Below are 72,089 nucleotides of genomic sequence, written 5' to 3'. Positions count from 1 at the left end.
CCTCAAAATTTGGCTAAAAAAAAACATGTTCCTCACATTTCAGTGGCAGAAAGTTCTGGAATCTGAGAGGAGCCACAAATTTCCTTCCACCCAGCGTTCCCCCACGTCTCCCGATAAAAATGATACCTCACTTGTGTGGGTAGGCCTAGCGCCCGCGACAGGAAACGCCCCAAAGCGCAACGTGGACATAGCAAAATGTTTGAAGGAAAACAGGTGTTTTTTGCAAAGTGCCTACCTGTAGATTTTGGCCTGTAGCTCAGCCGCCACCTAGGGAAACCTACCAAACTTGTGCATTTCTGAAAACTAGAGACCTAGGGGAATCCAAGATGGGGTGACTTGTGTGGCTCGGACCAGGTTCTGTTACCCAGAATCCTTTGCAAACCTCAAAATTTGGCTAAAAAAACACATGTTCCTCACATTTCTGTGGCAGAAAGTTCTGGTATCTGAGAGGAGCCACAAATTTCCTTACACCCAGCGTTCCCCCACGTCTCCCGATAAAAATGTTACCTCACTTATGTGTGGGTAGGCCTAGCGCCCGCGACAGGAAACGCCCCAAAGCGCAACGTGGACACAGCCACATTTTTGAAGGAAAACAGAGTTGTTTTTTGCAAAGTGCCTACCTGTAGATTTTGGCCTGTAGCTCAGCCGCCACCTAGGGAAACATGCCAAACCTGTGCATTTCTGAAAACTAGAGACTTAGGGGAATCCAAGATGGGGTGACTTGTGTGGCTCGGACCAGGTTCTGTTTCCTAGAATCCTTTGCAAACCTCAAAATTTGACTAAAAAAACACATGTTCCTCACATTTCTGTGGCAGAAAGTTCTGGAATCTGAGAGGAGCCACAAATTTCCTTTCACCCAGCGTTCCCCCACGTCTCCCAATAAAAATGATACCTCACTTGTGTGGGTAGGCCTAGCGCCCGCGACAGGAAACGCCCCAAAGCGCAACGTGGACACAGCCAAATTTTTGAAGGAAAACAGAGGTGTTTTTTGCAAAGTGCCTACCTGTAGATTTTGGCCTGTAGCTCAGCCGCCACCTAGGCAAACCTACCAAACCTGTGCATTTCTGAAAACTAGAGACCTTGGGGAATCCAAGATGGGGTGACTTGTGTGGCTCGGACCAGGTTCTGTTACCCAGAATCCTTTGCAAACCTCAAAATTTGGCTAAAAAAAAACATGTTCCTCACATTTCAGTGGCAGAAAGTTCTGGAATCTGAGAGGAGCCACAAATTTCCTTCCACCCAGCGTTCCCCCACGTCTCCCGATAAAAATGATACCTCACTTGTGTGGGTAGGCCTAGCGCCCGCGACAGGAAACGCCCCAAAGCGCAACGTGGACATAGCAAAATGTTTGAAGGAAAACAGGTGTTTTTTGCAAAGTGCCTACCTGTAGATTTTGGCCTGTAGCTCAGCCGCCACCTAGGGAAACCTACCAAACTTGTGCATTTCTGAAAACTAGAGACCTAGGGGAATCCAGGATGGGGTGACTTGTGTGGCTCGGACCAGGTTCTGTTACCCAGAATCCTTTGCAAACCTCAAAATTTGGCTAAAAAAACACATGTTCCTCACATTTCTGTGGCAGAAAGTTCTGGTATCTGAGAGGAGCCACAAATTTCCTTACACCCAGCGTTCCCCCACGTCTCCCGATAAAAATGTTACCTCACTTATGTGTGGGTAGGCCTAGCGCCCGCGACAGGAAACGCCCCAAAGCGCAACGTGGACACAGCCACATTTTTGAAGGAAAACAGAGTTGTTTTTTGCAAAGTGCCTACCTGTAGATTTTGGCCTGTAGCTCAGCCGCCACCTAGGGAAACATGCCAAACCTGTGCATTTCTGAAAACTAGAGACTTAGGGGAATCCAAGATGGGGTGACTTGTGTGGCTCGGACCAGGTTCTGTTTCCTAGAATCCTTTGCAAACCTCAAAATTTGACTAAAAAAACACATGTTCCTCACATTTCTGTGGCAGAAAGTTCTGGAATCTGAGAGGAGCCACAAATTTCCTTTCACCCAGCGTTCCCCCACGTCTCCCAATAAAAATGATACCTCACTTGTGTGGGTAGGCCTAGCGCCCGCGACAGGAAACGCCCCAAAGCGCAACGTGGACACAGCCAAATTTTTGAAGGAAAACAGAGGTGTTTTTTGCAAAGTGCCTACCTGTAGATTTTGGCCTGTAGCTCAGCCGCCACCTAGGCAAACCTACCAAACCTGTGCATTTCTGAAAACTAGAGACCTTGGGGAATCCAAGATGGGGTGACTTGTGTGGCTCGGACCAGGTTCTGTTACCCAGAATCCTTTGCAAACCTCAAAATTTGGCTAAAAAAAAACATGTTCCTCACATTTCAGTGGCAGAAAGTTCTGGAATCTGAGAGGAGCCACAAATTTCCTTCCACCCAGCGTTCCCCCACGTCTCCCGATAAAAATGATACCTCACTTGTGTGGGTAGGCCTAGCGCCCGCGACAGGAAACGCCCCAAAGCGCAACGTGGACATAGCAAAATGTTTGAAGGAAAACAGGTGTTTTTTGCAAAGTGCCTACCTGTAGATTTTGGCCTGTAGCTCAGCCGCCACCTAGGGAAACCTACCAAACTTGTGCATTTCTGAAAACTAGAGACCTAGGGGAATCCAGGATGGGGTGACTTGTGTGGCTCGGACCAGGTTCTGTTACCCAGAATCCTTTGCAAACCTCAAAATTTGGCTAAAAAAACACATGTTCCTCACATTTCAGTGGCAGAAAGTTCTGGAATCTGAGAGGAGCCACAAATTTCCTTCCACCCAGCGTTCCCCCATGTCTCCGGATAAAAATGATACATCACTTGTGTGGGTAGGCCTAGCGCCCGCGACAGGAAACGCCCCAAAGCGCAACGTGGACACAGCCAAATTTTTGAAGGAAAACAGAGGTGTTTTTTGCAAAGTGCCTACCTGTAGATTTTGGCCTGTAGCTCAGCCGCCACCTAGGGAAACCTACCAAATCTGTGCATTTCTGAAAACTAAAGACCTAGCGGAATCCAAGCTGAGGTGACTTGTGTGGCTCGGACTAGGTTCTGTTACCCAGAATCCTTTGCAAACCTCAAAATTTGGCTAAAAAAACACATGTTCCTCACATTTCTGTGGCAGAAAGTTCTGGAATCTGAGAGGAGCCACAAATTTACTTCCACCCAGCGTTTCCCCACGTCTCCCGATAAAAATGATACCTCACTTGTGTGGGTAGGCCTAGCGCCCGCGACAGGAAACGCCCCAAAGCGCAACGTGGACACATTAAAATTTTTGAAGGAAAACAGAGGTGTTTTTTGCAAAGTGCCTACCTGTAGATTTTGGCCTGTAGCTCAGCCGCCACCTAGGGAAACCTACCAAACCTGTGCATTTCTGAAAACTAGAGACCTAGGGGAATCCAAGATGGGGTGACTTGTGTGGCTCGGACCAGGTTCTGTTTCCCAGAATCCTTTGCAAACCTCAAAATTTGGCTAAAAAAACACATGTTCCTCACATTTCAGTGGCAGAAAGTTCTGGAATCTGAGAGGAGCCACAAATTTCCTTCCACCCAGCGTTCCCCCATGTCTCCCGATAAAAATGATACATCACTTGTGTGGATAGGCCTAGCGCCCGCGACAGGAAACGCCCCAAAGCGCAACGTGGACACAGCCAAATTTTTGAAGGAAAACAGAGGTGTTTTTTCGCAAAGTGCCTACCTGTAGATTTTGGCCTGTAGCTCAGCCGCCACCTAGGGAAACCTACCAAACCTGTGCATTTCTGAAAACTAGAGACCTAGGGGAATCCAAGATGGGGTGACTTGTGTGGCTCGGACCAGGTTCTGTTTCCCAGAATCCTTTGCAAACCTCAAAATTTGGCTAAAAAAACACATGTTCCTCACATTTCAGTGGCAGAAAGTTCTGGAATCTGAGAGGAGCCACAAATTTCCTTCCACCCAGCGTTCCCCCATGTCTCCCGATAAAAATGATACATCACTTGTGTGGGTAGGCCTAGCGCCCGTGACAGGAAACGCCCCAAAGCGCAACGTGGACACAGCCAAATTTTTGAAGGAAAACAGAGGTGTTTTTTCGCAAAGTGCCTACCTGTAGATTTTGGCCTGTAGCTCAGCCGCCACCTAGGGAAACATGCCAAACCTGTGCATTTCTGAAAACTAGAGACCTAGGGGAATCCAAGATGGGGTGACTTGTGTGGCTCGGACCAGGTTCTGTTTCCCAGAATCCTTTGCAAACCTCAAAATTTGACTAAAAAAACACATGTTCCTCACATTTCAGTGGCAGAAAGTTCTGGAATCTGAGAGGAGCCACAAATTTCCTTCCACCCAGCGTTCCCCCACGTCTCCCGATAAAAATGATACCTCACTTGTGTGGGTAGGCCTAGCGCCCGCGACAGGAAACGCCCCAAAGTGCAACTTGGACACAGCCAAATTTTTGAAGGAAAACAGAGGTGTTTTTTGCAAAGTGCCTACCTGTAGATTTTGGCCTGTAGCTCAGCCATCACCTAGGGAAACATACCAAACCTTTGCATTTCTGAAAACTAGAGACCTAGGGGAATCCAAGATGGGGTGACTTGTGTGGCTCGGACCAGGTTCTGTTACCCAGAATCCTTTGCAAACCTCAAAATTTGGATAAAAAAACACATGTTCCTCACATTTCTGTTTTCAGAAAGTTCTGGAATCTGAGAGGAGCCACAAATTTCCTTCCACCCAGCGTTCCCCCATGTCTCCCGATAAAAATGATACATCACTTGTGTGGGTAGGCCTAGCGCCCGCGACAGGAAACGCCCCAAAGCGCAACGTGGACACAGCCAAATTTTTGAAGGAAAACAGAGGTGTTTTTTGCAAAGTGCCTACCTGTAGATTTTGGCCTGTAGCTCAGCCGCCACCTAGGGAAACCTACCAAACCTGTGCATTTCTGAAAACTAAAGACCTAGGGGAATCCAAGCTGAGGTGACTTGTGTGGCTCGGACCAGGTTCTGTTACCCAGAATCCTTTGCAAACCTCAACATTTGGCTAAAAAAACACATGTTCCTCACAGTTCTGGAATCTGAGAGGAGCCACAAATTTCCTTCCACCCAGCGTTTCCCCACGTCTCCCAATAAAAATGCTACCTCACTTGTGTGGGTAGGCCTAGCGCCCGCGACAGGAAACGCCCCAAAGCGCAACGTAGACACAGCAAAATTTTTGAAGGAAAACAGAGGTGTTTTTTGCAAAGTGCCTACCTGTAGATTTTGGCCTGTAGCTCAGCCGCCACCTAGGGAAACCTACCAAACTTGTGCATTTCTGAAAACTAGAGACCTAGGGGAATCCAGGATGGGGTGACTTGTGTGGCTCGGACCAGGTTCTGTTACCCAGAATCCTTTGCAAACCTCAAAATTTGGCTAAAAAAACACATGTTCCTCAAATTTCTGTGGCAGAAAGTTCTGGAATCTGAGAGGGTCACAAATTTCCTTTCACCCAGCGTTCCCCCCACGTCTCCCAATAAAAATGGTACCTCACTTGTGTGGGTAGGCCTAGCGCCCGCGACAGGAAACACCCCAAAGCGCAACGTGGACACAGCCACATTTTTGAAGGAAAACAGAGGTGTTTTTTGCAAAGTGCCTACCTGTAGATTTTGGCCTGTAGCTCAGCCGCCAGCTAGGCAAACCTACCAAACCTGTGCATTTCTGAAAACTAGAGACCTAGGGGAATCCAAGATGGGGTGACTTGTGTGGCTCGGACCAGGTTCTGTTACCTAGAATCCTTTGCAAACCTCAAAATTTGGCTAAAAAAAAACATGTTCCTCACATTTCTGTGGCAGAAAGTTCTGGAATCTGAGAGGAGCCACAAATTTCCTTCCACCCAGCGTTCCCCCACGTCTCCCGATACAAATGATACCTCACTTGTGTGGGTAGGCCTAGCGCCCGCGACAGGAAACGCCCCAAATCGCAACGTGGACACAGCCAAATTTTTGAAGGAAAACAGAGGTGTTTTTTGCAAAGTGCCTACCTGTAGATTTTGGCCTGTAGCTCAGCCGCCACCTAGGGAAACCTACCAAATCTGTGCATTTCTGAAAACTAAAGACCTAGCGGAATCCAAGCTGAGGTGACTTGTGTGGCTCGGACTAGGTTCTGTTACCCAGAATCCTTTGCAAACCTCAAAATTTGGCTAAAAAAACACATGTTCCTCACATTTCTGTGGCAGAAAGTTCTGGAATCTAAGAGGAGCCACAAATTTACTTCCACCCAGCGTTTCCCCACGTCTCCCGATAAAAATGATACCTCACTTGTGTGGGTAGGCCTAGCGCCCGCGACAGGAGACGCCCCAAAGCGCAACGTGGACACAGCCACATTTTTGAAGGAAAACAGAGGTGTTTTTTGCAAAGTGCCTACCTGTAGATTTTGGCCTGTAGCTCAGCCGTCACCTAGGGAAACATACCAAACCTCTGCATTTCTGAAAACTAGAGACCTAGGGGAATCCAAGATGGGGTGACTTGTGTGGCTCGGACCAGGTTCTGTTACCCAGAATCCTTTGCAAACCTCAAAATTTGGCTAAAAAAACACATGTTCCTCACATTTCTGTGGCAGAAAGTTCTGGTATCTGAGAGGAGCCACAAATTTCCTTACACCCAGCGTTCCCCCACGTCTCCCGATAAAAATGTTACCTCACTTATGTGTGGGTAGGCCTAGCGCCCGCGACAGGAAACGCCCCAAAGCGCAACGTGGACACAGCCACATTTTTGAAGGAAAACAGAGTTGTTTTTTGCAAAGTGCCTACCTGTAGATTTTGGCCTGTAGCTCAGCCGCCACCTAGGGAAACATGCCAAACCTGTGCATTTCTGAAAACTAGAGACTTAGGGGAATCCAAGATGGGGTGACTTGTGTGGCTCGGACCAGGTTCTGTTTCCTAGAATCCTTTGCAAACCTCAAAATTTGACTAAAAAAACACATGTTCCTCACATTTCTGTGGCAGAAAGTTCTGGAATCTGAGAGGAGCCACAAATTTCCTTTCACCCAGCGTTCCCCCACGTCTCCCAATAAAAATGATACCTCACTTGTGTGGGTAGGCCTAGCGCCCGCGACAGGAAACGCCCCAAAGCGCAACGTGGACACAGCCAAATTTTTGAAGGAAAACAGAGGTGTTTTTTGCAAAGTGCCTACCTGTAGATTTTGGCCTGTAGCTCAGCCGCCACCTAGGCAAACCTACCAAACCTGTGCATTTCTGAAAACTAGAGACCTTGGGGAATCCAAGATGGGGTGACTTGTGTGGCTCGGACCAGGTTCTGTTACCCAGAATCCTTTGCAAACCTCAAAATTTGGCTAAAAAAAAACATGTTCCTCACATTTCAGTGGCAGAAAGTTCTGGAATCTGAGAGGAGCCACAAATTTCCTTCCACCCAGCGTTCCCCCACGTCTCCCGATAAAAATGATACCTCACTTGTGTGGGTAGGCCTAGCGCCCGCGACAGGAAACGCCCCAAAGCGCAACGTGGACATAGCAAAATGTTTGAAGGAAAACAGGTGTTTTTTGCAAAGTGCCTACCTGTAGATTTTGGCCTGTAGCTCAGCCGCCACCTAGGGAAACCTACCAAACTTGTGCATTTCTGAAAACTAGAGACCTAGGGGAATCCAGGATGGGGTGACTTGTGTGGCTCGGACCAGGTTCTGTTACCCAGAATCCTTTACAAACCTCAAAATTTGGCTAAAAAAACACATGTTCCTCAAATTTCTGTGGCAGAAAGTTCTGGAATCTGAGAGGGGCCACAAATTTCCTTTCACCCAGCGTTCCCCCACGTCTCCCAATAAAAATGGTACCTCACTTGTGTGGGTAGGCCTAGCGCCCGCGACAGGAAACGCCCCAAAGCGCAACGTGGACACAGCCACATTTTTGAAGGAAAACAGAGGTGTTTTTTGCATAGTGCCTACCTGTAGATTTTTGCCTGTAGCTCAGCCGCCACCTAGGCAAACCTACCAAACCTGTGCATTTCTGAAAACTAGAGACCTAGGGGAATCCAGGATGGGGTGACTTGTGTGGCTCGGACCAGGTTCTGTTACCCAGAATCCTTTGCAAACCTCAAAATTTGGCTAAAAAAAAACATGTTCCTCACATTTCAGTGGCAGAAAGTTCTGGAATCTGAGAGGAGCCACAAATTTCCTTCCACCCAGCGTTCCCCCACGTCTCCCGATAAAAATGATACCTCACTTGTGTGGGTAGGCCTAGCGCCCGCGACAGGAAACACCCCAAAGCGCAACGTGGACACAGCCAAATTTTTGAAGGAAAACAGAGGTGTTTTTTGCAAAGTGCCTACCTGTAGATTTTGGCCTGTAGCTCAGCCACCACCTAGGGAAACATACCAAACCTGTGCATTTCTGAAAACTAGAGACCTAGGGGAATCCAAGATGGGGTGACTTGTGTGGCTCGGACCAGGTTCTGTTACCCAGAATCCTTTGCAAACCTCAAAATTTGGCTAAAAAAACACATGTTCCTCACATTTCTGTGGCAGAAAGTTCTGGAATCTGAGAGGAGCCACAAATTTCCTTCCACCCAGCGTTCCCCCACGTCTCCCGATACAAATGATACCTCACTTGTGTGGGTAGGCCTAGCGCCCGCGACAGGAAACGCCCCAAAGCGCAACGTGGACACAGCCAAATTTTTGAAGGAAAACAGAGGTGTTTTTTTGCAAAGTGCCTACCTGTAGATTTTGGCCTGTAGCTCAGCCGCCACCTAGGGAAACCTACCAAACCTGTGCATTTCTGAAAACTAGAGACCTAGGGGAATCCAAGATGGGGTGACTTGTGTGGCTCGGACCAGGTTCTGTTTCCCAGAATCCTTTGCAATCCTCAAAATTTGGCTAAAAAAACACATGTTCCTCACATTTCAGTGGCAGAAAGTTCTGGAATCTGAGAGGAGCCACAAATTTCCTTCCACCCAGCGTTCCCCCATGTCTCCCGATAAAAATGATACATCACTTGTGTGGGTAGGCCTAGCGCCCGCGACAGGAAACGCGCCAAATCGCAACGTGGACACAGCCAAATTTTTGAAGGAAAACAGAGGTGTTTTTTGCAAAGTGCCTACCTGTAGATTTTGGCCTGTAGCTCAGCCGCCACCTAGGGAAACCTACCAAATCTGTGCATTTCTGAAAACTAAAGACCTAGCGGAATCCAAGCTGAGGTGACTTGTGTGGCTCGGACTAGGTTCTGTTACCCAGAATCCTTTGCAAACCTCAAAATTTGGCTAAAAAAACACATGTTCCTCACATTTCTGTGGCAGAAAGTTCTGGAATCTGAGAGGAGCCACAAATTTACTTCCACCCAGCGTTTCCCCACGTCTCCCGATAAAAATGATACCTCACTTGTGTGGGTAGGCCTAGCGCCCGCGACAGGAAACGCCCCAAAGCGCAACGTGGACATAGCCAAATTTTTGAAGGAAAACAGAGGTGTTTTTTGCAAAGTGCCTACCTGTAGATTTTGGCCTGTAGCTCAGCCGCCCCCTAGGGAAACATACCAAACCTGTGCATTTCTGAAAACTAGAGACCTAGGGGAATCCAAGATGGGGTGACTTGTGTGGCTCGGACAAGGTTCTGTTACCCAGAATCCTTTGCAAATCTCAAAATTTGGCTAAAAAAATACATGTTCCTCACATTTCAGTGGCAGAAAGTTCTGGAATCTGAGAGGAGCCACAAATTTCCTTCCACCCAGCGTTCCCCCACGTCTCCCGATAAAAATGATACCTCACTTGTGTGGGTAGGCCTAGCGCCCGCGACAGGAAACGCCCCAAAGCGCAACGTGGACACAGCCACATTTTTGAAGGAAAACAGAGGTGTTTTTTGCAAAGTGCCTACCTGTAGATTTTGGCCTGTAGCTCAGCCGTCACCTAGGGAAACATACCAAACCTGTGCATTTCTCAAAAAACTAGAGACCTAGGGGAATCCAAGATGGGGTGACTTGTGTGGCTCGGACCAGGTTCTGTTACCCAGAATCCTTTGCAAACCTCAAAATTTGGCTAAAAAAACACATGTTCCTCACATTTCTGTGGCAGAAAGTTCTGGAATCTGAGAGGAGCCACAAATTTCCTTCCACCCAGCGTTCCCCCACGTCTCCCGATAAAAATGTTACCTCACTTATGTGTGGGTAGGCCTAGCGCCCGCGACAGGAAATGCCCCAAAGCGCAACGTGGACACAGCCAAATTTTTGAAGGAAAACAGAGTTGTTTTTTGCAAAGTGCCTACCTGTAGATTTTGGCCTGTAGCTCAGCCGCCACCTAGGGAAACATGCCAAACCTGTGCATTTCTGAAAACTAGAGACCTAGGGGAATCCAAGATGGGGTGACTTGTGTGGCTCGGACCAGGTTCTGTTTCCTAGAATCCTTTGCAAACCTCAAAATTTGACTAAAAAAACACATGTTCCTCACATTTCAGTGGCAGAAAGTTCTGGAATCTGAGAGGAGCCACAAATTTCCTTCCACCCAGCGTTCCCCCACGTCTCCCGATAAAAATTATACATCACTTGTGTGGGTAGGCCTAGCGCCCGCGACAGGAAACGCCCCAAAGCGCAACGTGGACAGAGCCAAATTTTTGAAGGAAAACAGAGGTGTTTTTTGCAAAGTGCCTACCTGTAGATTTTGGCCTGTAGCTCAGCCGCCACCTAGGGAAACATACCAAACCTGTGCATTTCTGAAAACTAGAGACCTAGGGGAATCCAAGATGGGGTGACTTGTGTGGCTCGGACAAGGTTCTGTTACCCAGAATCCTTTGCAAATCTCAAAATTTGGCTAAAAAAAACATGTTCCTCACATTTCAGTGGCAGAAAGTTCTGGAATCTGAGAGGAGCCACAAATTTCCTTCCACCCAGCGTTCCCCCACGTCTCCCGATAAAAATGATACCTCACTTGTGTGGGTAGGCCTAGCGCCCGCGACAGGAAACGCCCCAAAGCGCAACGTGGACACATCCAAATTTTTGAAGGAAAACAGAGGTGTTTTTTGCAAAGTGCCTACCTGTAGATTTTGGCCTGTAGCTCAGCCGTCACCTAGGGAAACATACCAAACCTATGCATTTCTGAAAACTAGAGACCTAGGGGAATCCAAGATGGGGTGACTTGTGTGGCTCGGACCAGGTTCTGTTACCCAGAATCCTTTGCAAACCTCAAAATTTGGCTAAAAAAACACATGTTCCTCACATTTCTGTGGCAGAAAGTTCTGGAATCTGAGAGGAGCCACAAATTTCCTTCCACCCAACGTTCCCCCACGTCTCCCGATACAAATGATACCTCACTTGTGTGGGTAGGCCTAGCGCCCGCGACAGGAAACGCCCCAAAGCGCAACGTGGACACAGCCAAATTTTTGAAGGAAAACAGAGGTGTTTTTTGCAAAGTGCCTACCTGTAGATTTTGGCCTGTAGCTCAGCCGCCACCTAAGGAAACCTACCAAACCTGTGCATTTCTGAAAACTAGAGACCTAGGGGAATCCAAGATGGGGTGACTTGTGTGGCTCGGACCAGGTTCTGTTTCCCAGAATCCTTTGCAAACCTCAAAATTTGGCTAAAAAAACACATGTTCCTCACATTTCAGTGGCAGAAAGTTCTGGAATCTGAGAGGAGCCACAAATTTCCTTCCACCCAGCGTTCCCCCATGTCTCCCGATAAAAATGATACATCACTTGTGTGGGTAGGCCTAGCGCCCGCGACAGGAAACGCCCCAAAGCGCAACGTGGATACAGCCAAATTTTTGAAGGAAAACAGAGTTGTTTTTTGCAAAGTGCCTACCTGTAGATTTTGGCCTGTAGCTCAGCCGCCACCTAGGGAAACATGCCAAACCTGTGCATTTCTGAAAACTAGAGACCTAGGGGAATCCAAGATGGGGTGACTTGTGTGGCTCGGACCAGGTTCTGTTACCCAGAATCCTTTGCAAATCTCAAAATTTGGCTAAAAAAACACATGTTCCTCACATTTCAGTGGCAGAAAGTTCTGGAATCTGAGAGGAGCCACAAATTTCCTTCCACCCAGCGTTCCCCCATGTCTCCCGATAAAAATTATACATCACTTGTGTGGGTAGGCCTAGCGCCCTCGACAGGAAACGCCCCAAAGCGCAACGTGGACACAGCCACATTTTTGAAGGAAAACAGAGGTGTTTTTTGCAAAGTGCCTACCTGTAGATTTTGGCCTGTAGCTCAGCCGCCACCTAGGGAAACCTACCAAACCTGTGCATTTCTGAAAACTAAAGACCTAGGGGAATCCAAGCTGAGGTGACTTGTGTGGCTCGGACCAGGTTCTGTTACCCAGAATCCTTTGCAAACCTCAAAATTTGGCTAAAAAAACACATGTTCCTCACATTTCAGTGGCAAAAAGTTCTGGAATCTGAGACGAGCCACAAATTTCCTTCCACCCAGCGTTTCCCCACGTCTCCCGATAAAAATTATACCTCACTTGTGTGGGTAAGCCTAGCGCCCGCGACAGGAAACGCCCCAAAGCGCAACGTGGACATAGCAAAATGTTTGAAGGAAAACAGAGGTGTTTTTTGCAAAGTGCCTACCTGTAGATTTTGGCCTGTAGCTCAGCCGCCACCTAGGGAAACCTACCAAACTTGTGCATTTCTGAAAACTAGAGACCTAGGGGAATCCAAGATGGGGTGACTTGTGTGGCTCGGACCAGGTTCTGTTACCCAGAATCCTTTGCAAACCTCAAAATTTGGCTAAAAAAACACATGTTCCTCACATTTCAGTGGCAGAAAGTTCTGGAATCTGAGAGGAGCCACAAATTTCCTTCCACCCAGCGTTCCCCCATGTCTCCCGATAAAAATTATACATCACTTGTGTGGGTAGGCCTAGCGCCCGCGACAGGAAACGCCCCAAAGCGCAACGTGGACACAGCCAAATTTTTGAAGGAAAACAGAGGTGTTTTTTGCAAAGTGCCTACCTGTAGATTTTGGCCTGTAGCTCAGCCGCCACCTAGGGAAACATGCCAAACCTGTGCATTTCTGAAAACTAGAGACCTAGGGGAATCCAAGATGGGGTGACTTGTGTGGCTCGGACCAGGTTCTGTTTCCTAGATTCCTTTGCAAACCTCAAAATTTGACTAAAAAAACACATGTTCCTCACATTTCAGTGGCAGAAAGTTCTGGAATCTGAGAGGAGCCACAAATTTCCTTCCACCCAGCGTTCCCCCACGTCTCCCGATAAAAATTATACATCACTTGTGTGGGTAGGCCTAGCGCCCGCGACAGGAAACGCCCCAAAGCGCAACGTGGACAGAGCCAAATTTTTGAAGGAAAACAGAGGTGTTTTTTGCAAAGTGCCTACCTGTAGATTTTGGCCTGTAGCTCAGCCGCCACCTAGGGAAACATACCAAACCTGTGCATTTCTGAAAACTAGAGACCTAGGGGAATCCAAGATGGGGTGACTTGTGTGGCTCGGACAAGGTTCTGTTACCCAGAATCCTTTGCAAATCTCAAAATTTGGCTAAAAAAAACATGTTCCTCACATTTCAGTGGCAGAAAGTTCTGGAATCTGAGAGGAGCCACAAATTTCCTTCCACCCAGCGTTCCCCCACGTCTCCCGATAAAAATGATACCTCACTTGTGTGGGTAGGCCTAGCGCCCGTGACAGGAAACGCCCCAAAGCGCAACGTTGACACATCCAAATTTTTGAAGGAAAACAGAGGTGTTTTTTGCAAAGTGCCTACCTGTAGATTTTGGCCTGTAGCTCAGCCGTCACCTAGGGAAACATACCAAACCTGTGCATTTCTGAAAACTAGAGACCCAGGGGAATCCAAGATGGGGTGACTTGTGTGGCTCGGACCAGGTTCTGTTACCCAGAATCCTTTGCAAACCTCAAAATTTGGCTAAAAAAACACATGTTCCTCACATTTCTGTGGCAGAAAGTTCTGGAATCTGAGAGGAGCCACAAATTTCCTTCCACCCAACGTTCCCCCACGTCTCCCGATACAAATGATACCTCACTTGTGTGGGTAGGCCTAGCGCCCGCGACAGGAAACGCCCCAAAGCGCAACGTGGACACAGCCAAATTTTTGAAGGAAAACAGAGTTGTTTTTTGCAAAGTGCCTACCTGTAGATTTTGGCCTGTAGCTCAGCCGCCACCTAGGGAAACATGCCAAACCTGTGCATTTCTGAAAACTAGAGACCTAGGGGAATCCAAGATGGGGTGACTTGTGTGGCTCGGACCAGGTTCTGTTACCCAGAATCCTTTGCAAATCTCAAAATTTGGCTAAAAAAACACATGTTCCTCACATTTCAGTGGCAGAAAGTTCTGGAATCTGAGAGGAGCCACAAATTTCCTTCCACCCAGCGTTCCCCCATGTCTCCCGATAAAAATTATACATCACTTGTGTGGGTAGGCCTAGCGCCCGCGACAGGAAACGCCCCAAAGCGCAACGTGGACACAGCCAAATTTTTGAAGGAAAACAGAGGTGTTTTTTGCAAAGTGCCTACCTGTAGATTTTGGCCTGTAGCTCAGCCGCCACCTAGGGAAACCTACCAAACCTGTGCATTTCTGAAAACTAAAGACCTAGGGGAATCCAAGCTGAGGTGACTTGTGTGGCTCGGACCAGGTTCTGTTACCCAGAATCCTTTGCAAACCTCAAAATTTGGCTAAAAAAACACATGTTCCTCACATTTCAGTGGCAGAAAGTTCTGGAATCTGAGACGAGCCACAAATTTCCTTCCACCCAGCGTTTCCCCACGTCTCCCGATAAAAATGCTACCTCACTTGTGTGGGTAGGCCTAGCGCCCGCGACAGGAAACACCCCAAAGCGCAATGTGGACATAGCAAAATTTTTGAAGGAAAACAGAGGTGTTTTTTGCAAAGTGCCTACCTGTAGATTTTGGCCTGTAGCTCAGCCGCCACCTAGGGAAACCTACCAAACTTGTGCATTTCTGAAAACTAGAGACCTAGGGGAATCCAGGATGGGGTGACTTGTGTGGCTCGGACCAGGTTCTGTTACCCAGAATCCTTCGCAAACCTCAAAATTTGGCTAAGAAAACACATGTTCCTCACATTTCTGTGGCAGAAAGTTCTGGAATCTGAGAGGAGCCACAAATTTCCTTCCACCCCGCGTTCCCCCACGTCTCCCGATAAAAATGATACCTCACTTGTGTGGGTAGGCCTAGCGCCCGCGACAGGAAACGCCCCAAAGCGCAACGTGGACACAGCCAAATTTTTGAAGGAAAACAGAGGTGTTTTTTGCAAAGTGCCTACCTGTAGATTTTGGCCTGTAGCTCAGCCGTCACCTAGGGAAACATACCAAACCTGTGCATTTCTGAAAACTAGAGACCTAGGGGAATCCAAGATGGGGTGACTTGTGTGGCTCGGACCAGGTTCTGTTACCCAGAATCCTTTGCAAACCTCAAAATTTGGCTAAAAAAACACATGTTCCTCACATTTCTGTGGCAGAAAGTTCTGGAATCTGAGAGGAGCCACAAATTTCCTTCCACCCAGCGTTCCCCCATGTCTCCCGATAAAAATGATACATCACTTGTGTGGGTAGGCCTAGCGCCCGCGACAGGAAACGCCCCAAAGCGCAACGTGGACACAGCCAAATTTTTGAAGGAAAACAGAGGTGTTTTTTGCAAAGTGCCTACCTGTAGATTTTGGCCTGTAGCTCAGCCGCCACCTAGGGAAACCTACCAAACCTGTGCATTTCTGAAAACTAAAGACCTAGGGGAATCCAAGCTGAGGTGACTTGTGTGGCTCGGACCAGGTTCTGTTACCCAGAATCCTTTGCAAACCTCAAAATTTGGCTAAAAAAACACATGTTCCTCACAATTCTGTAATCTGAGAGGAGCCACAAATTTCCTTCCACCCAGCGTTTCCCCACGTCTCCCGATAAAAATGCTACCTCACTTGTGTGGGTAGGCCTAGCGCCCGCGACAGGAAACACCCCAAAGCGCAATGTGGACACAGCAAAATTTTTGAAGGAAAACAGAGGTGTTTTTTGCAAAGTGCCTACCTGTAGATTTTGGCCTGTAGCTCAGCCGCCACCTAGGGAAACCTACCAAACTTGTGCATTTCTGAAAACTAGAGACCTAGGGGAATCCAGGATGGGGTGACTTGTGTGGCTCGGACCAGGTTCTGTTACCCAGAATCCTTCGCAAACCTCAAAATTTGGCTAAGAAAACACATGTTCCTCACATTTCTGTGGAAGAAAGTTCTGGAATCTGAGAGGAGCAACAAATTTCCTTCCACCCAGCGTTCCCACACGTCTCCCGATAAAAATGATACCTCACTTGTGTGGGTAGGCCTAGCGCCCGCGACAGGAAACGCCCCAAAGCGCAACGTGGACACATCCACATTTTTAAGGAAAACAGAGGTGTTTTTTGTAAAGTGCCTACCTGTAGATTTTGGCCTGTAGCTCAGCCGCCACCTAGGCAAACCTACCAAACCTGTGCATTTCTGAAAACTAAAGACCTAGGGGAATACAAGATGGGGTGACTTGTGTGGCTCGGACCAGGTTCTATTACCCAGAATCCTTTGCAAACCTCAAAATTTGGCTAAAAAAACACTTGTTCCTCAAATTTCAGTGGCAGAAAGTTCTGGAATCTGAGAGGAGCCACAAATTTCCTTCCACCCAGCGTTCCCCCACGTCTCCCGATAAAAATGATACCTATCTTGTGTGGGTAGGCCTAGCGCCCGCGACAGGAAACGCCCCAAAGCGCAACGTGGACACAGACAAATTTTTGAAGGAAAACAGAGGTGTTTTTTGCAAAGTGCCTACCTGTAGATTTTGGCCTGTAGCTCAGCCGCCACCTAGAGAAACATACCAAACCTGTGCATTTCTGAAAACTAGAGACCTAGGGGAATCCAAGATGGGGTGACTTGTGTGGCTCGGACCAGGTTCTGTTACCCAGAATCCTTTGCAAACCTCAAAATTTGGCTAAAAAAACACATGTTCCTCACATTTCTGTGGCAGAAAGTTCTGGAATCTGAGAGGAGCCACAAATTTCCTTCCACCCAGCGTTTCCCCACGTCTCCCGATAAAAATTATACCTCACTTGTGTGGGTAGGCCTAGCGCCCGCGACAGGAAACGCCCCAAAGCGCAACGTGGACACAGCAAAATGTTTGAAGGAAAACAGAGGTGTTTTTTGCAAAGTGCCTACCTGTAGATTTTGGCCTGTAGCTCAGCCGCCACCTAGGGAAACCTACCAAACCTGTGCATTTCTGAAAACTAGAGACCTAGGGGAATCCAAGATGGGGTGACTTGTGTGGCTCGGACCAGGTTCTGTTACCCAGAATCCTTTGCAAACCTCAAAATTTGGCTAAAAAACACATGTTCCTCACATTTCTGTGGCAGAAAGTTCTGGAATCTGAGAGGAGCCACAAATTTCCTTCCACCCAGCGTTCCCCCACGTCTCCCGATAAAAATGATACCTCACTTGTGTGGGTAGCCCTAGCGCCCGCGACAGGAAACGCCCCAAAGCGCAACGTGGACACAGCCAAATTTTTGAAGGAAAACAGAGGTGTTTTTTGCAAAGTGCCTACCTGTAGATTTTGGCCTGTAGCTCAGCCGTCACCTAGGAAAACATACCAAACCTGTGCATTTCTGAAAACTAGAGACCTAGGGGAATCCAAGATGGGGTGACTTGTGTGGCTCGGACCAGGTTCTGTTACCCAGAATCCTTTGCAAACCTCAAAATTTGGCTAAAAAAACACATGTTCCTCACATTTCTGTGGCAGAAAGTTCTGGAATCTGAGAGGAGCCACAAATTTCCTTCCACCCAGCGTTCCCCCATGTCTCCCGATAAAAATGATACATCACTTGTGTGGGTAGGCCTAGCGCCCGCGACAGGAAACGCCCCAAAGCGCAACGTGGACACAGCCAAATTTTTGAAGGAAAACAGAGGTGTTTTTTGCAAAGTGCCTACCTGTAGATTTTGGCATGTAGCTCAGCCGCCACCTAGGGAAACCTACCAAACCTGTGCATTTCTGAAAACTAAAGACCTAGGGGAATCCAAGCTGAGGTGACTTGTGTGGCTCGGACCAGGTTCTGTTACCCAGAATCCTTTGCAAACCTCAAAATTTGGCTAAAAAAACACATGTTCCTCACAGTTCTGGAATCTGAGAGGAGCCACAAATTTCCTTCCACCCAGCGTTTCCCCACGTCTCCCGATAAAAATGCTACCTCACTTGTGTGGGTAGGCCTAGCGCCCGCGACAGGAAACACCCCAAAGCGCAATGTGGACACAGCAAAATTTTTGAAGGAAAACAGAGGTGTTTTTTGCAAAGTGCCTACCTGTAGATTTTGGCCTGTAGCTCAGCCGCCACCTAGGGAAACCTACCAAACTTGTGCATTTCTGAAAACTAGAGACCTAGGGGAATCCAGGATGGGGTGACTTGTGTGGCTCGGACCAGGTTCTGTTACCCAGAATCCTTCGCAAACCTCAAAATTTGGCTAAGAAAACACATGTTCCTCACATTTCTGTGGAAGAAAGTTCTGGAATCTGAGAGGAGCAACAAATTTCCTTCCACCCAGCGTTCCCCCACGTCTCCCGATAAAAATGATACCTCACTTGTGTGGGTAGGCCTAGCGCCCGCGACAGGAAACGTCCCAAAGCGCAACGTGGACACATCCACATTTTTAAGGAAAACAGAGGTGTTTTTTGTAAAGTGCCTACCTGTAGATTTTGGCCTGTAGCTCAGCCGCCACCTAGGCAAACCTACCAAACCTGTGCATTTCTGAAAACTAGAGACCTAGGGGAATACAAGATGGGGTGACTTTTGTGGCTCGGACCAGGTTCTGTTACCCAGAATCCTTTGCAAACCTTAAAATTTGGCTAAAAAAAACACTTGTTCCTCAAATTTCTGTGGCAGAAAGTTCTGGAATCTGAGAGGAGCCACAAATTTCCTTCCACCCAGCGTTCCCCCACGTCTCCCGATAAAAATGATACCTATCTTGTGTGGGTAGGCCTAGCGCCCGCGACAGGAAACGCCCCAAAGCGCAACGTGGACACAGCCAAATTTTTGAAGGAAAACAGAGGTGTTTTTTGCAAAGTGCCTACCTGTAGATTTTGGCCTGTAGCTCAGCCGCCACCTAGAGAAACATACCAAACCTGTGCATTTCTGAAAACTAGAGACCTAGGGGAATCCAAGATAGGGGTGACTTGTGTGGCTCGGACCAGGTTCTGTTACCCAGAATCATTTGCAAACCTCAAAATTTGGCTAAAAAAACACATGTTCCTCACATTTCTGTGGCAGAAAGTTCTGGAATCTGAGAGGAGCCACAAATTTCCTTTCACCCAGCGTTCCCCCACGTCTCCCAATAAAAATGATACCTCACTTGTGTGGGTAGGCCTAGCGCCCGCGACAGGAAACGCCCCAAAGCGCAACGTGGACACAGCCAAATTTTTGAAGGAAAACAGAGGTGTTTTTTGCAAAGTGCCTACCTGTAGATTTTGGCCTGTAGCTCAGCCGCCACCTAGGGAAACATACCAAACCTGTGCATTTCTGAAAACTAGAGACCTAGGGGAATCCAAGATGGTGTGACTTGTGTGGCTCGGACCAGGTTCTGTTACCCAGAATCCTTTGCAAATCTCAAAATTTGGCTAAAAAAACACATGTTCCTCACATTTCAGTGGCAGAAAGTTCTGGAATCTGAGAGGAGCCACAAATTTCCTTCCACCCAGCGTTCCCCCACGTCTCCCAATAAAAATGATACCTCACTTGTGTGGGTAGGCCTAGCGCCCGCGACAGGAAACGCCCCAAAGCGCAACGTAGACACAGCCAAATTTTTTAAGGAAAACAGAGGTGTTTTTTGCAAAGTGCCTACCTGTAGATTTTGGCCTGTAGCTCAGCCGCCACCTAGGGAAACCTACCAAACCTGTGCATTTCTGAAACTAAAGACCTAGGGGAATCCAAGCTGAGGTGACTTGTGTGGCTCGGACCAGGTTCTGTTACCCAGAATCCTTTGCAAACCTCAAAATTTGGCTAAAAAAACACATGTTCCTCACATTTCTGTGGCAGAAAGTTCTGGAATCTGAGAGGAGCCACAAATTTACTTCCACCCAGCGTTTCCCCACGTCTCCCGATAAAAATGATACCTCACTTGTGTGGGTAGGCCTAGCGCCCGTGACACGAAACGCCCCAAAGCGCAACGTGGACACAGCAACATTTTTGAAGGAAAACAGAGGTGTTTTTTGCAAAGTGCCTACCTGTAGATTTTGGCCTGTAACTCAGCCGCCACATAGGGAAACCTACCAAACTTGTGCATTTCTGAAAACTAGAGACCTAGGGGAATCCAGGATGGGGTGACTTGTGTGGCTCGGACCAGGTTCTGTTACCCAGAATCCTTCGCAAACCTCAAAATTTGGCTAAGAAAACACATGTTCCTCACATTTCTGTGGCAGAAAGTTCTGGAATCTGAGAGGAGCCACAAATTTCCTTCCACCCAGCGTTCCCCCACGTCTCCCGATAAAAATGATACCTCACTTGTGTGGGTAGGCCTAGCGCCCGCGACAGGAAACGCCCCAAAGCGCAACGTGGACACATCCAAATTTTTGAAGGAAAACAGAGGTGTTTTTTGCAAAGTGCCTACCTGTAGATTTTGGCCTATAGCTCAGCCGCCACCTAGGGAAACCTACCAAACCTGTGCATTTCTGAAAACTAGAGACCTAGGGGAATCCAAGATGGGGTGACTTGTGTGGCTCGGACCAGGTTCTGTTACCCAGAATCCTTTGCAAACCTCAAAATTTGGCTAAAAAAACACATGTTCCTCACATTTCTGTGGCAGAAAGTTCTGGAATCTGAGAGGAGCCACAAATTTCCTTCCACCCAGCGTTCCCCCACGTCTCCCAATAAAAATGATACCTCACTTGTGTGGGTAGGCCTAGCGCCCGCGACAGGAAACGCCCCAAAGCGCAACGTAGACACAGCCAGATTTTTGAAGGAAAACAGAGGTGTTTTTTGCAAAGTGCCTACCTGTAGATTTTGGCCTGTAGCTCAGCCGCCACCTAGGGAAACCTACCAAACCTGTGCATTTCTGAAAACTAGAGACCTAGGGGAATCCAAGATGGGGTGACTTGTGTGGCTCGGACCAGGTTCTGTTACCCAGAATCCTTTGCAAACCTCAAAATTTGGCTAAAAAAACACATGTTCCTCACATTTCTGTGGCAGAAAGTTCTGGAATCTGAGAGGAGCCACAAATTTCCTTTCACCCAGCGTTCCCCCACGTCTCCCAATAAAAATGATACCTCACTTGTGTGGGTAGGCCTAGCGCCCGCGACAGGAAACGCCCCAAAGCGCAACGTGGACACAGCCAAATTTTTGAAGGAAAACAGAGGTGTTTTTTGCAAAGTGCCTACCTGTAGATTTTGGCCTGTAGCTCAGCCGCCACCTAGGCAAACCTACCAAACCTGTGCATTTCTGAAAACTAGAGACCTTGGGGAATCCAAGATGGGGTGACTTGTGTGGCTCGGACCAGGTTCTGTTACCCAGAATCCTTTGCAAACCTCAAAATTTGGCTAAAAAAAAACATGTTCCTCACATTTCAGTGGCAGAAAGTTCTGGAATCTGAGAGGAGCCACAAATTTCCTTCCACCCAGCGTTCCCCCACGTCTCCCGATAAAAATGATACCTCACTTGTGTGGGTAGGCCTAGCGCCTGCGACAGGAAACGCCCCAAAGCGCAACGTGGACACATCCAAATTTTTGAAGGAAAACAGAGGTGTTTTTTGCAAAGTGCCTACCTGTAGATTTTGGCCTGTAGCTCAGCCGCCACCTAGGGAAACCTACCAAACCTGTGCATTTCTGAAAACTAGAGACCTAGGGGAATCCAAGATGGGGTGACTTGTGTGGCTCGGACCAGGTTCTGTTACCCAGAATCCTTTGCAAACCTCAAAATTTGGCTAAAAAAACACATGTTCCTCACATTTCTGTGGCAGAAAGTTCTGGAATCTGAGAGGAGCCACAAATTTCCTTCCACCCAGCGTTCCCCCACGTCTCCCAATAAAAATGATACCTCACTTGTGTGGGTAGGCCTAGCGCCCGCGACAAGAAACGCCCCAAAGCGCAACGTAGACACAGCCAAATTTTTGAAGGAAAACAGAGGTGTTTTTTGCAAAGTGCCTACCTGTAGATTTTGGCCTGTAGCTCAGCCGCCACCTAGGGAAACATACCAAACCTGTGCATTTCTGAAAACTAGAGACCTAGGGGAATCCAAGATGGGGTGACTTGTGTGGCTCGGACCAGGTTCTGTTACCCAGAATCCTTTGAAAACCTCAAAATTTTGCTAAAAAAACACATGTTCCTCACATTTCTGTGGCAGAAAGTTCTGGAATCTGAGAGGAGCCACAAATTTACTTCCACCCAGCGTTTCCCCACGTCTCCCGATAAAAATGATACCTCACTTGTGTGGGTAGGCCTAGCGCCCGTGAGACGAAACGCCCCAAAGCGCAACGTGGACACAGCAACATTTTTGAAGGAAAACAGAGGTGTTTTTTGCAAAGTGCCTACCTGTAGATTTTGGCCTGTAGCTCAGCCGCCACCTAGGGAAACCTACCAAACCTGTGCATTTCTGAAACTAAAGACCTAGAGGAATCCAAGCTGAGGTGACTTGTGTGGCTCGGACCAGGTTCTGTTACCCAGAATCCTTTGCAAACCTCAAAATTTGGCTAAAAAAACACATGTTCCTCACATTTCTGTGGCAGAAAGTTCTGGAATCTGAGAGGAGCCACAAATTTACTTCCACCCAGCGTTTCCCCACGTCTCCCGATAAAAATGATACCTCACTTGTGTGGGTAGGCCTAGCGCCCGTGACACGAAACGCCCCAAAGCGCAACGTGGACACAGCAACATTTTTGAAGGAAAACAGAGGTGTTTTTTGCAAAGTGCCTACCTGTAGATTTTGGCCTGTAACTCAGCCGCCACCTAGGGAAACCTACCAAACTTGTGCATTTCTGAAAACTAGAGACCTAGGGGAATCCAGGATGGGGTGACTTGTGTGGCTCGGACCAGGTTCTGTTACCCAGAATCCTTCGCAAACCTCAAAATTTGGCTAAAAAAACACATGTTCCTCACATTTCTGTGGCAGAAAGTTCTGGAATCTGAGAGGAGCCACAAATTTCCTTTCACCCAGCGTTCCCCCACGTCTCCCAATAAAAATGATACCTCACTTGTGTGGGTAGGCCTAGCGCCCGCGACAGGAAACGCCCCAAAGCGCAACGTGGACACAGCCAAATTTTTGAAGGAAAACAGAGGTGTTTTTTGCAAAGTGCCTACCTGTAGATTTTGGCCTGTAGCTCAGCCGCCACCTAGGCAAACCTACCAAACCTGTGCATTTCTGAAAACTAGAGACCTAGGGGAATCCAAGATGGGGTGACTTGTGTGGCTCGGACCAGGTTCTGTTACCCAGAATCCTTTGCAAACCTCAAAATTTGGCTAACAAAAAACATGTTCCTCACATTTCAGTGGCAGAAAGTTCTGGAATCTGAGAGGAGCCACAAATTTCCATCCACCCAGCGTTCCCCCACGTCTCCCGATAAAAATTATACCTCACTTGTGTGGGTAGGCCTAGCGCCCGCGACAGGAAACACCCCAAAGCGCAACGTGGACACAGCCAAATTTTTGAAGGAAAACAGAGGTGTTTTTTGCAAAGTGCCTACCTGTAGATTTTGGCCTGTAGCTCAGCCGCCACCTAGGGAAACATACCAAACCTGTGCATTTCTGAAAACTAGAGACCTAGGGGAATCCAAGATGGGGTGACTTGTGTGGCTCGGACCAGGTTCTGTTACCCAGAATCCTTTGAAAACCTCAAAATTTGGCTAAAAAAACACATGTTCCTCACATTTCTGTGGCAGAAAGTTCTGGAATCTGAGAGGAGCCACAAATTTACTTCCACCCAGCGTTTCCCCACGTCTCCCGATAAAAATGATACCTCACTTGTGTGGGTAGGCCTAGCGCCCGTGACACGAAACGCCCCAAAGCGCAACGTGGACACAGCAACATTTTTGAAGGAAAACAGAGGTGTTTTTTGCAAAGTGCCTACCTGTAGATTTTGGCCTGTAACTCAGCCGCCACATAGGGAAACCTACCAAACTTGTGCATTTCTGAAAACTAGAGACCTAGGGGAATCCAGGATGGGGTGACTTGTGTGGCTCGGACCAGGTTCTGTTACCCAGAATCCTTCGCAAACCTCAAAATTTGGCTAAGAAAACACATGTTCCTCACATTTCTGTGGCAGAAAGTTCTGGAATCTGAGAGGAGCCACAAATTTCCTTCCACCCAGCGTTCCCCCACGTCTCCCGATAAAAATGATACCTCACTTGTGTGGGTAGGCCTAGCGCCCGCGACAGGAAACGCCCCAAAGCGCAACGTGGACACATCCAAATTTTTGAAGGAAAACAGAGGTGTTTTTTGCAAAGTGCCTACCTGTAGATTTTGGCCTGTAGCTCAGCCGCCACCTAGGGAAACCTACCAAACCTGTGCATTTCTGAAAACTAGAGACCTAGGGGAATCCAAGATGGGGTGACTTGTGTGGCTCGGACCAGGTTCTGTTACCCAGAATCCTTTGCAAACCTCAAAATTTGGCTAAAAAAACACATGTTCCTCACATTTCTGTGGCAGAAAGTTCTGGAATCTGAGAGGAGCCACAAATTTCCTTCCACCCAGCGTTCCCCCACGTCTCCCAATAAAAATGATACCTCACTTGTGTGGGTAGGCCTAGCGCCCGCGACAAGAAACGCCCCAAAGCGCAACGTAGACACAGCCAAATTTTTGAAGGAAAACAGAGGTGTTTTTTGCAAAGTGCCTACCTGTAGATTTTGGCCTGTAGCTCAGCCGCCACCTAGGGAAACCTACCAAACCTGTGCATTTCTGAAACTAAAGACCTAGGGGAATCCAGGATGGGGTGACTTGTGTGGCTCGGACCAGGTTCTGTTACCCAGAATCCTTCGCAAACCTCAAAATTTGGCTAAGAAAACACATGTTCCTCACATTTCTGTGGCAGAAAGTTCTGGAATCTGAGAGGAGCCACAAATTTCCTTCCACCCAGCGTTCCCCCACGTCTCCCGATAAAAATGATACCTCACTTGTGTGGGTAGGCCTAGCGCCCGCGACAGGAAACGCCCCAAAGCGCAACGTGGACACATCCAAATTTTTGAAGGAAAACAGAGGTGTTTTTTGCAAAGTGCCTACCTGTAGATTTTGGCCTGTAGCTCAGCCGCCACCTAGGGAAACCTACCAAACCTGTGCATTTCTGAAAACTAGAGACCTAGGGGAATCCAAGATGGGGTGACTTGTGTGGCTCGGACCAGGTTCTGTTACCCAGAATCCTTTGCAAACCTCAAAATTTGGCTAAAAAAACACATGTTCCTCACATTTCTGTGGCAGAAAGTTCTGGAATCTGAGAGGAGCCACAAATTTCCTTCCACCCAGCGTTCCCCCACGTCTCCCAATAAAAATGATACCTCACTTGTGTGGGTAGGCCTAGCGCCCGCGACAAGAAACGCCCCAAAGCGCAACGTAGACACAGCCAAATTTTTGAAGGAAAACAGAGGTGTTTTTTGCAAAGTGCCTACCTGTAGATTTTGGCCTGTAGCTCAGCCGCCACCTAGGGAAACCTACCAAACCTGTGCATTTCTGAAACTAAAGACCTAGGGGAATCCAAGCTGAGGTGACTTGTGTGGCTCGGACCAGGTTCTGTTACCCAGAATCCTTTGCAAACCTCAAAATTTGGCTAAAAAAACACATGTTCCTCACATTTCTGTGGCAGAAAGTTCTGGAATCTGAGAGGAGCCACAAATTTACTTCCACCCAGCGTTTCCCCACGTCTCCCGATAAAAATGATACCTCACTTGTGTGGGTAGGCCTAGCGCCCGTGACACGAAACGCCCCAAAGCGCAACGTGGACACAGCAACATTTTTGAAGGAAAACAGAGGTGTTTTTTGCAAAGTGCCTACCTGTAGATTTTGGCCTGTAACTCAGCCGCCACCTAGGGAAACCTACCAAACTTGTGCATTTCTGAAAACTAGAGACCTAGGGGAATCCAGGATGGGGTGACTTGTGTGGCTCGGACCAGGTTCTGTTACCCAGAATCCTTCGCAAACCTCAAAATTTGGCTAAGAAAACACATGTTCCTCACATTTCTGTGGCAGAAAGTTCTGGAATCTGAGAGGAGCCACAAATTTCCTTCCACCCAGCGTTCCCCCACGTCTCCCGATAAAAATGATACCTCACTTGTGTGGGTAGGCCTAGCGCCCGCGACAGGAAACGCCCCAAAGCGCAACGTGGACACATCCAAATTTTTGAAGGAAAACAGAGGTGTTTTTTGCAAAGTGCCTACCTGTAGATTTTGGCCTGTAGCTCAGCCGCCACCTAGGGAAACCTACCAAACCTGTGCATTTCTGAAAACTAGAGACCTAGGGGAATCCAAGATGGGGTGACTTGTGTGGCTCGGACCAGGTTCTGTTACCCAGAATCCTTTGCAAACCTCAAAATTTGGCTAAAAAAACACATGTTCCTCACATTTCTGTGGCAGAAAGTTCTGGAATCTGAGAGGAGCCACAAATTTCCTTTCACCCAGCGTTCCCCCACGTCTCCCAATAAAAATGATACCTCACTTGTGTGGGTAGGCCTAGCGCCCGCGACAGGAAACGCCCCAAAGCGCAACGTGGACACAGCCAAATTTTTGAAGGAAAACAGAGGTGTTTTTTGCAAAGTGCCTACCTGTAGATTTTGGCCTGTAGCTCAGCCGCCACCTAGGCAAACCTACCAAACCTGTGCATTTCTGAAAACTAGAGACCTTGGGGAATCCAAGATGGGGTGACTTGTGTGGCTCGGACCAGGTTCTGTTACCCAGAATCCTTTGCAAACCTCAAAATTTGGCTAAAAAAAAACATGTTCCTCACATTTCAGTGGCAGAAAGTTCTGGAATCTGAGAGGAGCCACAAATTTCCTTCCACCCAGCGTTCCCCCACGTCTCCCGATAAAAATGATACCTCACTTGTGTGGGTAGGCCTAGCGCCCGCGACAGGAAACGCCCCAAAGCGCAACGTGGACACATCCAAATTTTTGAAGGAAAACAGAGGTGTTTTTTGCAAAGTGCCTACCTGTAGATTTTGGCCTGTAGCTCAGCCGCCACCTAGGGAAACCTACCAAACCTGTGCATTTCTGAAAACTAGAGACCTAGGGGAATCCAAGATGGGGTGACTTGTGTGGCTCGGACCAGGTTCTGTTACCCAGAATCCTTTGCAAACCTCAAAATTTGGCTAAAAAAACACATGTTCCTCACATTTCTGTGGCAGAAAGTTCTGGAATCTGAGAGGAGCCACAAATTTCCTTCCACCCAGCGTTCCCCCACGTCTCCCAATAAAAATGATACCTCACTTGTGTGGGTAGGCCTAGCGCCCGCGACAAGAAACGCCCCAAAGCGCAACGTAGACACAGCCAAATTTTTGAAGGAAAACAGAGGTGTTTTTTGCAAAGTGCCTACCTGTAGATTTTGGCCTGTAGCTCAGCCGCCACCTAGGGAAACCTACCAAACCTGTGCATTTCTGAAACTAAAGACCTAGGGGAATCCAAGCTGAGGTGACTTGTGTGGCTCGGACCAGGTTCTGTTACCCAGAATCCTTTGCAAACCTCAAAATTTGGCTAAAAAAACACATGTTCCTCACATTTCTGTGGCAGAAAGTTCTGGAATCTGAGAGGAGCCACAAATTTACTTCCACCCAGCGTTTCCCCACGTCTCCCGATAAAAATGATACCTCACTTGTGTGGGTAGGCCTAGCGCCCGTGACACGAAACGCCCCAAAGCGCAACGTGGACACAGCAACATTTTTGAAGGAAAACAGAGGTGTTTTTTGCAAAGTGCCTACCTGTAGATTTTGGCCTGTAACTCAGCCGCCACCTAGGGAAACCTACCAAACTTGTGCATTTCTGAAAACTAGAGACCTAGGGGAATCCAGGATGGGGTGACTTGTGTGGCTCGGACCAGGTTCTGTTACCCAGAATCCTTCGCAAACCTCAAAATTTGGCTAAGAAAACACATGTTCCTCACATTTCTGTGGCAGAAAGTTCTGGAATCTGAGAGGAGCCACAAATTTCCTTCCACCCAGCGTTCCCCCACGTCTCCCGATAAAAATGATACCTCACTTGTGTGGGTAGGCCTAGCGCCCGCGACAGGAAACGCCCCAAAGCGCAACGTGGACACATCCAAATTTTTGAAGGAAAACAGAGGTGTTTTTTGCAAAGTGCCTACCTGTAGATTTTGGCCTGTAGCTCAGCCGCCACCTAGGGAAACCTACCAAACCTGTGCATTTCTGAAAACTAGAGACCTAGGGGAATCCAAGATGGGGTGACTTGTGTGGCTCGGACCAGGTTCTGTTACCCAGAATCCTTTGCAAACCTCAAAATTTGGCTAAAAAAACACATGTTCCTCACATTTCTGTGGCAGAAAGTTCTGGAATCTGAGAGGAGCCACAAATTTCCTTTCACCCAGCGTTCCCCCACGTCTCCCAATAAAAATGATACCTCACTTGTGTGGGTAGGCCTAGCGCCCGCGACAGGAAACGCCCCAAAGCGCAACGTGGACACAGCCAAATTTTTGAAGGAAAACAGAGGTGTTTTTTGCAAAGTGCCTACCTGTAGATTTTGGCCTGTAGCTCAGCCGCCACCTAGGCAAACCTACCAAACCTGTGCATTTCTGAAAACTAGAGACCTTGGGGAATCCAAGATGGGGTGACTTGTGTGGCTCGGACCAGGTTCTGTTACCCAGAATCCTTTGCAAACCTCAAAATTTGGCTAAAAAAAAACATGTTCCTCACATTTCAGTGGCAGAAAGTTCTGGAATCTGAGAGGAGCCACAAATTTCCTTCCACCCAGCGTTCCCCCACGTCTCCCGATAAAAATGATACCTCACTTGTGTGGGTAGGCCTAGCGCCCGCGACAGGAAACGCCCCAAAGCGCAACGTGGACATAGCAAAATGTTTGAAGGAAAACAGGTGTTTTTTGCAAAGTGCCTACCTGTAGATTTTGGCCTGTAGCTCAGCCGCCACCTAGGGAAACCTACCAAACTTGTGCATTTCTGAAAACTAGAGACCTAGGGGAATCCAGGATGGGGTGACTTGTGTGGCTCGGACCAGGTTCTGTTACCCAGAATCCTTTGCAAACCTCAAAATTTGGCTAAAAAAACACATGTTCCTCACATTTCAGTGGCAGAAAGTTCTGGAATCTGAGAGGAGCCACAAATTTCCTTCCACCCAGCGTTCCCCCATGTCTCCGGATAAAAATGATACATCACTTGTGTGGGTAGGCCTAGCGCCCGCGACAGGAAACGCCCCAAAGCGCAACGTGGACACAGCCAAATTTTTGAAGGAAAACAGAGGTGTTTTTTGCAAAGTGCCTACCTGTAGATTTTGGCCTGTAGCTCAGCCGCCACCTAGGGAAACCTACCAAATCTGTGCATTTCTGAAAACTAAAGACCTAGCGGAATCCAAGCTGAGGTGACTTGTGTGGCTCGGACTAGGTTCTGTTACCCAGAATCCTTTGCAAACCTCAAAATTTGGCTAAAAAAACACATGTTCCTCACATTTCTGTGGCAGAAAGTTCTGGAATCTGAGAGGAGCCACAAATTTACTTCCACCCAGCGTTTCCCCACGTCTCCCGATAAAAATGATACCTCACTTGTGTGGGTAGGCCTAGCGCCCGCGACAGGAAACGCCCCAAAGCGCAACGTGGACACATTAAAATTTTTGAAGGAAAACAGAGGTGTTTTTTGCAAAGTGCCTACCTGTAGATTTTGGCCTGTAGCTCAGCCGCCACCTAGGGAAACCTACCAAACCTGTGCATTTCTGAAAACTAGAGACCTAGGGGAATCCAAGATGGGGTGACTTGTGTGGCTCGGACCAGGTTCTGTTTCCCAGAATCCTTTGCAAACCTCAAAATTTGGCTAAAAAAACACATGTTCCTCACATTTCAGTGGCAGAAAGTTCTGGAATCTGAGAGGAGCCACAAATTTCCTTCCACCCAGCGTTCCCCCATGTCTCCCGATAAAAATGATACATCACTTGTGTGGATAGGCCTAGCGCCCGCGACAGGAAACGCCCCAAAGCGCAACGTGGACACAGCCAAATTTTTGAAGGAAAACAGAGGTGTTTTTTCGCAAAGTGCCTACCTGTAGATTTTGGCCTGTAGCTCAGCCGCCACCTAGGGAAACCTACCAAACCTGTGCATTTCTGAAAACTAGAGACCTAGGGGAATCCAAGATGGGGTGACTTGTGTGGCTCGGACCAGGTTCTGTTTCCCAGAATCCTTTGCAAACCTCAAAATTTGGCTAAAAAAACACATGTTCCTCACATTTCAGTGGCAGAAAGTTCTGGAATCTGAGAGGAGCCACAAATTTCCTTCCACCCAGCGTTCCCCCATGTCTCCCGATAAAAATGATACATCACTTGTGTGGGTAGGCCTAGCGCCCGTGACAGGAAACGCCCCAAAGCGCAACGTGGACACAGCCAAATTTTTGAAGGAAAACAGAGGTGTTTTTTCGCAAAGTGCCTACCTGTAGATTTTGGCCTGTAGCTCAGCCGCCACCTAGGGAAACATGCCAAACCTGTGCATTTCTGAAAACTAGAGACCTAGGGGAATCCAAGATGGGGTGACTTGTGTGGCTCGGACCAGGTTCTGTTTCCCAGAATCCTTTGCAAACCTCAAAATTTGACTAAAAAAACACATGTTCCTCACATTTCAGTGGCAGAAAGTTCTGGAATCTGAGAGGAGCCACAAATTTCCTTCCACCCAGCGTTCCCCCACGTCTCCCGATAAAAATGATACCTCACTTGTGTGGGTAGGCCTAGCGCCCGCGACAGGAAACGCCCCAAAGTGCAACTTGGACACAGCCAAATTTTTGAAGGAAAACAGAGGTGTTTTTTGCAAAGTGCCTACCTGTAGATTTTGGCCTGTAGCTCAGCCATCACCTAGGGAAACATACCAAACCTTTGCATTTCTGAAAACTAGAGACCTAGGGGAATCCAAGATGGGGTGACTTGTGTGGCTCGGACCAGGTTCTGTTACCCAGAATCCTTTGCAAACCTCAAAATTTGGATAAAAAAACACATGTTCCTCACATTTCTGTTTTCAGAAAGTTCTGGAATCTGAGAGGAGCCACAAATTTCCTTCCACCCAGCGTTCCCCCATGTCTCCCGATAAAAATGATACATCACTTGTGTGGGTAGGCCTAGCGCCCGCGACAGGAAACGCCCCAAAGCGCAACGTGGACACAGCCAAATTTTTGAAGGAAAACAGAGGTGTTTTTTGCAAAGTGCCTACCTGTAGATTTTGGCCTGTAGCTCAGCCGCCACCTAGGGAAACCTACCAAACCTGTGCATTTCTGAAAACTAAAGACCTAGGGGAATCCAAGCTGAGGTGACTTGTGTGGCTCGGACCAGGTTCTGTTACCCAGAATCCTTTGCAAACCTCAACATTTGGCTAAAAAAACACATGTTCCTCACAGTTCTGGAATCTGAGAGGAGCCACAAATTTCCTTCCACCCAGCGTTTCCCCACGTCTCCCAATAAAAATGCTACCTCACTTGTGTGGGTAGGCCTAGCGCCCGCGACAGGAAACGCCCCAAAGCGCAACGTAGACACAGCAAAATTTTTGAAGGAAAACAGAGGTGTTTTTTGCAAAGTGCCTACCTGTAGATTTTGGCCTGTAGCTCAGCCGCCACCTAGGGAAACCTACCAAATCTGTGCATTTCTGAAAACTAAAGACCTAGCGGAATCCAAGCTGAGGTGACTTGTGTGGCTCGGACTAGGTTCTGTTACCCAGAATCCTTTGCAAACCTCAAAATTTGGCTAAAAAAACACATGTTCCTCACATTTCTGTGGCAGAAAGTTCTGGAATCTAAGAGGAGCCACAAATTTACTTCCACCCAGCGTTTCCCCACGTCTCCCGATAAAAATGATACCTCACTTGTGTGGGTAGGCCTAGCGCCCGCGACAGGAGACGCCCCAAAGCGCAACGTGGACACAGCCACATTTTTGAAGGAAAACAGAGGTGTTTTTTGCAAAGTGCCTACCTGTAGATTTTGGCCTGTAGCTCAGCCGCCACCTAGGGAAACCTACCAAACTTGTGCATTTCTGAAAACTAGAGACCTAGGGGAATCCAGGATGGGGTGACTTGTGTGGCTCGGACCAGGTTCTGTTACCCAGAATCCTTTGCAAACCTCAAAATTTGGCTAAAAAAACACATGTTCCTCAAATTTCTGTGGCAGAAAGTTCTGGAATCTGAGAGGGTCACAAATTTCCTTTCACCCAGCGTTCCCCCCACGTCTCCCAATAAAAATGGTACCTCACTTGTGTGGGTAGGCCTAGCGCCCGCGACAGGAAACACCCCAAAGCGCAACGTGGACACAGCCACATTTTTGAAGGAAAACAGAGGTGTTTTTTGCAAAGTGCCTACCTGTAGATTTTGGCCTGTAGCTCAGCCGCCAGCTAGGCAAACCTACCAAACCTGTGCATTTCTGAAAACTAGAGACCTAGGGGAATCCAAGATGGGGTGACTTGTGTGGCTCGGACCAGGTTCTGTTACCTAGAATCCTTTGCAAACCTCAAAATTTGGCTAAAAAAAAACATGTTCCTCACATTTCTGTGGCAGAAAGTTCTGGAATCTGAGAGGAGCCACAAATTTCCTTCCACCCAGCGTTCCCCCACGTCTCCCGATACAAATGATACCTCACTTGTGTGGGTAGGCCTAGCGCCCGCGACAGGAAACGCCCCAAATCGCAACGTGGACACAGCCAAATTTTTGAAGGAAAACAGAGGTGTTTTTTGCAAAGTGCCTACCTGTAGATTTTGGCCTGTAGCTCAGCCGCCACCTAGGGAAACCTACCAAATCTGTGCATTTCTGAAAACTAAAGACCTAGCGGAATCCAAGCTGAGGTGACTTGTGTGGCTCGGACTAGGTTCTGTTACCCAGAATCCTTTGCAAACCTCAAAATTTGGCTAAAAAAACACATGTTCCTCACATTTCTGTGGCAGAAAGTTCTGGAATCTAAGAGGAGCCACAAATTTACTTCCACCCAGCGTTTCCCCACGTCTCCCGATAAAAATGATACCTCACTTGTGTGGGTAGGCCTAGCGCCCGCGACAGGAGACGCCCCAAAGCGCAACGTGGACACAGCCACATTTTTGAAGGAAAACAGAGGTGTTTTTTGCAAAGTGCCTACCTGTAGATTTTGGCCTGTAGCTCAGCCGTCACCTAGGGAAACATACCAAACCTCTGCATTTCTGAAAACTAGAGACCTAGGGGAATCCAAGATGGGGTGACTTGTGTGGCTCGGACCAGGTTCTGTTACCCAGAATCCTTTGCAAACCTCAAAATTTGGCTAAAAAAACACATGTTCCTCACATTTCTGTGGCAGAAAGTTCTGGTATCTGAGAGGAGCCACAAATTTCCTTACACCCAGCGTTCCCCCACGTCTCCCGATAAAAATGTTACCTCACTTATGTGTGGGTAGGCCTAGCGCCCGCGACAGGAAACGCCCCAAAGCGCAACGTGGACACAGCCACATTTTTGAAGGAAAACAGAGTTGTTTTTTGCAAAGTGCCTACCTGTAGATTTTGGCCTGTAGCTCAGCCGCCACCTAGGGAAACATGCCAAACCTGTGCATTTCTGAAAACTAGAGACTTAGGGGAATCCAAGATGGGGTGACTTGTGTGGCTCGGACCAGGTTCTGTTTCCTAGAATCCTTTGCAAACCTCAAAATTTGACTAAAAAAACACATGTTCCTCACATTTCTGTGGCAGAAAGTTCTGGAATCTGAGAGGAGCCACAAATTTCCTTTCACCCAGCGTTCCCCCACGTCTCCCAATAAAAATGATACCTCACTTGTGTGGGTAGGCCTAGCGCCCGCGACAGGAAACGCCCCAAAGCGCAACGTGGACACAGCCAAATTTTTGAAGGAAAACAGAGGTGTTTTTTGCAAAGTGCCTACCTGTAGATTTTGGCCTGTAGCTCAGCCGCCACCTAGGCAAACCTACCAAACCTGTGCATTTCTGAAAACTAGAGACCTTGGGGAATCCAAGATGGGGTGACTTGTGTGGCTCGGACCAGGTTCTGTTACCCAGAATCCTTTGCAAACCTCAAAATTTGGCTAAAAAAAAACATGTTCCTCACATTTCAGTGGCAGAAAGTTCTGGAATCTGAGAGGAGCCACAAATTTCCTTCCACCCAGCGTTCCCCCACGTCTCCCGATAAAAATGATACCTCACTTGTGTGGGTAGGCCTAGCGCCCGCGACAGGAAACGCCCCAAAGCGCAACGTGGACATAGCAAAATGTTTGAAGGAAAACAGGTGTTTTTTGCAAAGTGCCTACCTGTAGATTTTGGCCTGTAGCTCAGCCGCCACCTAGGGAAACCTACCAAACTTGTGCATTTCTGAAAACTAGAGACCTAGGGGAATCCAAGATGGGGTGACTTGTGTGGCTCGGACCAGGTTCTGTTACCCAGAATCCTTTGCAAACCTCAAAATTTGGCTAAAAAAACACATGTTCCTCACATTTCTGTGGCAGAAAGTTCTGGTATCTGAGAGGAGCCACAAATTTCCTTACACCCAGCGTTCCCCCACGTCTCCCGATAAAAATGTTACCTCACTTATGTGTGGGTAGGCCTAGCGCCCGCGACAGGAAACGCCCCAAAGCGCAACGTGGACACAGCCACATTTTTGAAGGAAAACAGAGTTGTTTTTTGCAAAGTGCCTACCTGTAGATTTTGGCCTGTAGCTCAGCCGCCACCTAGGGAAACATGCCAAACCTGTGCATTTCTGAAAACTAGAGACTTAGGGGAATCCAAGATGGGGTGACTTGTGTGGCTCGGACCAGGTTCTGTTTCCTAGAATCCTTTGCAAACCTCAAAATTTGACTAAAAAAACACATGTTCCTCACATTTCTGTGGCAGAAAGTTCTGGAATCTGAGAGGAGCCACAAATTTCCTTTCACCCAGCGTTCCCCCACGTCTCCCAATAAAAATGATACCTCACTTGTGTGGGTAGGCCTAGCGCCCGCGACAGGAAACGCCCCAAAGCGCAACGTGGACACAGCCAAATTTTTGAAGGAAAACAGAGGTGTTTTTTGCAAAGTGCCTACCTGTAGATTTTGGCCTGTAGCTCAGCCGCCACCTAGGCAAACCTACCAAACCTGTGCATTTCTGAAAACTAGAGACCTTGGGGAATCCAAGATGGGGTGACTTGTGTGGCTCGGACCAGGTTCTGTTACCCAGAATCCTTTGCAAACCTCAAAATTTGGCTAAAAAAAAACATGTTCCTCACATTTCAGTGGCAGAAAGTTCTGGAATCTGAGAGGAGCCACAAATTTCCTTCCACCCAGCGTTCCCCCACGTCTCCCGATAAAAATGATACCTCACTTGTGTGGGTAGGCCTAGCGCCCGCGACAGGAAACGCCCCAAAGCGCAACGTGGACATAGCAAAATGTTTGAAGGAAAACAGGTGTTTTTTGCAAAGTGCCTACCTGTAGATTTTGGCCTGTAGCTCAGCCGCCACCTAGGGAAACCTACCAAACTTGTGCATTTCTGAAAACTAGAGACCTAGGGGAATCCAGGATGGGGTGACTTGTGTGGCTCGGACCAGGTTCTGTTACCCAGAATCCTTTGCAAACCTCAAAATTTGGCTAAAAAAACACATGTTCCTCACATTTCTGTGGCAGAAAGTTCTGGTATCTGAGAGGAGCCACAAATTTCCTTACACCCAGCGTTCCCCCACGTCTCCCGATAAAAATGTTACCTCACTTATGTGTGGGTAGGCCTAGCGCCCGCGACAGGAAACGCCCCAAAGCGCAACGTGGACACAGCCACATTTTTGAAGGAAAACAGAGTTGTTTTTTGCAAAGTGCCTACCTGTAGATTTTGGCCTGTAGCTCAGCCGCCACCTAGGGAAACATGCCAAACCTGTGCATTTCTGAAAACTAGAGACTTAGGGGAATCCAAGATGGGGTGACTTGTGTGGCTCGGACCAGGTTCTGTTTCCTAGAATCCTTTGCAAACCTCAAAATTTGACTAAAAAAACACATGTTCCTCACATTTCTGTGGCAGAAAGTTCTGGAATCTGAGAGGAGCCACAAATTTCCTTTCACCCAGCGTTCCCCCACGTCTCCCAATAAAAATGATACCTCACTTGTGTGGGTAGGCCTAGCGCCCGCGACAGGAAACGCCCCAAAGCGCAACGTGGACACAGCCAAATTTTTGAAGGAAAACAGAGGTGTTTTTTGCAAAGTGCCTACCTGTAGATTTTGGCCTGTAGCTCAGCCGCCACCTAGGCAAACCTACCAAACCTGTGCATTTCTGAAAACTAGAGACCTTGGGGAATCCAAGATGGGGTGACTTGTGTGGCTCGGACCAGGTTCTGTTACCCAGAATCCTTTGCAAACCTCAAAATTTGGCTAAAAAAAAACATGTTCCTCACATTTCAGTGGCAGAAAGTTCTGGAATCTGAGAGGAGCCACAAATTTCCTTCCACCCAGCGTTCCCCCACGTCTCCCGATAAAAATGATACCTCACTTGTGTGGGTAGGCCTAGCGCCCGCGACAGGAAACGCCCCAAAGCGCAACGTGGACATAGCAAAATGTTTGAAGGAAAACAGGTGTTTTTTGCAAAGTGCCTACCTGTAGATTTTGGCCTGTAGCTCAGCCGCCACCTAGGGAAACCTACCAAACTTGTGCATTTCTGAAAACTAGAGACCTAGGGGAATCCAGGATGGGGTGACTTGTGTGGCTCGGACCAGGTTCTGTTACCCAGAATCCTTTGCAAACCTCAAAATTTGGCTAAAAAAACACATGTTCCTCACATTTCAGTGGCAGAAAGTTCTGGAATCTGAGAGGAGCCACAAATTTCCTTCCACCCAGCGTTCCCCCATGTCTCCGGATAAAAATGATACATCACTTGTGTGGGTAGGCCTAGCGCCCGCGACAGGAAACGCCCCAAAGCGCAACGTGGACACAGCCAAATTTTTGAAGGAAAACAGAGGTGTTTTTTGCAAAGTGCCTACCTGTAGATTTTGGCCTGTAGCTCAGCCGCCACCTAGGGAAACCTACCAAATCTGTGCATTTCTGAAAACTAAAGACCTAGCGGAATCCAAGCTGAGGTGACTTGTGTGGCTCGGACTAGGTTCTGTTACCCAGAATCCTTTGCAAACCTCAAAATTTGGCTAAAAAAACACATGTTCCTCACATTTCTGTGGCAGAAAGTTCTGGAATCTGAGAGGAGCCACAAATTTACTTCCACCCAGCGTTTCCCCACGTCTCCCGATAAAAATGATACCTCACTTGTGTGGGTAGGCCTAGCGCCCGCGACAGGAAACGCCCCAAAGCGCAACGTGGACACATTAAAATTTTTGAAGGAAAACAGAGGTGTTTTTTGCAAAGTGCCTACCTGTAGATTTTGGCCTGTAGCTCAGCCGCCACCTAGGGAAACCTACCAAACCTGTGCATTTCTGAAAACTAGAGACCTAGGGGAATCCAAGATGGGGTGACTTGTGTGGCTCGGACCAGGTTCTGTTTCCCAGAATCCTTTGCAAACCTCAAAATTTGGCTAAAAAAACACATGTTCCTCACATTTCAGTGGCAGAAAGTTCTGGAATCTGAGAGGAGCCACAAATTTCCTTCCACCCAGCGTTCCCCCATGTCTCCCGATAAAAATGATACATCACTTGTGTGGATAGGCCTAGCGCCCGCGACAGGAAACGCCCCAAAGCGCAACGTGGACACAGCCAAATTTTTGAAGGAAAACAGAGGTGTTTTTTCGCAAAGTGCCTACCTGTAGATTTTGGCCTGTAGCTCAGCCGCCACCTAGGGAAACCTACCAAACCTGTGCATTTCTGAAAACTAGAGACCTAGGGGAATCCAAGATGGGGTGACTTGTGTGGCTCGGACCAGGTTCTGTTTCCCAGAATCCTTTGCAAACCTCAAAATTTGGCTAAAAAAACACATGTTCCTCACATTTCAGTGGCAGAAAGTTCTGGAATCTGAGAGGAGCCACAAATTTCCTTCCACCCAGCGTTCCCCCATGTCTCCCGATAAAAATGATACATCACTTGTGTGGGTAGGCCTAGCGCCCGTGACAGGAAACGCCCCAAAGCGCAACGTGGACACAGCCAAATTTTTGAAGGAAAACAGAGGTGTTTTTTCGCAAAGTGCCTACCTGTAGATTTTGGCCTGTAGCTCAGCCGCCACCTAGGGAAACATGCCAAACCTGTGCATTTCTGAAAACTAGAGACCTAGGGGAATCCAAGATGGGGTGACTTGTGTGGCTCGGACCAGGTTCTGTTTCCCAGAATCCTTTGCAAACCTCAAAATTTGACTAAAAAAACACATGTTCCTCACATTTCAGTGGCAGAAAGTTCTGGAATCTGAGAGGAGCCACAAATTTCCTTCCACCCAGCGTTCCCCCACGTCTCCCGATAAAAATGATACCTCACTTGTGTGGGTAGGCCTAGCGCCCGCGACAGGAAACGCCCCAAAGTGCAACTTGGACACAGCCAAATTTTTGAAGGAAAACAGAGGTGTTTTTTGCAAAGTGCCTACCTGTAGATTTTGGCCTGTAGCTCAGCCATCACCTAGGGAAACATACCAAACCTTTGCATTTCTGAAAACTAGAGACCTAGGGGAATCCAAGATGGGGTGACTTGTGTGGCTCGGACCAGGTTCTGTTACCCAGAATCCTTTGCAAACCTCAAAATTTGGATAAAAAAACACATGTTCCTCACATTTCTGTTTTCAGAAAGTTCTGGAATCTGAGAGGAGCCACAAATTTCCTTCCACCCAGCGTTCCCCCATGTCTCCCGATAAAAATGATACATCACTTGTGTGGGTAGGCCTAGCGCCCGCGACAGGAAACGCCCCAAAGCGCAACGTGGACACAGCCAAATTTTTGAAGGAAAACAGAGGTGTTTTTTGCAAAGTGCCTACCTGTAGATTTTGGCCTGTAGCTCAGCCGCCACCTAGGGAAACCTACCAAACCTGTGCATTTCTGAAAACTAAAGACCTAGGGGAATCCAAGCTGAGGTGACTTGTGTGGCTCGGACCAGGTTCTGTTACCCAGAATCCTTTGCAAACCTCAACATTTGGCTAAAAAAACACATGTTCCTCACAGTTCTGGAATCTGAGAGGAGCCACAAATTTCCTTCCACCCAGCGTTTCCCCACGTCTCCCAATAAAAATGCTACCTCACTTGTGTGGGTAGGCCTAGCGCCCGCGACAGGAAACGCCCCAAAGCGCAACGTAGACACAGCAAAATTTTTGAAGGAAAACAGAGGTGTTTTTTGCAAAGTGCCTACCTGTAGATTTTGGCCTGTAGCTCAGCCGCCACCTAGGGAAACCTACCAAACTTGTGCATTTCTGAAAACTAGAGACCTAGGGGAATCCAGGATGGGGTGACTTGTGTGGCTCGGACCAGGTTCTGTTACCCAGAATCCTTTGCAAACCTCAAAATTTGGCTAAAAAAACACATGTTCCTCAAATTTCTGTGGCAGAAAGTTCTGGAATCTGAGAGGGTCACAAATTTCCTTTCACCCAGCGTTCCCCCCACGTCTCCCAATAAAAATGGTACCTCACTTGTGTGGGTAGGCCTAGCGCCCGCGACAGGAAACACCCCAAAGCGCAACGTGGACACAGCCACATTTTTGAAGGAAAACAGAGGTGTTTTTTGCAAAGTGCCTACCTGTAGATTTTGGCCTGTAGCTCAGCCGCCAGCTAGGCAAACCTACCAAACCTGTGCATTTCTGAAAACTAGAGACCTAGGGGAATCCAAGATGGGGTGACTTGTGTGGCTCGGACCAGGTTCTGTTACCTAGAATCCTTTGCAAACCTCAAAATTTGGCTAAAAAAAAACATGTTCCTCACATTTCTGTGGCAGAAAGTTCTGGAATCTGAGAGGAGCCACAAATTTCCTTCCACCCAGCGTTCCCCCACGTCTCCCGATACAAATGATACCTCACTTGTGTGGGTAGGCCTAGCGCCCGCGACAGGAAACGCCCCAAATCGCAACGTGGACACAGCCAAATTTTTGAAGGAAAACAGAGGTGTTTTTTGCAAAGTGCCTACCTGTAGATTTTGGCCTGTAGCTCAGCCGCCACCTAGGGAAACCTACCAAATCTGTGCATTTCTGAAAACTAAAGACCTAGCGGAATCCAAGCTGAGGTGACTTGTGTGGCTCGGACTAGGTTCTGTTACCCAGAATCCTTTGCAAACCTCAAAATTTGGCTAAAAAAACACATGTTCCTCACATTTCTGTGGCAGAAAGTTCTGGAATCTAAGAGGAGCCACAAATTTACTTCCACCCAGCGTTTCCCCACGTCTCCCGATAAAAATGATACCTCACTTGTGTGGGTAGGCCTAGCGCCCGCGACAGGAGACGCCCCAAAGCGCAACGTGGACACAGCCACATTTTTGAAGGAAAACAGAGGTGTTTTTTGCAAAGTGCCTACCTGTAGATTTTGGCCTGTAGCTCAGCCGTCACCTAGGGAAACATACCAAACCTCTGCATTTCTGAAAACTAGAGACCTAGGGGAATCCAAGATGGGGTGACTTGTGTGGCTCGGACCAGGTTCTGTTACCCAGAATCCTTTGCAAACCTCAAAATTTGGCTAAAAAAACACATGTTCCTCACATTTCTGTGGCAGAAAGTTCTGGTATCTGAGAGGAGCCACAAATTTCCTTACACCCAGCGTTCCCCCACGTCTCCCGATAAAAATGTTACCTCACTTATGTGTGGGTAGGCCTAGCGCCCGCGACAGGAAACGCCCCAAAGCGCAACGTGGACACAGCCACATTTTTGAAGGAAAACAGAGTTGTTTTTTGCAAAGTGCCTACCTGTAGATTTTGGCCTGTAGCTCAGCCGCCACCTAGGGAAACATGCCAAACCTGTGCATTTCTGAAAACTAGAGACTTAGGGGAATCCAAGATGGGGTGACTTGTGTGGCTCGGACCAGGTTCTGTTTCCTAGAATCCTTTGCAAACCTCAAAATTTGACTAAAAAAACACATGTTCCTCACATTTCTGTGGCAGAAAGTTCTGGAATCTGAGAGGAGCCACAAATTTCCTTTCACCCAGCGTTCCCCCACGTCTCCCAATAAAAATGATACCTCACTTGTGTGGGTAGGCCTAGCGCCCGCGACAGGAAACGCCCCAAAGCGCAACGTGGACACAGCCAAATTTTTGAAGGAAAACAGAGGTGTTTTTTGCAAAGTGCCTACCTGTAGATTTTGGCCTGTAGCTCAGCCGCCACCTAGGCAAACCTACCAAACCTGTGCATTTCTGAAAACTAGAGACCTTGGGGAATCCAAGATGGGGTGACTTGTGTGGCTCGGACCAGGTTCTGTTACCCAGAATCCTTTGCAAACCTCAAAATTTGGCTAAAAAAAAACATGTTCCTCACATTTCAGTGGCAGAAAGTTCTGGAATCTGAGAGGAGCCACAAATTTCCTTCCACCCAGCGTTCCCCCACGTCTCCCGATAAAAATGATACCTCACTTGTGTGGGTAGGCCTAGCGCCCGCGACAGGAAACGCCCCAAAGCGCAACGTGGACATAGCAAAATGTTTGAAGGAAAACAGGTGTTTTTTGCAAAGTGCCTACCTGTAGATTTTGGCCTGTAGCTCAGCCGCCACCTAGGGAAACCTACCAAACTTGTGCATTTCTGAAAACTAGAGACCTAGGGGAATCCAGGATGGGGTGACTTGTGTGGCTCGGACCAGGTTCTGTTACCCAGAATCCTTTGCAAACCTCAAAATTTGGCTAAAAAAACACATGTTCCTCACATTTCAGTGGCAGAAAGTTCTGGAATCTGAGAGGAGCCACAAATTTCCTTCCACCCAGCGTTCCCCCATGTCTCCGGATAAAAATGATACATCACTTGTGTGGGTAGGCCTAGCGCCCGCGACAGGAAACGCCCCAAAGCGCAACGTGGACACAGCCAAATTTTTGAAGGAAAACAGAGGTGTTTTTTGCAAAGTGCCTACCTGTAGATTTTGGCCTGTAGCTCAGCCGCCACCTAGGGAAACCTACCAAATCTGTGCATTTCTGAAAACTAAAGACCTAGCGGAATCCAAGCTGAGGTGACTTGTGTGGCTCGGACTAGGTTCTGTTACCCAGAATCCTTTGCAAACCTCAAAATTTGGCTAAAAAAACACATGTTCCTCACATTTCTGTGGCAGAAAGTTCTGGAATCTGAGAGGAGCCACAAATTTACTTCCACCCAGCGTTTCCCCACGTCTCCCGATAAAAATGATACCTCACTTGTGTGGGTAGGCCTAGCGCCCGCGACAGGAAACGCCCCAAAGCGCAACGTGGACACATTAAAATTTTTGAAGGAAAACAGAGGTGTTTTTTGCAAAGTGCCTACCTGTAGATTTTGGCCTGTAGCTCAGCCGCCACCTAGGGAAACCTACCAAACCTGTGCATTTCTGAAAACTAGAGACCTAGGGGAATCCAAGATGGGGTGACTTGTGTGGCTCGGACCAGGTTCTGTTTCCCAGAATCCTTTGCAAACCTCAAAATTTGGCTAAAAAAACACATGTTCCTCACATTTCAGTGGCAGAAAGTTCTGGAATCTGAGAGGAGCCACAAATTTCCTTCCACCCAGCGTTCCCCCATGTCTCCCGATAAAAATGATACATCACTTGTGTGGATAGGCCTAGCGCCCGCGACAGGAAACGCCCCAAAGCGCAACGTGGACACAGCCAAATTTTTGAAGGAAAACAGAGGTGTTTTTTCGCAAAGTGCCTACCTGTAGATTTTGGCCTGTAGCTCAGCCGCCACCTAGGGAAACCTACCAAACCTGTGCATTTCTGAAAACTAGAGACCTAGGGGAATCCAAGATGGGGTGACTTGTGTGGCTCGGACCAGGTTCTGTTTCCCAGAATCCTTTGCAAACCTCAAAATTTGGCTAAAAAAACACATGTTCCTCACATTTCAGTGGCAGAAAGTTCTGGAATCTGAGAGGAGCCACAAATTTCCTTCCACCCAGCGTTCCCCCATGTCTCCCGATAAAAATGATACATCACTTGTGTGGGTAGGCCTAGCGCCCGTGACAGGAAACGCCCCAAAGCGCAACGTGGACACAGCCAAATTTTTGAAGGAAAACAGAGGTGTTTTTTCGCAAAGTGCCTACCTGTAGATTTTGGCCTGTAGCTCAGCCGCCACCTAGGGAAACATGCCAAACCTGTGCATTTCTGAAAACTAGAGACCTAGGGGAATCCAAGATGGGGTGACTTGTGTGGCTCGGACCAGGTTCTGTTTCCCAGAATCCTTTGCAAACCTCAAAATTTGACTAAAAAAACACATGTTCCTCACATTTCAGTGGCAGAAAGTTCTGGAATCTGAGAGGAGCCACAAATTTCCTTCCACCCAGCGTTCCCCCACGTCTCCCGATAAAAATGATACCTCACTTGTGTGGGTAGGCCTAGCGCCCGCGACAGGAAACGCCCCAAAGTGCAACTTGGACACAGCCAAATTTTTGAAGGAAAACAGAGGTGTTTTTTGCAAAGTGCCTACCTGTAGATTTTGGCCTGTAGCTCAGCCATCACCTAGGGAAACATACCAAACCTTTGCATTTCTGAAAACTAGAGACCTAGGGGAATCCAAGATGGGGTGACTTGTGTGGCTCGGACCAGGTTCTGTTACCCAGAATCCTTTGCAAACCTCAAAATTTGGATAAAAAAACACATGTTCCTCACATTTCTGTTTTCAGAAAGTTCTGGAATCTGAGAGGAGCCACAAATTTCCTTCCACCCAGCGTTCCCCCATGTCTCCCGATAAAAATGATACATCACTTGTGTGGGTAGGCCTAGCGCCCGCGACAGGAAACGCCCCAAAGCGCAACGTGGACACAGCCAAATTTTTGAAGGAAAACAGAGGTGTTTTTTGCAAAGTGCCTACCTGTAGATTTTGGCCTGTAGCTCAGCCGCCACCTAGGGAAACCTACCAAACCTGTGCATTTCTGAAAACTAAAGACCTAGGGGAATCCAAGCTGAGGTGACTTGTGTGGCTCGGACCAGGTTCTGTTACCCAGAATCCTTTGCAAACCTCAACATTTGGCTAAAAAAACACATGTTCCTCACAGTTCTGGAATCTGAGAGGAGCCACAAATTTCCTTCCACCCAGCGTTTCCCCACGTCTCCCAATAAAAATGCTACCTCACTTGTGTGGGTAGGCCTAGCGCCCGCGACAGGAAACGCCCCAAAGCGCAACGTAGACACAGCAAAATTTTTGAAGGAAAACAGAGGTGTTTTTTGCAAAGTGCCTACCTGTAGATTTTGGCCTGTAGCTCAGCCGCCACCTAGGGAAACCTACCAAACTTGTGCATTTCTGAAAACTAGAGACCTAGGGGAATCCAGGATGGGGTGACTTGTGTGGCTCGGACCAGGTTCTGTTACCCAGAATCCTTTGCAAACCTCAAAATTTGGCTAAAAAAACACATGTTCCTCAAATTTCTGTGGCAGAAAGTTCTGGAATCTGAGAGGGTCACAAATTTCCTTTCACCCAGCGTTCCCCCCACGTCTCCCAATAAAAATGGTACCTCACTTGTGTGGGTAGGCCTAGCGCCCGCGACAGGAAACACCCCAAAGCGCAACGTGGACACAGCCACATTTTTGAAGGAAAACAGAGGTGTTTTTTGCAAAGTGCCTACCTGTAGATTTTGGCCTGTAGCTCAGCCGCCAGCTAGGCAAACCTACCAAACCTGTGCATTTCTGAAAACTAGAGACCTAGGGGAATCCAAGATGGGGTGACTTGTGTGGCTCGGACCAGGTTCTGTTACCTAGAATCCTTTGCAAACCTCAAAATTTGGCTAAAAAAAAACATGTTCCTCACATTTCTGTGGCAGAAAGTTCTGGAATCTGAGAGGAGCCACAAATTTCCTTCCACCCAGCGTTCCCCCACGTCTCCCGATACAAATGATACCTCACTTGTGTGGGTAGGCCTAGCGCCCGCGACAGGAAACGCCCCAAATCGCAACGTGGACACAGCCAAATTTTTGAAGGAAAACAGAGGTGTTTTTTGCAAAGTGCCTACCTGTAGATTTTGGCCTGTAGCTCAGCCGCCACCTAGGGAAACCTACCAAATCTGTGCATTTCTGAAAACTAAAGACCTAGCGGAATCCAAGCTGAGGTGACTTGTGTGGCTCGGACTAGGTTCTGTTACCCAGAATCCTTTGCAAACCTCAAAATTTGGCTAAAAAAACACATGTTCCTCACATTTCTGTGGCAGAAAGTTCTGGAATCTAAGAGGAGCCACAAATTTACTTCCACCCAGCGTTTCCCCACGTCTCCCGATAAAAATGATACCTCACTTGTGTGGGTAGGCCTAGCGCCCGCGACAGGAGACGCCCCAAAGCGCAACGTGGACACAGCCACATTTTTGAAGGAAAACAGAGGTGTTTTTTGCAAAGTGCCTACCTGTAGATTTTGGCCTGTAGCTCAGCCGTCACCTAGGGAAACATACCAAACCTCTGCATTTCTGAAAACTAGAGACCTAGGGGAATCCAAGATGGGGTGACTTGTGTGGCTCGGACCAGGTTCTGTTACCCAGAATCCTTTGCAAACCTCAAAATTTGGCTAAAAAAACACATGTTCCTCACATTTCTGTGGCAGAAAGTTCTGGTATCTGAGAGGAGCCACAAATTTCCTTACACCCAGCGTTCCCCCACGTCTCCCGATAAAAATGTTACCTCACTTATGTGTGGGTAGGCCTAGCGCCCGCGACAGGAAACGCCCCAAAGCGCAACGTGGACACAGCCACATTTTTGAAGGAAAACAGAGTTGTTTTTTGCAAAGTGCCTACCTGTAGATTTTGGCCTGTAGCTCAGCCGCCACCTAGGGAAACATGCCAAACCTGTGCATTTCTGAAAACTAGAGACTTAGGGGAATCCAAGATGGGGTGACTTGTGTGGCTCGGACCAGGTTCTGTTTCCTAGAATCCTTTGCAAACCTCAAAATTTGACTAAAAAAACACATGTTCCTCACATTTCTGTGGCAGAAAGTTCTGGAATCTGAGAGGAGCCACAAATTTCCTTTCACCCAGCGTTCCCCCACGTCTCCCAATAAAAATGATACCTCACTTGTGTGGGTAGGCCTAGCGCCCGCGACAGGAAACGCCCCAAAGCGCAACGTGGACACAGCCAAATTTTTGAAGGAAAACAGAGGTGTTTTTTGCAAAGTGCCTACCTGTAGATTTTGGCCTGTAGCTCAGCCGCCACCTAGGCAAACCTACCAAACCTGTGCATTTCTGAAAACTAGAGACCTTGGGGAATCCAAGATGGGGTGACTTGTGTGGCTCGGACCAGGTTCTGTTACCCAGAATCCTTTGCAAACCTCAAAATTTGGCTAAAAAAAAACATGTTCCTCACATTTCAGTGGCAGAAAGTTCTGGAATCTGAGAGGAGCCACAAATTTCCTTCCACCCAGCGTTCCCCCACGTCTCCCGATAAAAATGATACCTCACTTGTGTGGGTAGGCCTAGCGCCCGCGACAGGAAACGCCCCAAAGCGCAACGTGGACATAGCAAAATGTTTGAAGGAAAACAGGTGTTTTTTGCAAAGTGCCTACCTGTAGATTTTGGCCTGTAGCTCAGCCGCCACCTAGGGAAACCTACCAAACTTGTGCATTTCTGAAAACTAGAGACCTAGGGGAATCCAGGATGGGGTGACTTGTGTGGCTCGGACCAGGTTCTGTTACCCAGAATCCTTTGCAAACCTCAAAATTTGGCTAAAAAAACACATGTTCCTCACATTTCAGTGGCAGAAAGTTCTGGAATCTGAGAGGAGCCACAAATTTCCTTCCACCCAGCGTTCCCCCATGTCTCCGGATAAAAATGATACATCACTTGTGTGGGTAGGCCTAGCGCCCGCGACAGGAAACGCCCCAAAGCGCAACGTGGACACAGCCAAATTTTTGAAGGAAAACAGAGGTGTTTTTTGCAAAGTGCCTACCTGTAGATTTTGGCCTGTAGCTCAGCCGCCACCTAGGGAAACCTACCAAATCTGTGCATTTCTGAAAACTAAAGACCTAGCGGAATCCAAGCTGAGGTGACTTGTGTGGCTCGGACTAGGTTCTGTTACCCAGAATCCTTTGCAAACCTCAAAATTTGGCTAAAAAAACACATGTTCCTCACATTTCTGTGGCAGAAAGTTCTGGAATCTGAGAGGAGCCACAAATTTACTTCCACCCAGCGTTTCCCCACGTCTCCCGATAAAAATGATACCTCACTTGTGTGGGTAGGCCTAGCGCCCGCGACAGGAAACGCCCCAAAGCGCAACGTGGACACATTAAAATTTTTGAAGGAAAACAGAGGTGTTTTTTGCAAAGTGCCTACCTGTAGATTTTGGCCTGTAGCTCAGCCGCCACCTAGGGAAACCTACCAAACCTGTGCATTTCTGAAAACTAGAGACCTAGGGGAATCCAAGATGGGGTGACTTGTGTGGCTCGGACCAGGTTCTGTTTCCCAGAATCCTTTGCAAACCTCAAAATTTGGCTAAAAAAACACATGTTCCTCACATTTCAGTGGCAGAAAGTTCTGGAATCTGAGAGGAGCCACAAATTTCCTTCCACCCAGCGTTCCCCCATGTCTCCCGATAAAAATGATACATCACTTGTGTGGATAGGCCTAGCGCCCGCGACAGGAAACGCCCCAAAGCGCAACGTGGACACAGCCAAATTTTTGAAGGAAAACAGAGGTGTTTTTTCGCAAAGTGCCTACCTGTAGATTTTGGCCTGTAGCTCAGCCGCCACCTAGGGAAACCTACCAAACCTGTGCATTTCTGAAAACTAGAGACCTAGGGGAATCCAAGATGGGGTGACTTGTGTGGCTCGGACCAGGTTCTGTTTCCCAGAATCCTTTGCAAACCTCAAAATTTGGCTAAAAAAACACATGTTCCTCACATTTCAGTGGCAGAAAGTTCTGGAATCTGAGAGGAGCCACAAATTTCCTTCCACCCAGCGTTCCCCCATGTCTCCCGATAAAAATGATACATCACTTGTGTGGGTAGGCCTAGCGCCCGTGACAGGAAACGCCCCAAAGCGCAACGTGGACACAGCCAAATTTTTGAAGGAAAACAGAGGTGTTTTTTCGCAAAGTGCCTACCTGTAGATTTTGGCCTGTAGCTCAGCCGCCACCTAGGGAAACATGCCAAACCTGTGCATTTCTGAAAACTAGAGACCTAGGGGAATCCAAGATGGGGTGACTTGTGTGGCTCGGACCAGGTTCTGTTTCCCAGAATCCTTTGCAAACCTCAAAATTTGACTAAAAAAACACATGTTCCTCACATTTCAGTGGCAGAAAGTTCTGGAATCTGAGAGGAGCCACAAATTTCCTTCCACCCAGCGTTCCCCCACGTCTCCCGATAAAAATGATACCTCACTTGTGTGGGTAGGCCTAGCGCCCGCGACAGGAAACGCCCCAAAGTGCAACTTGGACACAGCCAAATTTTTGAAGGAAAACAGAGGTGTTTTTTGCAAAGTGCCTACCTGTAGATTTTGGCCTGTAGCTCAGCCATCACCTAGGGAAACATACCAAACCTTTGCATTTCTGAAAACTAGAGACCTAGGGGAATCCAAGATGGGGTGACTTGTGTGGCTCGGACCAGGTTCTGTTACCCAGAATCCTTTGCAAACCTCAAAATTTGGATAAAAAAACACATGTTCCTCACATTTCTGTTTTCAGAAAGTTCTGGAATCTGAGAGGAGCCACAAATTTCCTTCCACCCAGCGTTCCCCCATGTCTCCCGATAAAAATGATACATCACTTGTGTGGGTAGGCCTAGCGCCCGCGACAGGAAACGCCCCAAAGCGCAACGTGGACACAGCCAAATTTTTGAAGGAAAACAGAGGTGTTTTTTGCAAAGTGCCTACCTGTAGATTTTGGCCTGTAGCTCAGCCGCCACCTAGGGAAACCTACCAAACCTGTGCATTTCTGAAAACTAAAGACCTAGGGGAATCCAAGCTGAGGTGACTTGTGTGGCTCGGACCAGGTTCTGTTACCCAGAATCCTTTGCAAACCTCAACATTTGGCTAAAAAAACACATGTTCCTCACAGTTCTGGAATCTGAGAGGAGCCACAAATTTCCTTCCACCCAGCGTTTCCCCACGTCTCCCAATAAAAATGCTACCTCACTTGTGTGGGTAGGCCTAGCGCCCGCGACAGGAAACGCCCCAAAGCGCAACGTAGACACAGCAAAATTTTTGAAGGAAAACAGAGGTGTTTTTTGCAAAGTGCCTACCTGTAGATTTTGGCCTGTAGCTCAGCCGCCACCTAGGGAAACCTACCAAACTTGTGCATTTCTGAAAACTAGAGACCTAGGGGAATCCAGGATGGGGTGACTTGTGTGGCTCGGACCAGGTTCTGTTACCCAGAATCCTTTGCAAACCTCAAAATTTGGCTAAAAAAACACATGTTCCTCAAATTTCTGTGGCAGAAAGTTCTGGAATCTGAGAGGGGCCACAAATTTCCTTTCACCCAGCGTTCCCCCCACGTCTCCCAATAAAAATGGTACCTCACTTGTGTGGGTAGGCCTAGCGCCCGTGACAGGAAACACCCCAAAGCGCAACGTGGACACAGCCACATTTTTGAAGGAAAACAGAGGTGTTTTTTGCAAAGTGCCTACCTGTAGATTTTGGCCTGTAGCTCAGCCGCCAGCTAGGCAAACCTACCAAACCTGTGCATTTCTGAAAACTAGAGACCTAGGGGAATCCAAGATGGGGTGACTTGTGTGGCTCGGACCAGGTTCTGTTACCCAGAATCCTTTGCAAACCTCAAAATTTGGCTAAAAAAAAACATGTTCCTCACATTTCTGTGGCAGAAAGTTCTGGAATCTGAGAGGAGCCACAAATTTCCTTCCACCCAGCGTTCCCCCACGTCTCCCGATACAAATGATACCTCACTTGTGTGGGTAGGCCTAGCGCCCGCGACAGGAAACGCCCCAAAGCGCAACGTGGACACAGCCAAATTTTTGAAGGAAAACAGAGGTGTTTTTTTGCAAAGTGCCTACCTGTAGATTTTGGCCTGTAGCTCAGCCGCCACCTAGGGAAACCTACCAAACCTGTGCATTTCTGAAAACTAGAGACCTAGGGGAATCCAAGATGGGGTGACTTGTGTGGCTCGGACCAGGTTCTGTTTCCCAGAATCCTTTGCAAACCTCAAAATTTGGCTAAAAAAACACATGTTCCTCACATTTCAGTGGCAGAAAGTTCTGGAATCTGAGAGGAGCCACAAATTTCCTTCCACCCAGCGTTCCCCCATGTCTCCCGATAAAAATGATACATCACTTGTGTGGGTAGGCCTAGCGCCCGCGACAGGAAACGCCCCAAATCGCAACGTGGACACAGCCAAATTTTTGAAGGAAAACAGAGGTGTTTTTTGCAAAGTGCCTACCTGTAGATTTTGGCCTGTAGCTCAGCCGCCACCTAGGGAAACCTACCAAATCTGTGCATTTCTGAAAACTAAAGACCTAGCGGAATCCAAGCTGAGGTGACTTGTGTGGCTCGGACTAGGTTCTGTTACCCAGAATCCTTTGCAAACCTCAAAATTTGGCTGAAAAAACACATGTTCCTCACATTTCTGTGGCAGAAAGTTCTGGAATCTAAGAGGAGCCACAAATTTACTTCCACCCAGCGTTTCCCCACGTCTCCCGATAAAAATGATACCTCACTTGTGTGGGTAGGCCTAGCGCCCGCGACAGGAGACGCCCCAAAGCGCAACGTGGACACAGCCACATTTTTGAAGGAAAACAGAGGTGTTTTTTGCAAAGTGCCTACCTGTAGATTTTGGCCTGTAGCTCAGCCGTCACCTAGGGAAACATACCAAACCTCTGCATTTCTGAAAACTAGAGACCTAGGGGAATCCAAGATAGGGTGACTTGTGTGGCTCGGACCAGGTTCTGTTACCCAGAATCCTTTGCAAACCTCAAAATTTGGCTAAAAAAACACATGTTCCTCACATTTCTGTGGCAGAAAGTTCTGGAATCTGAGAGGAGCCACAAATTTCCTTCCACCCAGCGTTCCCCCACGTCTCCCAATAAAAATGATACCTCACTTGTGTGGGTAGGCCTAGCGCCCGCGACAAGAAACGCCCCAAAGCGCAACGTAGACACAGCCAAATTTTTGAAGGAAAACAGAGGTGTTTTTTGCAAAGTGCCTACCTGTAGATTTTGGCCTGTAGCTCAGCCGCCACCTAGGGAAACCTACCAAACCTGTGCATTTCTGAAACTAAAGACCTAGGGGAATCCAGGATGGGGTGACTTGTGTGGCTCGGACCAGGTTCTGTTACCCAGAATCCTTCGCAAACCTCAAAATTTGGCTAAGAAAACACATGTTCCTCACATTTCTGTGGCAGAAAGTTCTGGAATCTGAGAGGAGCCACAAATTTCCTTCCACCCAGCGTTCCCCCACGTCTCCCGATAAAAATGATAGCTCACTTGTGTGGGTAGGCCTAGCGCCCGCGACAGGAAACGCCCCAAAGCGCAACGTGGACACATCCAAATTTTTGAAGGAAAACAGAGGTGTTTTTTGCAAAGTGCCTACCTGTAGATTTTGGCCTGTAGCTCAGCCGCCACCTAGGGAAACCTACCAAACCTGTGCATTTCTGAAAACTAGAGACCTAGGGGAATCCAAGATGGGGTGACTTGTGTGGCTCGGACCAGGTTCTGTTACCCAGAATCCTTTGCAAACCTCAAAATTTGGCTAAAAAAACACATGTTCCTCACATTTCTGTGGCAGAAAGTTCTGGAATCTGAGAGGAGCCACAAATTTCCTTCCACCCAGCGTTCCCCCACGTCTCCCAATAAAAATGATACCTCACTTGTGTGGGTAGGCCTAGCGCCCGCGACAAGAAACGCCCCAAAGCGCAACGTAGACACAGCCAAATTTTTGAAGGAAAACAGAGGTGTTTTTTGCAAAGTGCCTACCTGTAGATTTTGGCCTGTAGCTCAGCCGCCACCTAGGGAAACCTACCAAACCTGTGCATTTCTGAAACTAAAGACCTAGGGGAATCCAAGCTGAGGTGACTTGTGTGGCTCGGACCAGGTTCTGTTACCCAGAATCCTTTGCAAACCTCAAAATTTGGCTAAAAAAACACATGTTCCTCACATTTCTGTGGCAGAAAGTTCTGGAATCTGAGAGGAGCCACAAATTTACTTCCACCCAGCGTTTCCCCACGTCTCCCGATAAAAATGATACCTCACTTGTGTGGGTAGGCCTAGCGCCCGTGACACGAAACGCCCCAAAGCGCAACGTGGACACAGCAACATTTTTGAAGGAAAACAGAGGTGTTTTTTGCAAAGTGCCTACCTGTAGATTTTGGCCTGTAACTCAGCCGCCACCTAGGGAAACCTACCAAACTTGTGCATTTCTGAAAACTAGAGACCTAGGGGAATCCAGGATGGGGGTGACTTGTGTGGCTCGGACCAGGTTCTGTTACCCAGAATCCTTCGCAAACCTCAAAATTTGGCTAAGAAAACACATGTTCCTCACATTTCTGTGGCAGAAAGTTCTGGAATCTGAGAGGAGCCACAAATTTCCTTCCACCCAGCGTTCCCCCACGTCTCCCGATAAAAATGATACCTCACTTGTGTGGGTAGGCCTAGCGCCCGCGACAGGAAACGCCCAAAGCGCAACGTGGACACTTCCAAATTTTTGAAGGAAAACAGAGGTGTTTTTTGCAAAGTGCCTACCTGTAGATTTTGGCCTGTAGCTCAGCCGCCACCTAGGGAAACCTACCAAACCTGTGCATTTCTGAAAACTAGAGACCTAGGGGAATCCAAGATGGGGGTGACTTGTGTGGCTCGGACCAGGTTCTGTTACCCAGAATCCTTTGCAAACCTCAAAATTTGGCTAAAAAAACACATGTTCCTCACATTTCTGTGGCAGAAAGTTCTGGAATCTGAGAGGAGCCACAAATTTCCTTTCACCCAGCGTTCCCCCCACGTCTCCCAATAAAAATGATACCTCACTTGTGTGGGTAGGCCTAGCGCCCCGCGACAGGAAACGCCCCAAAGCGCAACGTGGACACAGCCAAATTTTTGAAGGAAAACAGAGGTGTTTTTTGCAAAGTGCCTACCTGTAGATTTTGGCCTGTAGCTCAGCCGCCACCTAGGCAAACCTACCAAACCTGTGCATTTCTGAAAACTAGAGACCTTGGGGAATCCAAGATGGGGTGACTTGTGTGGCTCGGACCAGGTTCTGTTACCCAGAATCCTTTGCAAACCTCTAAATTTGGCTAAAAAAAAACATGTTCCTCACATTTCAGTGGCAGAAAGTTCTGGAATCTGAGAGGAGCCACAAATTTCCTTCCACCCAGCGTTCCCCCACGTCTCCCGATAAAAATGATACCTCACTTGTGTGGGTAGGCCTAGCGCCCGCGACAGGAAACGCCCCAAAGCGCAACGTGGACATAGCAAAATGTTTGAAGGAAAACAGGTGTTTTTTGCAAAGTGCCTACCTGTAGATTTTGGCCTGTAGCTCAGCCGCCACCTAGGGAAACCTACCAAACTTGTGCATTTCTGAAAACTAGAGACCTAGGGGAATCCAGGATGGGGTGACTTGTGTGGCTCGGACCAGGTTCTGTTACCCAGAATCCTTTGCAAACCTCAAAATTTGGCTAAAAAAACACATGTTACTCACATTTCAGTGGCAGAAAGTTCTGGAATCTGAGAGGAGCCACAAATTTCCTTCCACCCAGCGTTCCCCCATGTCTCCCGATAAAAATGATACATCACTTGTGTGGGTAGGCCTAGCGCCCGCGACAGGAAACGCCCCAAAGCGCAACGTGGACACAGCCAAATTTTTGAAGGAAAACAGAGGTGTTTTTTGCAAAGTGCCTACCTGTAGATTTTGGCCTGTAGCTCAGCCGCCACCTAGGGAAACCTACCAAATCTGTGCATTTCTGAAAACTAAAGACCTAGCGGAATCCAAGCTGAGGTGACTTGTGTGGCTCGGACTAGGTTCTGTTACCCAGATCCTTTGCAAACCTCAAAATTTGGCTAAAAAAACACATGTTCCTCACATTTCTGTGGCAGAAAGTTCTGGAATCTGAGAGGAGCCACAAATTTACTTCCAACCCAGCGTTTCCCCCACGTCTCCCGATAAAAATGATACCTCACTTGTGTGGGTAGGCCTAGCGCCCGCGACAGGAAACGCCCCAAAGCGCAACGTGGACACATTAAAATTTTTGAAGGAAACAGAGGTGTTTTTTGCAAAGTGCCTACCTGTAGATTTTGGCCTGTAGCTCAGCCGCCACCTAGGGAAACCTACCAAACCTGTGCATTTCTGAAAACTAGAGACCTAGGGGAATCCAAGATGGGGTGACTTGTGTGGCTCGGACCAGGTTCTGTTTCCCAGAATCCTTTGCAAACCTCAAAATTTGGCTAAAAAAACACATGTTCCTCACATTTCAGTGGCAGAAAGTTCTGGAATCTGAGAGGAGCCACAAATTTCCTTCCACCCAGCGTTCCCCCATGTCTCCCGATAAAAATGATACATCACTTGTGTGGGTAGGCCTAGCGCCCGCGACAGGAAACGCCCCAAATCGCAACGTGGACACAGCCAAATTTTTGAAGGAAAACAGAGGTGTTTTTTGCAAAGTGCCTACCTGTAGATTTTGGCCTGTAGCTCAGCCGCCACCTAGGGAAACCTACCAAATCTGTGCATTTCTGAAAACTAAAGACCTAGCGGAATCCAAGCTGAGGTGACTTGTGTGGCTCGGACTAGGTTCTGTTACCCAGAATCCTTTGCAAACCTCAAAATTTGGCTAAAAAAACACATGTTCCTCACATTTCAGTGGCAGAAAGTTCTGGAATCTGAGAGGAGCCACAAATTTCCTTCCACCCAGCGTTCCCCCATGTCTCCCGATAAAAATGATACATCACTTGTGTGGGTAGGCCTAGCGCCCGCGACAGGAAACGCCCCAAAGCGCAACGTGGACACAGCCAAATTTTTGAAGGAAAACAGAGGTGTTTTTTCGCAAAGTGCCTACCTGTAGATTTTGGCCTGTAGCTCAGCCGCCACCTAGGGAAACATGCCAAACCTGTGCATTTCTGAAAACTAGAGACCTAGGGGAATCCAAGATGGGGTGACTTGTGTGGCTCGGACCAGGTTCTGTTTCCCAGAATCCTTTGCAAACCTCAAAATTTGACTAAAAAAACACATGTTCCTCACATTTCAGTGGCAGAAAGTTCTGGAATCTGAGAGGAGCCACAAATTTCCTTCCACCCAGCGTTCCCCCACGTCTCCCGATAAAAATGATACCTCACTTGTGTGGTAGGCCTAGCGCCCGCGACAGGAAACGCCCCAAAGTGCAACTTGGACACAGCCAAATTTTTGAAGGAAAACAGAGGTGTTTTTTGCAAAGTGCCTACCTGTAGATTTTGGCCTGTAGCTCAGCCATCACCTAGGGAAACATACCAAACCTTTGCATTTCTGAAAACTAGAGACCTAGGGGAATCCAAGATGGGGTGACTTGTGTGGCTCGGACCAGGTTCTGTTACCCAGAATCCTTTGCAAACCTCAAAATTTGGATAAAAAAACACATGTTCCTCACATTTCTGTTTTCAGAAAGTTCTGGAATCTGAGAGGAGCCACAAATTTCCTTCCACCCAGCGTTCCCCCATGTCTCCCGATAAAAATGATACATCACTTGTGTGGGTAGGCCTAGCGCCCGCGACAGGAAACGCCCCAAAGCGCAACGTGGACACAGCCAAATTTTTGAAGGAAAACAGAGGTGTTTTTTGCAAAGTGCCTACCTGTAGATTTTGGCCTGTAGCTCAGCCGCCACCTAGGGAAACCTACCAAACCTGTGCATTTCTGAAAACTAAAGACCTAGGGGAATCCAAGCTGAGGTGACTTGTGTGGCTCGGACCAGGTTCTGTTACCCAGAATCCTTTGCAAACCTCAACATTTGGCTAAAAAAACACATGTTCCTCACAGTTCTGGAATCTGAGAGGAGCCACAAATTTCCTTCCACCCAGCGTTTCCCCACGTCTCCCAATAAAAATGCTACCTCACTTGTGTGGGTAGGCCTAGCGCCCGCGACAGGAAACGCCCCAAAGCGCAACGTAGACACAGCAAAATTTTTGAAGGAAAACAGAGGTGTTTTTTGCAAAGTGCCTACCTGTAGATTTTGGCCTGTAGCTCAGCCGCCACCTAGGGAAACCTACCAAACTTGTGCATTTCTGAAAACTAGAGACCTAGGGGAATCCAGGATGGGGGTGACTTGTGTGGCTCGGACCAGGTTCTGTTACCCAGAATCCTTTGCAAACCTCAAAATTTGGCTAAAAAAAACACATGTTCCTCAAATTTCTGTGGCAGAAAGTTCTGGAATCTGAGAGGGTCACAAATTTCCTTTCACCCAGCGTTCCCCCCACGTCTCCCAATAAAAATGGTACCTCACTTGTGTGGGTAGGCCTAGCGCCCGCGACAGGAAACACCCCAAAGCGCAACGTGGACACAGCCACATTTTTGAAGGAAAACAGAGGTGTTTTTTGCAAAGTGCCTACCTGTAGATTTTGGCCTGTAGCTCAGCCGCCAGCTAGGCAAACCTACCAAACCTGTGCATTTCTGAAAACTAGAGACCTAGGGGAATCCAAGATGGGGTGACTTGTGTGGCTCGGACCAGGTTCTGTTACCTAGAATCCTTTGCAAACCTCAAAATTTGGCTAAAAAAAAACATGTTCCTCACATTTCTGTGGCAGAAAGTTCTGGAATCTGAGAGGAGCCACAAATTTCCTTCCACCCAGCGTTCCCCCCACGTCTCCCGATACAAATGATACCTCACTTGTGTGGGTAGGCCTAGCGCCCGCGACAGGAAACGCCCCAAATCGCAACGTGGACACAGCCAAATTTTTGAAGGAAAACAGAGGTGTTTTTTGCAAAGTGCCTACCTGTAGATTTTGGCCTGTAGCTCAGCCGCCACCTAGGGAAACCTACCAAATCTGTGCATTTCTGAAAACTAAAGACCTAGCGGAATCCAAGCTGAGGTGACTTGTGTGGCTCGGACTAGGTTCTGTTACCCAGAATCCTTTGCAAACCTCAAAATTTGGCTAAAAAAACACATGTTCCTCACATTTCTGTGGCAGAAAGTTCTGGAATCTAAGAGGAGCCACAAATTTACTTCCACCCAGCGTTTCCCCACGTCTCCCGATAAAAATGATACCTCACTTGTGTGGGTAGGCCTAGCGCCCGCGACAGGAGACGCCCCAAAGCGCAACGTGGACACAGCCACATTTTTGAAGGAAAACAGAGGTGTTTTTTGCAAAGTGCCTACCTGTAGATTTTGGCCTGTAGCTCAGCCGTCACCTAGGGAAACATACCAAACCTCTGCATTTCTGAAAACTAGAGACCTAGGGGAATCCAAGATGGGGTGACTTGTGTGGCTCGGACCAGGTTCTGTTACCCAGAATCCTTTGCAAACCTCAAAATTTGGCTAAAAAAACACATGTTCCTCACATTTCTGTGGCAGAAAGTTCTGGTATCTGAGAGGAGCCACAAATTTCCTTACACCCAGCGTTCCCCCACGTCTCCCGATAAAAATGTTACCTCACTTATGTGTGGGTAGGCCTAGCGCCCGCGACAGGAAACGCCCCAAAGCGCAACGTGGACACAGCCACATTTTTGAAGGAAAACAGAGTTGTTTTTTGCAAAGTGCCTACCTGTAGATTTTGGCCTGTAGCTCAGCCGCCACCTAGGGAAACATGCCAAACCTGTGCATTTCTGAAAACTAGAGACTTAGGGGAATCCAAGATGGGGTGACTTGTGTGGCTCGGACCAGGTTCTGTTTCCTAGAATCCTTTGCAAACCTCAAAATTTGACTAAAAAAACACATGTTCCTCACATTTCAGTGGCAGAAAGTTCTGGAATCTGAGAGGAGCCACAAATTTCCTTCCACCCAGCGTTCCCCCACGTCTCCCGATAAAAATTATACATCACTTGTGTGGGTAGGCCTAGCGCCCGCGACAGGAAACGCCCCAAAGTGCAACGTGGACAGAGCCAAATTTTTGAAGGAAAACAGAGGTGTTTTTTGCAAAGTGCCTACCTGTAGATTTTGGCCTGTAGCTCAGCCGCCACCTAGGGAAACATACCAAACCTGTGCATTTCTGAAAACTAGAGACCTAGGGGAATCCAAGATGGGGTGACTTGTGTGGCTCGGACAAGGTTCTGTTACCCAGAATCCTTTGCAAATCTCAAAATTTGGCTAAAAAAAACATGTTCCTCACATTTCAGTGGCAGAAAGTTCTGGAATCTGAGAGGAGCCACAAATTTCCTTCCACCCAGCGTTCCCCCACGTCTCCCGATAAAAATGATACCTCACTTGTGTGGGTAGGCCTAGCGCCCGCGACAGGAAACGCCCCAAAGCGCAACGTGGACACAGCCAAATTTTTGAAGGAAAACAGAGGTGTTTTTTTGCAAAGTGCCTACCTGTAGATTTTGGCCTGTAGCTCAGCCGCCACCTAGGGAAACCTACCAAACCTGTGCATTTCTGAAAACTAGAGACCTAGGGGAATCCAAGATGGGGTGACTTGTGTGGCTCGGACCAGGTTCTGTTACCCAGAATCCTTTGCAAACCTCAAAATTTGGCTAAAAAAACACATGTTCCTCACATTTCTGTGGCAGAAAGTTCTGGAATCTGAGAGGAGCCACAAATTTACTTCCACCCAGCGTTTCCCCACGTCTCCCGATAAAAATGATACCTCACTTGTGTGGGTAGGCCTAGCGCCCGCGACAGGAAACGCCCCAAAGCGCAACGTGGACACAGCCACATTTTTGAAGGAAAACAGAGGTGTTTTTTGCAAAGTGCCTACCTGTAGATTTTGGCCTGTAGCTCAGCCGCCCCCTAGGGAAACATACCAAACCTGTGCATTTCTGAAAACTAGAGACCTAGGGGAATCCAAGATGGGGTGACTTGTGTGGCTCGGACAAGGTTCTGTTACCCAGAATCCTTTGCAAATCTCAAAATTTGGCTAAAAAAACACATGTTCCTCACATTTCAGTGGCAGAAAGTTCTGGAATCTGAGAGGAGCCACAAATTTCCTTCCACCCAGCGTTCCCCCACGTCTCCCGATAAAAATGATACCTCACTTGTGTGGGTAGGCCTAGCGCCCGCGACAGGAAACGCCCCAAAGCGCAACGTGGACACAGCCACATTTTTGAAGGAAAACAGAGGTGTTTTTTGCAAAGTGCCTACCTGTAGATTTTGGCCTGTAGCTCAGCGGTCACCTAGGGAAACATACCAAACCTGTGCATTTCTGAAAACTAGAGACCTAGGGGAATCCAAGATGGGGTGACTTGTGTGGCTCGGACCAGGTTCTGTTACCCAGAATCCTTTGCAAACCTCAAAATTTGGCTAAAAAAACACATGTTCCTCACATTTCTGTGGCAGAAAGTTCTGGAATCTGAGAGGAGCCACAAATTTCCTTCCACCCAGCGTTCCCCCACGTCTCCCGATAAAAATGTTACCTCACTTATGTGTGGGTAGGCCTAGCGCCCGCGACAGGAAACGCCCCAAAGCGCAACGTGGACACAGCCAAATTTTTGAAGGAAAACAGAGTTGTTTTTTGCAAAGTGCCTACCTGTAGATTTTGGCCTGTAGCTCAGCCGCCACCTAGGGAAACATGCCAAACCTGTGCATTTCTGAAAACTAGAGACCTAGGGGAATCCAAGATGGGGTGACTTGTGTGGCTCGGACCAGGTTCTGTTTCCTAGAATCCTTTGCAAACCTCAAAATTTGACTAAAAAAACACATGTTCCTCACATTTCAGTGGCAGAAAGTTCTGGAATCTGAGAGGAGCCACAAATTTCCTTCCACCCAGCGTTCCCCCACGTCTCCCGATAAAAATTATACATCACTTGTGTGGGTAGGCCTAGCGCCCGCGACAGGAAACGCCCCAAAGCGCAACGTGGACAGAGCCAAATTTTTGAAGGAAAACAGAGGTGTTTTTTGCAAAGTGCCTACCTGTAGATTTTGGCCTGTAGCTCAGCCGCCACCTAGGGAAACATACCAAACCTGTGCATTTCTGAAAACTAGAGACCTAGGGGAATCCAAGATGGGGTGACTTGTGTGGCTCGGACAAGGTTCTGTTACCCAGAATCCTTTGCAAATCTCAAAATTTGGCTAAAAAAACACATGTTCCTCACATTTCAGTGGCAGAAAGTTCTGGAATCTGAGAGGAGCCACAAATTTCCTTCCACCCAGCGTTCCCCCACGTCTCCCGATAAAAATGATACCTCACTTGTGTGGGTAGGCCTAGCGCCCGCGACAGGAAACGCCCCAAAGCGCAACGTGGACACATCCAAATTTTTGAAGGAAAACAGAGGTGTTTTTTGCAAAGTGCCTACCTGTAGATTTTGGCCTGTAGCTCAGCCGTCACCTAGGGAAACATACCAAACCTGTGCATTTCTGAAAACTAGAGACCTAGGGGAATCCAAGATGGGGTGACTTGTGTGGCTCGGACCAGGTTCTGTTACCCAGAATCCTTTGCAAACCTCAAAATTTGGATAAAAAAACACATGTTCCTCACATTTCTGTGGCAGAAAGTTCTGGAATCTGAGAGGAGCCACAAATTTCCTTCCACCCAGCGTTCCCCCATGTCTCCCGATAAAAATGATACATCACTTGTGTGGGTAGGCCTAGCGCCCGCGACAGGAAACGCCCCAAAGCGCAACGTGGACACAGCCAAATTTTTGAAGGAAAACAGAGGTGTTTTTTGCAAAGTGCCTACCTGTAGATTTTGGCCTGTAGCTCAGCCAGCACCTAGGGAAACATACCAAACCTGTGCATTTCTGAAAACTAGAGACCTAGGGGAATCCAAGATGGGGTGACTTGTGTGGCTCGGACCAGGTTCTGTTACCCAGAATCCTTTGCAAACCTCAAAATTTGGCTAAAAAAACACATGTTCCTCACATTTCTGTGGCAGAAAGTTCTGGAATCTGAGAGGAGCCACAAATTTCCTTCCACCCAGCGTTCCCCCACGTCTCCCGATAAAAATGTTACCTCACTTATGTGTGGGTAGGCCTAGCGCCCGCGACAGGAAACGCCCCAAAGCGCAACATGGACACAGCCAAATTTTTGAAGGAAAACAGAGTTGTTTTTTGCAAAGTGCCTACCTGTAGATTTTGGCCTGTAGCTCAGCCGCCACCTAGGGAAACATGCCAAACCTGTGCATTTCTGAAAACTAGAGACCTAGGGGAATCCAAGATGGGGTGACTTGTGTGGCTCGGACCAGGTTCTGTTTCCTAGAATCCTTTGCAAACCTCAAAATTTGACTAAAAAAACACATGTTCCTCACATTTCAGTGGCAGAAAGTTCTGGAATCTGAGAGGAGCCACAAATTCCCTTCCACCCAGCGTTCCCCCACGTCTCCCGATAAAAATTATACATCACTTGTGTGGGTAGGCCTAGCGCCCGCGACAGGAAACGCCCCAAAGCGCAACGTGGACAGAGCCAAATTTTTGAAGGAAAACTGAGGTGTTTTTTGCAAAGTGCCTACCTGTAGATTTTGGCCTGTAGCTCAGCCGCCACCTAGGGAAACATACCAAACCTGTGCATTTCTGAAAACTAGAGACCTAGGGGAATCCAAGATGGGGTGACTTGTGTGGCTCGGACAAGGTTCTGTTACCCAGAATCCTTTGCAAATCTCAAAATTTGGCTAAAAAAAACATGTTCCTCACATTTCAGTGGCAGAAAGTTCTGGAATCTGAGAGGAGCCACAAATTTCCTTCCACCCAGCGTTCCCCCACGTCTCCCGATAAAAATGATACCTCACTTGTGTGGGTAGGCCTAGCGCCCGCGACAGGAAACGCCCCAAAGCGCAACGTGGACACATCCAAATTTTTGAAGGAAAACAGAGGTGTTTTTTGCAAAGTGCCTACCTGTAGATTTTGGCCTGTAGCTCAGCCGTCACCTAGGGAAACATACCAAACCTGTGCATTTCTGAAAACTAGAGACCTAGGGGAATCCAAGATGGGGTGACTTGTGTGGCTCTGACCAGGTTCTGTTACCCAGAATCCTTTGCAAACCTCAAAATTTGGATAAAAAAACACATGTTCCTCACATTTCTGTGGCAGAAAGTTCTGGAATCTGAGAGGAGCCACAAATTTCCTTCCACCCAGCGTTCCCCCATGTCTCCCGATAAAAATGATACATCACTTGTGTGGGTAGGCCTAGCGCCCGCGACAGGAAACGCCCCAAAGCGCAACGTGGACACAGCCAAATTTTTGAAGGAAAACAGAGGTGTTTTTTGCAAAGTGCCTACCTGTAGATTTTGGCCTGTAGCTCAGCCACCACCTAGGGAAACATACCAAACCTGTGCATTTCTGAAAACTAGAGACCTAGGGGAATCCAAGATGGGGTGACTTGTGTGGCTCGGACCAGGTTCTGTTACCCAGAATCCTTTGCAAACCTCAAAATTTGGCTAAAAAAACACATGTTCCTCACATTTCTGTGGCAGAAAGTTCTGGAATCTGAGAGGAGCCACAAATTTCCTTCCACCCAGCGTTCCCCCACGTCTCCCGATAAAAATGTTACCTCACTTATGTGTGGGTAGGCCTAGCGCCCGCGACAGGAAACGCCCCAAAGCGCAACGTGGACACAGCCAAATTTTTGAAGGAAAACAGAGTTGTTTTTTGCAAAGTGCCTACCTGTAGATTTTGGCCTGTAGCTCAGCCGCCACCTAGGGAAACATGCCAAACCTGTGCATTTCTGAAAACTAGAGACCTAGGGGAATCCAAGATGGGGTGACTTGTGTGGCTCGGACCAGGTTCTGTTTCCTAGAATCCTTTGCAAACCTCAAAATTTGACTAAAAAAACACATGTTCCTCACATTTCAGTGGCAGAAAGTTCTGGAATCTGAGAGGAGCCACAAATTTCCTTCCACCCAGCGTTCCCCCACGTCTCCCGATAAAAATTATACATCACTTGTGTGGGTAGGCCTAGCGCCCACGACAGGAAACGCCCCAAAGCGCAACGTGGACAGAGCCAAATTTTTGAAGGAAAACTGAGGTGTTTTTTGCAAAGTGCCTACCTGTAGATTTTGGCCTGTAGCTCAGCCGCCACCTAGGGGAAACATACCAAACCTGTGCATTTCTGAAAACTAGAGACCTAGGGGAATCCAAGATGGGGTGACTTGTGTGGCTCGGACAAGGTTCTGTTACCCAGAATCCTTTGCAAATCTCAAAATTTGGCTAAAAAAAACATGTTCCTCACATTTCAGTGGCAGAAAGTTCTGGAATCTGAGAGGAGCCACAAATTTCCTTCCACCCAGCGTTCCCCCCACGTCTCCCGATAAAAATGATACCTCACTTGTGTGGGTAGGCCTAGCGCCCGCGACAGGAAACGCCCCAAAGCGCAACGTGGACACATCCAAATTTTTGAAGGAAAACAGAGGTGTTTTTTGCAAAGTGCCTACCTGTAGATTTTGGCCTGTAGCTCAGCCGTCACCTAGGGAAACATACCAAACCTGTGCATTTCTGAAAACTAGAGACCTAGGGGAATCCAAGATGGGGTGACTTGTGTGGCTCGGACCAGGTTCTGTTACCCAGAATCCTTTGCAAACCTCAAAATTTGGATAAAAAAACACATGTTCCTCACATTTCTGTGGCAGAAAGTTCTGGAATCTGAGAGGAGCCACAAATTTCCTTCCACCCAGCGTTCCCCCATGTCTCCCGATAAAAATGATACATCACTTGTGTGGGTAGGCCTAGCGCCCGCGACAAAACGCCCCAAAGCGCAACGTGGACACAGCCAAATTTTTGAAGGAAAACAGAGGTGTTTTTTGCAAAGTGCCTACCTGTAGATTTTGGCCTGTAGCTCAGCCACCACCTAGGGAAACATACCAAACCTGTGCATTTCTGAAAACTAGAGACCTAGGGGAATCCAAGATGGGGTGACTTGTGTGGCTCGGACCAGGTTCTGTTACCCAGAATCCTTTGCAAACCTCAAAATTTGGATAAAAAAACACATGTTCCTCACATTTCTGTGGCAGAAAGTTCTGGAATCTGAGAGGAGCCACAAATTTCCTTCCACCCAGCGTTCCCCCACGTCTCCCGATACAAATGATACCTCACTTGTGTGGGTAGGCCTAGCGCCCGCGACAGGAAACGCCCCAAAGCGCAACGTGGACACAGCCAAATTTTTGAAGGAAAACAGAGGTGTTTTTTTGCAAAGTGCCTACCTGTAGATTTTGGCCTGTAGCTCAGCCGCCACCTAGGGAAACCTACCAAACCTGTGCATTTCTGAAAACTAGAGACCTAGGGGAATCCAAGATGGGGTGACTTGTGTGGCTCGGACCAGGTTCTGTTACCCAGAATCCTTTGCAAACCTCAAAATTTGGCTAAAAAAACACATGTTCCTCACATTTCTGTGGCAGAAAGTTCTGGAATCTGAGAGGAGCCACAAATTTACTTCCACCCAGCGTTTCCCCACGTCTCCCGATAAAAATGATACCTCACTTGTGTGGGTAGGCCTAGCGCCCGCGACAGGAAACGCCCCAAAGCGCAAAGTGGACACAGCCACATTTTTGAAGGAAAACAGAGGTGTTTTTTGCAAAGTGCCTACCTGTAGATTTTGGCCTGTAGCTCAGCCGCCCCCTAGGGAAACATACCAAACCTGTGCATTTCTGAAAACTAGAGACCTAGGGGAATCCAAGATGGGGTGACTTGTGTGGCTCGGACAAGGTTCTGTTACCCAGAATCCTTTGCAAATCTCAAAATTTGGCTAAAAAAACACATGTTCCTCACATTTCAGTGGCAGAAAGTTCTGGAATCTGAGAGGAGCCACAAATTTCCTTCCACCCAGCGTTCCCCCACGTCTCCCGATAAAAATGATACCTCACTTGTGTGGGTAGGCCTAGCGCCCGCGACAGGAAACGCCCCAAAGCGCAACGTGGACACAGCCACATTTTTGAAGGAAAACAGAGGTGTTTTTTGCAAAGTGCCTACCTGTAGATTTTGGCCTGTAGCTCAGCGGTCACCTAGGGAAACATACCAAACCTGTGCATTTCTGAAAACTAGAGACCTAGGGGAATCCAAGATGGGGTGACTTGTGTGGCTCGGACCAGGTTCTGTTACCCAGAATCCTTTGCAAACCTCAAAATTTGGCTAAAAAAACACATGTTCCTCACATTTCTGTGGCAGAAAGTTCTGGAATCTGAGAGGAGCCACAAATTTCCTTCCACCCAGCGTTCCCCCACGTCTCCCGATAAAAATGTTACCTCACTTATGTGTGGGTAGGCCTAGCGCCCGCGACAGGAAACGCCCCAAAGCGCAACGTGGACACAGCCAAATTTTTGAAGGAAAACAGAGTTGTTTTTTGCAAAGTGCCTACCTGTAGATTTTGGCCTGTAGCTCAGCCGCCACCTAGGGAAACATGCCAAACCTGTGCATTTCTGAAAACTAGAGACCTAGGGGAATCCAAGATGGGGTGACTTGTGTGGCTCGGACCAGGTTCTGTTTCCTAGAATCCTTTGCAAACCTCAAAATTTGACTAAAAAAACACATGTTCCTCACATTTCAGTGGCAGAAAGTTCTGGAATCTGAGAGGAGCCACAAATTTCCTTCCACCCAGCGTTCCCCCACGTCTCCCGATAAAAATTATACATCACTTGTGTGGGTAGGCCTAGCGCCCGCGACAGGAAACGCCCCAAAGCGCAACGTGGACAGAGCCAAATTTTTGAAGGAAAACAGAGGTGTTTTTTGCAAAGTGCCTACCTGTAGATTTTGGCCTGTAGCTCAGCCGCCACCTAGGGAAACATACCAAACCTGTGCATTTCTGAAAACTAGAGACCTAGGGGAATCCAAGATGGGGTGACTTGTGTGGCTCGGACAAGGTTCTGTTACCCAGAATCCTTTGCAAATCTCAAAATTTGGCTAAAAAAAACATGTTCCTCACATTTCAGTGGCAGAAAGTTCTGGAATCTGAGAGGAGCCACAAATTTCCTTCCACCCAGCGTTCCCCCACGTCTCCCGATAAAAATGATACCTCACTTGTGTGGGTAGGCCTAGCGCCCGCGACAGGAAACGCCCCAAAGCGCAACGTGGACACATCCAAATTTTTGAAGGAAAACAGAGGTGTTTTTTGCAAAGTGCCTACCTGTAGATTTTGGCCTGTAGCTCAGCCGTCACCTAGGGAAACATACCAAACCTGTGCATTTCTGAAAACTAGAGACCTAGGGGAATCCAAGATGGGGTGACTTGTGTGGCTCGGACCAGGTTCTGTTACCCAGAATCCTTTGCAAACCTCAAAATTTGGATAAAAAAAACACATGTTCCTCACATTTCTGTGGCAGAAAGTTCTGGAATCTGAGAGGAGCCACAAATTTCCTTCCACCCAGCGTTCCCCCATGTCTCCCGATAAAAATGATACATCACTTGTGTGGGTAGGCCTAGCGCCCGCGACAGGAAACGCCCCAAAGCGCAACGTGGACACAGCCAAATTTTTGAAGGAAAACAGAGGTGTTTTTTGCAAAGTGCCTACCTGTAGATTTTGGCCTGTAGCTCAGCCAGCACCTAGGGAAACATACCAAACCTGTGCATTTCTGAAAACTAGAGACCTAGGGGAATCCAAGATGGGGTGACTTGTGTGGCTCGGACCAGGTTCTGTTACCCAGAATCCTTTGCAAACCTCAAAATTTGGCTAAAAAAACACATGTTCCTCACATTTCTGTGGCAGAAAGTTCTGGAATCTGAGAGGAGCCACAAATTTCCTTCCACCCAGCGTTCCCCCACGTCTCCCGATAAAAATGTTACCTCACTTATGTGTGGGTAGGCCTAGCGCCCGCGACAGGAAACGCCCCAAAGCGCAACGTGGACACAGCCAAATTTTTGAAGGAAAACAGAGTTGTTTTTTGCAAAGTGCCTACCTGTAGATTTTGGCCTGTAGCTCAGCCGCCACCTAGGGAAACATGCCAAACCTGTGCATTTCTGAAAACTAGAGACCTAGGGGAATCCAAGATGGGGTGACTTGTGTGGCTCGGACCAGGTTCTGTTTCCTAGAATCCTTTGCAAACCTCAAAATTTGACTAAAAAAACACATGTTCCTCACATTTCAGTGGCAGAAAGTTCTGGAATCTGAGAGGAGCCACAAATTTCCTTCCACCCAGCGTTCCCCCACGTCTCCCGATAAAAATTATACATCACTTGTGTGGGTAGGCCTAGCGCCCACGACAGGAAACGCCCCAAAGCGCAACGTGGACAGAGCCAAATTTTTGAAGGAAAACTGAGGTGTTTTTTGCAAAGTGCCTACCTGTAGATTTTGGCCTGTAGCTCAGCCGCCACCTAGGGAAACATACCAAACCTGTGCATTTCTGAAAACTAGAGACCTAGGGGAATCCAAGATGGGGTGACTTGTGTGGCTCGGACAAGGTTCTGTTACCCAGAATCCTTTGCAAATCTCAAAATTTGGCTAAAAAAAACATGTTCCTCACATTTCAGTGGCAGAAAGTTCTGGAATCTGAGAGGAGCCACAAATTTCCTTCCACCCAGCGTTCCCCCACGTCTCCCGATAAAAATGATACCTCACTTGTGTGGGTAGGCCTAGCGCCCGCGACAGGAAACGCCCCAAAGCGCAACGTGGACACTTCCAAATTTTTGAAGGAAAACAGAGGTGTTTTTTGCAAGGTGCCTACCTGTAGATTTTGGCCTGTAGCTCAGCCGTCACCTAGGGAAACATACCAAACCTGTGCATTTCTGAAAACTAGAGACCTAGGGGAATCCAAGATGGGGTGACTTGTGTGGCTCGGACCAGGTTCTGTTACCCAGAATCCTTTGCAAACCTCAAAATTTGGATAAAAAAACACATGTTCCTCACATTTCTGTGGCAGAAAGTTCTGGAATCTGAGAGGAGCCACAAATTTCCTTCCACCCAGCGTTCCCCCATGTCTCCCGATAAAAATGATACATCACTTGTGTGGGTAGGCCTAGCGCCCGCGACAGGAAACGCCCCAAAGCGCAACGTGGACACAGCCAAATTTTTGAAGGAAAACAGAGGTGTTTTTTGCAAAGTGCCTACCTGTAGATTTTGGCCTGTAGCTCAGCCACCACCTAGGGAAACATACCAAACCTGTGCATTTCTGAAAACTAGAGACCTAGGGGAATCCAAGATGGGGTGACTTGTGGCTCGGACCAGGTTCTGTTACCCAGAATCCTTTGCAAACCTCAAAATTTGGCTAAAAAAACACATGTTCCTCACATTTCTGTGGCAGAAAGTTCTGGAATCTGAGAGGAGCCACAAATTTCCTTCCACCCAGCGTTCCCCCACGTCTCCCGATAAAAATGTTACCTCACTTATGTGTGGGTAGGCCTAGCGCCCGCGACAGGAAACGCCCCAAAGCGCAACGTGGACACAGCCAAATTTTTGAAGGAAAACAGAGTTGTTTTTTGCAAAGTGCCTACCTGTAGATTTTGGCCTGTAGCTCAGCCGCCACCTAGGGAAACATGCCAAACCTGTGCATTTCTGAAAACTAGAGACCTAGGGGAATCCAAGATGGGGTGACTTGTGTGGCTCGGACCAGGTTCTGTTTCCTAGAATCCTTTGCAAACCTCAAAATTTGACTAAAAAAACACATGTTCCTCACATTTCAGTGGCAGAAAGTTCTGGAATCTGAGAGGAGCCACAAATTTCCTTCCACCCAGCGTTCCCCCACGTCTCCCGATAAAAATTATACATCACTTGTGTGGGTAGGCCTAGCGCCCACGACAGGAAACGCCCCAAAGCGCAACGTGGACAGAGCCAAATTTTTGAAGGAAAACTGAGGTGTTTTTTGCAAAGTGCCTACCTGTAGATTTTGGCCTGTAGCTCAGCCGCCACCTAGGGAAACATACCAAACCTGTGCATTTCTGAAAACTAGAGACCTAGGGGAATCCAAGATGGGGTGACTTGTGTGGCTCGGACAAGGTTCTGTTACCCAGAATCCTTTGCAAATCTCAAAATTTGGCTAACAAAAACATGTTCCTCACATTTCAGTGGCAGAAAGTTCTGGAATCTGAGAGGAGCCACAAATTTCCTTCCACCCAGCGTTCCCCCACGTCTCCCGATAAAAATGATACCTCACTTGTGTGGGTAGGCCTAGCGCCCGCGACAGGAAACGCCCCAAAGCGCAACGTGGACACATCCAAATTTTTGAAGGAAAACAGAGGTGTTTTTTGCAAAGTGCCTACCTGTAGATTTTGGCCTGTAGCTCAGCCACCACCTAGGGAAACATACCAAACCTGTGCATTTCTGAAAACTAGAGACCTAGGGGAATCCAAGATGGGGTGACTTGTGTGGCTCGGACCAGGTTCTGTTACCCAGAATCCTTTGCAAACCTCAAAATTTGGATAAAAAAACACATGTTCCTCACATTTCTGTGGCAGAAAGTTCTGGAATCTGAGAGGAGCCACAAATTTCCTTCCACCCAGCGTTCCCCCACGTCTCCCGATACAAATGATACCTCACTTGTGTGGGTAGGCCTAGCGCCCGCGACAGGAAACGCCCCAAAGCGCAACGTGGACACAGCCAAATTTTTGAAGGAAAACAGAGGTGTTTTTTTGCAAAGTGCCTACCTGTAGATTTTGGCCTGTAGCTCAGCCGCCACCTAGGGAAACCTACCAAACCTGTGCATTTCTGAAAACTAGAGACCTAGGGGAATCCAAGATGGGGTGACTTGTGTGGCTCGGACCAGGTTCTGTTTCCCAGAATCCTTTGCAAACCTCAAAATTTGGCTAAAAAAACACATGTTCCTCACATTTCAGTGGCAGAAAGTTCTGGAATCTGAGAGGAGCCACAAATTTCCTTCCACCCAGCGTTCCCCCATGTCTCCCGATAAAAATGATACATCACTTGTGTGGGTAGGCCTAGCGCCCGCGACAGGAAACGCCCCAAATCGCAACGTGGACACAGCCAAATTTTTTAAGGAAAACAGAGGTGTTTTTTGCAAAGTGCCTACCTGTAGATTTTGGCCTGTAGCTCAGCCGCCACCTAGGGAAACGTACCAAATCTGTGCATTTCTGAAAACTAAAGACCTAGCGGAATCCAAGCTGAGGTGACTTGTGTGGCTCGGACTAGGTTCTGTTACCCAGAATCCTTTGCAAACCTCAAAATTTGGCTAAAAAAACACATGTTCCTCACATTTCTGTGGCAGAAAGTTCTGGAATCTGAGAGGAGCCACAAATTTACTTCCACCCAGCGTTTCCCCACGTCTCCCGATAAAAATGATACCTCACTTGTGTGGGTAGGCCTAGCGCCCGCGACAGGAAACGCCCCAAAGCGCAACGTGGACACAGCCACATTTTTGAAGGAAAACAGAGGTGTTTTTTGCAAAGTGCCTACCTGTAGATTTTGGCCTGTAGCTCAGCCGCCCCCTAGGGAAACATACCAAACCTGTGCATTTCTGAAAACTAGAGACCTAGGGGAATCCAAGATGGGGTGACTTGTGTGGCTCGGACAAGGTTCTGTTACCCAGAATCCTTTGCAAATCTCAAAATTTGGCTAAAAAAACACATGTTCCTCACATTTCAGTGGCAGAAAGTTCTGGAATCTGAGAGGAGCCACAAATTTCCTTCCACCCAGTGTTCCCCCACGTCTCCCAATAAAAATGATACCTCACTTGTGTGGGTAGGCCTATCGCCCGCGACAGGAAACGCCCCAAAGCGCAACGTGGACACAGCCAAATTTTTGAAGGAAAACAGAGGTGTTTTTTGCAAAGTGCCTACCTGTAGATTTTGGCCTGTAGCTCAGCCGCCACCTAGGGAAACATGCCAAACCTGTGCATTTCTGAAAACTAGAGACCTAGGGGAATCCAAGATGGGGTGACTTGTGTGGCTCGGACCAGGTTCTGTTTCCTAGAATCCTTTGCAAACCTCAAAATTTGACTAAAAAAACACATGTTCCTCACATTTCAGTGGCAGAAAGTTCTGGAATCTGAGAGGAGCCACAAATTTCCTTCCACCCAGCGTTCCCCCACGTCTCCCGATAAAAATTATACATCACTTGTGTGGGTAGGCCTAGCGCCCGCGACAGGAAACGCCCCAAAGCGCAACGTGGACAGAGCCAAATTTTGGAAGGAAAACAGAGGTGTTTTTTGCAAAGTGCCTACCTGTAGATTTTGGCCTGTAGCTCAGCCGCCACCTAGGGAAACATACCAAACCTGTGCATTTCTGAAAACTAGAGACCTAGGGGAATCCAAGATGGGGTGACTTGTGTGGCTCGGACAAGGTGGAGAAGTGTGGCTCAATGGTTAGAGCGGCAGACCCTGAAGCAGAGATCTGGCTCAAGACCAGGGTTCAAGTCCCGCTTCGGCAGGTCTTGGGCTCAATTCCCCTTGACCAGATCATTCTCGCCTCGGTGCCTAATCTAATTCATGGGTCCCACTCTGCAACTCTGGGCAATAGCTTGCTTAATCTCCACAACGGCCCCAACAGCGCTTGGATGCCTGGCTTCACCCTGGGGGTGCTCAAGAGTGGGCGCCTCACAGGGAAAAGCCAGGAGGGGTTCCATAGCGGTATGAGTACAGTGCCTTGAGACCCTAACGGGTGAGTAGTGCGCTATACAAATGCTAATTTTTACCCAGAATCCTTTGCAAATCTCAAAATTTGGCTAAAAAAAACATGTTCCTCACATTTCAGTGGCAGAAAGTTCTGGAATCTGAGAGGAGCCACAAATTTCCTTCCACCCAGCGTTCCCCCACGTCTCCCGATAAAAATGATACCTCACTTGTGTGGGTAGGCCTAGCGCCCGCGACAGGAAACGCCCCAAAGCGCAACGTGGACACATCCAAATTTTTGAAGGAAAACAGAGGTGTTTTTTGCAAAGTGCCTACCTGTAGATTTTGGCCTGTAGCTCAGCCGTCACCTAGGGAAACATACCAAACCTGTGCATTTCTGAAAACTAGAGACCTAGGGGAATCCAAGATGGGGTGACTTGTGTGGCTCGGACCAGGTTCTGTTACCCAGAATCCTTTGCAAACCTCAAAATTTGGATAAAAAAACACATGTTCCTCACATTTCTGTGGCAGAAAGTTCTGGAATCTGAGAGGAGCCACAAATTTCCTTCCACCCAGCGTTCCCCCATGTCTCCCGATAAAAATGATACATCACTTGTGTGGGTAGGCCTAGCGCCCGCGACAGGAAACGCCCCAAAGCGCAACGTGGACAAAGCCACATTTTTGAAGGAAAACAGAGGTGTTTTTTG

Source organism: Pleurodeles waltl, chromosome 3_1 (genome assembly GCF_031143425.1).
Source record: "Pleurodeles waltl isolate 20211129_DDA chromosome 3_1, aPleWal1.hap1.20221129, whole genome shotgun sequence".
In the NCBI taxonomy this organism is placed as follows: Eukaryota; Metazoa; Chordata; class Amphibia; order Caudata; family Salamandridae; genus Pleurodeles; species Pleurodeles waltl.
Note: the sequence above shows the minus strand (reverse complement) of the source record.